This window comes from Lolium rigidum, chromosome 7 (assembly GCF_022539505.1).
Source record: "Lolium rigidum isolate FL_2022 chromosome 7, APGP_CSIRO_Lrig_0.1, whole genome shotgun sequence".
Classification (NCBI taxonomy): Eukaryota; Viridiplantae; Streptophyta; class Magnoliopsida; order Poales; family Poaceae; genus Lolium; species Lolium rigidum.
The window spans coordinates 360128836-360200924 of NC_061514.1; the positions used below are offsets into that span (position 1 = coordinate 360128836).

Here is a 72089-nt window from a genome sequence, read left to right on the forward strand (position 1 = left end):
GGGGGCCGGGGATGTCGTGGGATCGCCGGATGGATTTAGGCCCAAATCCGGACGAAAACGAGAAACCGGGGGCGCGACTGGGCCGAATTACGCCGTCCGGATGGAAAAAACGCTCGCCGGGGGCCTGTTCGGGGGGACGAGTGGAGATGCTCTAATGCCATTTGGTTCCGCCACTGGTGCTGCGGCTGGTGCGAACGCAAATAAGTAGGGTAGACCGAACAGCTCGGCGGCCATGCCATGCAAGTCGGTCGAACCGAACGACCACCCGGCCACCCGGGTCCGGTGTGTACCGTGCGCTAGTACAGACCTACTCGGTTGTACTCCGTACGTGTTACCACAGTGTGGGCAGAGTTGCATTGCTGGCTCTGGTTCCGGCCGTGCAATCTTCTTCTCATGTGCCGTCTCTTCCGTCCACTCCACTCCAACGTTGATGCTTCTTTTCTGAAAAGTCCAGTGCTGATAACTACGATCATGTCCTATGATACAAAAAGGAATGCCTACGCCTCCCTACTTGACAAGACATGCCGTCATGTGGCATGAGTGGCCAGTGCCCAGTGCAGTGTCTAGGCAGCATGTCATCTCCGCTAACTGTCGGATAAACCTCGGCTCGCTAAAACCTAGTTTACTAATGGACAGCATGTTTTAACTTCGTACTCATCCTTGCAACGGGTCACCCTAGCTGGGGATCGTTCGCTGAAAAGCTGCCTAGCGATCACTTTCCGACAGCTCTTTTTGGTTTAATCGTGCGGGAGTTCGCTTACTCTTTCTAGCAAAACAATAATTACTGGATGACCCGTACGTGAGCAAACCTCTTTCTTCTCCTTTCTTTGACTCACGTCCACGTTAAAACTTTCCAAATTTGAAAATTCAAAATGTTTTAACTTTCAAACGACAACTCCAAATTAAGATTCGCTTTCACCAATAAATCCGTCTCGACGAGATCTTCAAAACTAGCACCCATGTTAATATGTTTCGACAAACTTTTTTCGAGCTAAAAGTTATCAATCATTTCTATTTGAATAATCAACCCTCCATACTTGAGTGATCAACGGTGAATACATAAAATTATCGACGCAGTGCAATTTATTGAGGAAAAGTTCGCGTACATGCACAAAAAGACGAATTTGCTTACGTAAGCGGAATCTTTTCTAAATTTGAAAATTCAAAACGTTTTAACTTTCAAACGACAACTCCGAATTAAGATCCGCTTTCACCAATAAATCCGTCTCGACGAGATCTTCAAAACTAGCACCCATGTTGATATGTTTCGAGAAACTTTTTTCCGCTAAAAGTTATCAACCCTCTCTATTCGAATAATCAACCCCTCCGTACTTGAGTGATCAACGGTAAATGTATAAAATTATCAACCTGCTGCAGGGTATTGAGGGAAAGTTCTGCATGCATGCACAAATAGACGAAGCTGCTGATGTCAGCGGAATCTTTTCCAAATTTCAAAATTCAAAACGTTTTAAATTTCAAACGACAACTCCAAATTAAGATCCGCTTTCACCAATAAATCCGTCTCGACGAGATCTTCAAAACTAGCACCCATGTTGATATGTTTCGAGAAACTTTTTTCTGGCCAAAAGTTATCAACCCTCTCTATTTGAATAATCAATCCCTCCGTACTTGAGTGATCAACGGTAAATGTATAAAATTATCAACCTGGTGTAGGCTATTGAGGGAAAGTTCTGCATGCATGCACAAATAAACGAATATGCTGATGTCAGCGGAATCTTTTCCAAATTTGTAAATTCAAAACGTTTTAACTCTCAAATGACAACTCCAAATTAAGATTCGGTTTCACCAATAAATCCGTCTCGACGAGATCTTCAAAACTAGCACCCATGTTGATATGTTTCGAGAAACTTTTTTTTGGGCTAAAATTTATCAACCCTCTCTATATGAATAATCAACCCCTCCGTACTTGAGTGATCAACGGTAAATGTAAAAAATTATCAACCCCAAAGTTAATTTTATTTGAAACAGTTTAGCGATTTTTTTTTTTAGTTTAGAAGCTATCAACCCAGTGTCCTGTTATTTATCAACAGTAAATATAAAATAACTACCAACCCTAAAAATCTAATTTTATTTTGAATATTTTGGCGACTCTTTTTAGTTTACAAGTTATCAACCCGGTGCCCCGTTATTTATCAATGGTAATTATAAATAACTACCAACCCTAAAAAGTATTCCAATTAGAATATTTTAGCGAACATTTTTTTATTTTACAAGCTATCAACCCGGTGCCTCGTTATTTATCAACGATAAATATAAATAAATAATAACCCTAAAAAGTATTTCACTTAAAATATTTTAGCGACTCTCTTTTAGTTTAGAAGCTATCAACCCGGTGACCCGCTATTTATCAATGGTAAATATAAATAAATATCAACCTAAAAATTTAATTTAATTTAAAATATGGAGCGACTCTTTTTTTGTTTACAAGTTATCAACCCGGTGCCCCGTTATTTATCAACGGTAAATATAAATACCTAGCAACCCTAAAAAAGTAATTTTCATTAAAAAAAAAATTCGCAACTTTTGTTAGCTTACAACTTAAAATAGTACTTAATTTGAGTAGCAAGTGGTAGTTCATTTGAGTTGCAAGTGGATCTTCCCACCCGTTATTTTCCCCCTTAAAAACCACTGGCCCGAAAAAGAGAATTGCAAAAGGACCCCATTGAAATATGAATTACCGTACGAAAAAAACCCAAAAGGGAGTTGCAAAAAGAGAAAGGAAATTGCAAAAGGAGAATTGAGAGTCTGCCTCGTGTTGAAGAAATAGAGTGAGATGCTATGTGTATGCATGCAACAACTTACGAAAAAGTGCTGAAAAGTTGGCTCATTAAATGCAAATCCATGAGATGCTCTGTGCATGTGCATGCATGCAGTGTGAACACTCTTGGCTGCATGCAACTTGCAAAGTAGTAATACAAGCTGTTAGTGTGAACACGTGTGAACGCAATTAAAACATTACGTGATACAAAGGGAATTGAGTCGCGCTTTCGCGCGAGCGCTCCGCGCCGACAGAAACTGATCGCTCGAGCGAGCGATTGCCAGGGAGGGGATTCGCCTTGCAACAAAACAAGAACCTAACTTGGTAGGTCGCGTGGAGGCGTGTTCCCTGCAGATCTTCTCGAATCTGTTCGGTTTCGTATTTTTTTGATATGATTTTAGGTGTAAGTTTTGCCGATATATTTTTGTGATCGTTGATTGTTGTTCTTTGTTCTTCTGATGCGCTGTTTTTCTTTTGGTCTTTAGCACGACAAACTTCTGCGTATCTAGTACGATAAGGTCCGATACGATAAGTTTTGCTCAGCTTTGATGATGGGCGGGAGATGATGAGGGCGCGTCTACAGCTCGCGTTAGTGTGTGTAATCGTCAGCAGATAATCTAAAGAAAATTATATTTTTTTATTACTTTTAAAGTTGTTGTAGTAGTGTTGATGATTATTGGTAGATGGCAAAATTTTTGTAAAGAAAAAACTTGGTACAAATTTTTATGTAACTGAAGTTCAATTTTGTATTCTTACTTTACTGCTGGGCTGATCTATGAACACAACAGGTTGAATTCTTACTTTACTGCTGGGCTAATCCACGCGGTTTGAGTCCGCACGGTCATAAGATGGATCTGCCTCCACCAGCGCCCAACGCGAAGTGACCGGCTCGTCTACGGTGATGCATTCTCGGTCTAAATTTGGGCTTCGAATGCGTCGGCACGGACACAACACGGACGTACAACGTCGGTGTTCTTCAAACTCGATCTCGCCTGGCGGTGGGGGCGAGGCCTGAACTGCCTTCTCTTCTGAGAAGGCCTCGGTGGCACACTTTGACTTCACCGCCGGCATTAAGGTCACATGATTGGATACCCCGCGTCGAAAATTGGAGGGCCACCTCTCGGCCGTCCTTTTCAAGCGCAGATCATCAGCAACACTCCTTGCCATCGCCCCATTGCCACCCACCTAGGCTAGCCGGCAACTTCCACAGGGTACCATGGGAAAAAGAGGGTTCCCATGCAAAAAAGTCGAAGAACGACAAGGAGGTCGGGGCCGCCGCAGACTGGACACGGAGGAACCACCAAAGCCGAAGAGGGAGCTTTTCTTCGGTGAGAAAATCCCGAGCGAGGAAATTAGGGATGACACGAACGACAATCTAGGCTACCTCGCCTACATGTCCGAGGTGACCTAGGAGGAGGGAACTCTGGTCGAGCTCCCGGTCCATCCAACGACATGACCAATGAGAAGGCGACGAGCCACTGCGGCCACAACCAAAAGCCTCCTGATCCAGACAAACATTGCAGGCAGTTTTGCAGGAATGGCATTGACAGATCTTTCAAGCCCGTTTGGAAAAGTAGAATCCCCTTGAAAATCAAAATATGGTTGTGGCTCATCTGGCACAATACCATAGCAATAAAAGACAATTTACTGAAAACAAACTGGACAGGGAATCCTACTTGGCATTTTTGCTTTGCCCATGAATCTATTCTACACCTCTTTTTCTCTTGTACTGCAGCAAAATACCTGTGGAGCATGGTGGGGATGGCTGTGGGAGCCCAAAATTGACCTGGGTCCTTTGCACAATACTTTTGGTGGATGCCACAACACTCCACTGTCAGTCGCAATGTTCAAATTGCTGGACTGGCAACAATTTGATGGGCCATTTAGAAAGCGCGTAATAAAGCATGCTTTGAAAAAAAAATTCCTAAAAATCCTGTTGAGCTAATCTATCATAATGTGGTTTTCATGAAATATTGGGCAGGATCTCATGTTCCAGCTAAATCCTCGCAATTGAATCAAGGTGCTGATGCTCTCCTCGAACTTGCTGCTGGAGCTGCTAACTGGAGAATAGAAGCCATTGGTGCAAGCAACGCTCCTCGCCTGATGGATCGACCTGCTGGTTATATGGAGATGAATGGAGAAGACGCTGAGGACGCTGATAATCTTGATGAGAAATTTTTAGCTGATGCCCTGATATAACATCGATCCTTCGTTCTGCGGTTGCCTTCAGATAAAACTTCCGTTTGCTGGAGGCTGCTGTTCGCCTCATCGAGTCCTCTTTTGGTAGATGTTATGAAACTCCTAGTCAGTTTTTTAGCCCATCGAACACTAGCTGGTAGTTATATGCGGTGATCTCCCCCTTTTCTTTTGTGGTGTTTGATGCATGTAGCCCTCCAATGATTGTGGTGCTGTACATAGCTTGGTAGGGAACAACAAAAAAAAAGATCTGATGCTGTTTTTCGTTATCCCTCGATAATGAAAATCAATCCCTGGTGGGTCGCTTGAAAAAAAAAACATTCCAGAAAACAATGTTAAATTGATGTCGGCGGTGCGACCAAACGAATCAAAACGAACAAGATTTTGGTGTCCGTTTTGCATCGTGCGCCGAGTGAGTTTGCGGTTCTTTTTTTTTTTTTTTTGAACAGGCTTTTTTGCGGTTCGCTCGGTTGCTGTACGTCCTAGAGATGCTCTAACTGCGTGCTGCATTTGCAAAATCATGACAGTAGTAACTGTTCACCATTAGGTGAGCCCGGCAGCGGTACATGCTCCGGCGACGGCGAGAGTCCCCATCGCCTGCGCTGCAGTAGGCGCCGAAAGGATCCGCCAGTCCGGGCCGCCCCCCTTGGCAATACTTGAACCGGACGACAAGTTGCTCTGCGCCTGCAGGCCAAAGGCTGAGGCGCGAACAGAAGAAAAAGCACGCCCCGACACGTTAACATGCAGCATGCAGGGAAGGAAGATGCTCTGCTATCCGCGGCTGCCCGACAGGCGATGGATACGGGAGGAAGATCCGGCGGTTCCGTCGAAAAGGGGAACGGAGGATCTGGGCTACGTGCGTTTCGATTGGCTCGATGGGCTGCTTTTCTTCATCCCGTGGCCCGTGCGCGGCAGCTGCAGCCTTTCGCCGGCCGGCCGGCCGGTGCTCCGTTTCGTGCTGCCAGTCGGCCATCATGTTTTTACTGCTTCCCCTGTCGCACGCCGTTTGACCGGACGCTCCTTTTCCTGGCCCAGAGTCTTTGGACATTGACGCTGCTCACTTCCCTCAGTGGCGAGGTCCACTTGTCATCCCCACGTTACGTACTTCTATGGTTTACCAAAAGTTCCTGTTTAAATTATTTTTAAAAATACACCGATTTATTAATAATCATTACTATTGTAATAACAAGCATTACTATTTTAAGTAATACTACTAAAAGTAACTAGATTTTACAAGTAGGTTATTAGACCACCTAGTGATGACTACCCACCTTGGCGGGAGCTGAAGCCTCGTCGTTGTCCTCGCCCCTCACTCACCAAAGTCAGCAGAGCTGCCCCACCCATCCACGAAACCCCTTCGCTCCAATATCGGGAGACACAATAATAGGATTTTCCCTGCCCCCTAATGGGACCGCCGCTGATTTGCCTCGCCTGCTCCAGCTTTAGTGCAATTGAGGCGATGTGGGTTTCGGTCCTTGTCGGCGGGAAGGTTTCGTTTCTTGATGTGCCTTTTCAGTTAGGTTAGAGCATCTCCAGTCGAGTCCCCCAAACGGCGTTTGGGGGACGGCGAACAAGAAATGGAGAAAATCGCGTCCCAGTCGCGTCCCCCAAAGCTAAATAGCGTCATTTTGTGTCCAGCGTCCCCGGTAGAGACTCTATGTATAGAGTCTCTACCGGGGACGCCGGACACAAAATAAGAGTCCATATGCATGCAGCCCCTAGTCCCCACATGCCATTCTCTTTCCCCACACTTTCTCTCACCTACTTTTCCCACATGGGGTGGTCCCTTCTATTAAAATGCATGCATCCGGACGCTGTTTGAGGGACGCGGCTGGAAAGGGTCTCTTTTCTGTACAGATTTTTGATCTCTTTTTGTCCGGCGCGGTCCTAAACGTGCCCCAAATCATTTGTGCCGGACGTTTTTTGAGGGACGCGACTGGAAATGCTCTTAGGGTTTGTGTCCTACTCGGGAGGTGGTGGCGGTGGCTCCCTGGAGATGGAATAAAATCCCCCCGTTTTGTCCCCATCCAGCAGGGCTTCTAGCGTTGTCGGAGGCTATCTCGAGGCGTGTCTTCGATGGATCTCACACATTTGGACGATGTTCTTTCTTATCTACGCTTCTCTTCATTGGCGACGATTTTTTGCTCTTGTGTGTTGGTCGTTTGGTGCCTTAACGCGACGAATTCCCATATGTCTACTACAACAAACTCTACTACGACAAGTTTTGCCCGACTTCAATGAGGGTGAGTGTGGTGGTGGTGGTGGTGGTGGTGGTGGGGGTGGGGGGGGGGCGAGGACGGAGGGTCGCTCAACTGTTTGCAGTCACCGTTAGATGGTCCAGGGACCTATACTGAATTTCTTGTAATAGATCGTCGAAAAAAAAACAGTCAGAGCATCTTGTTGTATGGAATAAATGTCCTTCGTATGAAATTTGGAAACAAATCCAATCCGATTACCGGGGTAAATAATTCCATTACAACAAGATCTTCAACAATTGGATTAAAAAAAAAGACTTCACCAATTATTACAGCACATCTACCATTACTAATTGGACAGGACAAAGAATGAACCCCATTACTCAGTGAAGCATAATCTGTTTTAACACAAGCTTGAACTGTCCTTGCGGCCGTACCTTCAAAAAGATTGAGATTTTGATTCCGTAGGTGAAACTTGAGAGCGGAAGAAGATGGGAAGCTCTCCTTTGCGTGTCGCTTTAAAAGAGGGAACGGAACCGACTCGGCGGTGTGTGCCTGGCTTTATTAACCACACCACTTCTCCCGCCTTAAATGGCCGCCTCCTCCCCTCCGCCGCCGCCGCCGCCGCTGGAGCTCGCCGCAGTCGAGAAGCGGCCCCACCACCCCCTCCTCGCCGCGGCCGCAGCCGCCTCCCTCCTCGCCGTCCTCTACCTCCCGCGGCCCCTCCTGCAGCTGCTCCTCTCCCCGGCGCCCCTCTCCTCCGCCCTCCTCCTCCTCTGCCTGCTCCGCCTCGGCTCCCCGACGCCTGCTGCCACCCCGCCTCCACCGCAGCCGGAGGGAGCCCCGGCGGCCGCGCCTCCTGCGCCGGCCAAGCCCCAGAGCGTGTTCCTGGAGCCCGAGTTCGCGTCGTGGGCGCCCAAAGGCCGCGCCCTGGAGGTGATCCACGAGGAGTTCGAGGCGGAGTGGGGGCCGGAGGAGATGGGCCTGCCCTGGACCTCGGACTCCGACTCCGACAGCCGCAGCGGCAGCGACGACTACGACGACGGCGCCGGCCTCGGGGAGTACGGGATGATCGAGATCGAGCTGGAGGAGGACAACCTCATCGAGATCGACATCTCCAGGTGCCGGTGATGGACTTCCCCGACCAGTAGGGCTTCTTGCTGCTTGCGTTCGTTTTGACAAAACAGAAAAATACTTTGCTGATTCGGCATGTGAATTGGTGTGTGTGCCGTTCTTGATTCTCTCTACTCTGTTTAGCTGGCCCGCATTGCTGCAATGTACATATAGGTTGGTTGTTCTGGCGAGATACGGAGTGAGAAAAAGCATGTTAATTTTGGCTCATCTGAGAGATGATGCCAAGTGTAGTTTCATGATCCTTAGATCAGTTTTTTGTGCGATTACTACTATTAAAAACTTGAAGGAATCGAGTTATGATACTTGCATTGTTGGTCTTTATCTATCAAGCACCATGAACCATTGCCAATGGTGAGATAGATCTCAGTTCCACTGCACACCAGTCCAAGATTGGCACCTTTTCTTTCTCCTGAGAAAATCTGCAATCACGGCACCGCATTGGTCCACTGGGAATTTATATTATTATTATTTTGTTTTTTCTGGCATTTTATATTCAATAAGTGTGCATTGTGCTTGAGTATCATGTTAACTTGCAAATGGTTGCTGTATTGGTCATACTAGCTGTTTTGATCATGAGAGAATTAGCTACGCGACATGTGTGTGTTAAGATCCTGCCGGTGGTTGGTAGTTGGGATCATTTCGTTAATGTTAGTTGGCGAAATTAGGTCGACATCGGAGCACAGGAACAAAACAGTACTACACGAGTTCATACCACTGAATAGTCCTCTCTCAAGTCTCAGGTTCTGAACACCGGCGGAGCTTCGTTAGGGCCAAACTGGGCCATGGCCCGCCCAGATATTTCGTCAAATGTATTCATGTATGTGTATTACTGGCCCAGCCCACGAACTCCTGACCCCCACTCCACCATGACTCTCGATCTCTCCTGAACTCGATGCGCTCATCTCCTCTGAACTATCCTAGATGCGCATGGCCTGGCCGCTCGTCACTAGGTTTAGAAGCGGACAAGCAGCAGCACGATAGGCAGCCGCCGCCCCCAGCAAGGCCCGGAGGGAAGGGGGTCGCCGGATGCACGGGGCACGACCGCACCGGCCGGTAGGGTGGCAGGTCTATCGATCAAGCAAATAGAACTCCTTCTGATCTCTGATTTCCTTTCGCACCTAATTTTCTTTCTTTCCTCGCATTTTAAGCTACTCAGTTCACTCAATTCGTTCTTTACATTTTACAAATTGTAACAGCCAACAAACATCATCCGTGAGAAAGGCCATTCGGAAAAAAGAAAAGAATTGATTTTGTTTTCATAAGATAAAAGGATATGAAATAAGTGAAGTTGAGGAAGGTCGTGCAGCACAACCCTTGCCTCAATTGGAACAACAACAAACCCGTAAAACTAACTAATATCTAGTGAAGTGATATGATTTAAGAAGAAAAAATGTTCGCCTCTTGACTTGGCCCGCCCATCAATTTCTTTGAAGCTCCGCCACTGGTTCTGAACACATTCGATTAATGCTGATAGGCTGTTATGATGTCATTTATAAATATCAAGTCGGTAATACAGTAGAATACAGTAGGCTATGGAGATCCATATGAAAACTACGCTGGAATTAAAACGAATCAAACATGTCTCTTTTGGTTCACCTCGACAGGAAATAGGTAAAACCTTAGTCCAACGGTTCAATGGGTAGTGACCGGCCTATCCTCGCCGACGCATTACCTGATCCAAATTTAGGCCTGAAATATGTCGGCGAGGAGAGCAACCATGCGCGTGCGTGTCCCCCTCCTATACCTACATGGTATAGAAGACATTTACTCTCCCGCAGCCCAAAAGGCGAAATTGCTTGGTGCTAAGCCCTACGGGTGACGGACGTTGTTGCCGCCATAGACGTTGGCCACCTCACCATGGACGTTGACCTTGCAGCCGTGGCTCTGTCTCCTGCCGTCGCAAATAGCATCACCGAGCATGAGCATAAGGCCCGGGTGCCAAATAAAGAGATGTCGGCGTAGAAGAAGGCAGTCTGGACCAAGAAACACACTGACCGATGAGCTATTGTGAGGGCGAGAGAAGCCCACCTTGCTGCCGATGCAACGGCTAGGGCTGTCGCACAAATGGCCATGGAGATCCATGTCAAAGCAAACACTCAACTTGAGCTCTCCGCCTCTGTTTCATACAGTCATCGATGTTGTCCTTATACTGAAGTAGGAGGTGCTCGGAGGCCATGTCCGGGCCTCGTCAATGAGCTGTGTAAGTTCCTAGGCCACATGGTCGTATGTGCAACGACGACCATCGTAATTTTCGATATCTACACCTTGCCCCATCATGCAGGTCGAGCTGGCCGCTCTCCTAGTTCTCGTCGAAGGAGCTCCTGCTCGTTGAGTTTGACCTCAACCGCTCGCTGACGTTCGCTTATTTGGGCCAGAGGGGTAGCAGGAAGGCCTGTCGAAGAACATCATCCTCCAACGCGATTCTTGATCGCACATATCTATCTGTATCATATTTTCCTATTTAACATTAAAACTTGCGATCCTTTTGCACATGGCTTCGACACTATTTGTGTGACCAACTTAGTCCCCCTAAATTGGGCATTTTTTTGCGTATATTCTCGTTTTGTATTGTCTTTTTACCCCATACGTTGGCCTATTTAGGTGAAATATGTGAAAAAGAAACATGCCAGCCAAGACGAACCAAATGCATCGGGCCACATGGCATCCCCAAACGGACATATGTTGTTGGACAGCTATTTTTGTATCCACGATCCGACCCAAACTAATCGAAACAAATATAGAAACTGTATCTAAAATGGATCGGGGATGCGCTTACCGTCCAAATCAGAGGTCGTGACCTAGTAGCTCATGTCGCATGTCCCGACGCGTAGGTTGTCGTATCGCTTCACGCAGAGCACGACCGACAGCAAAAGATGAAGCACGGTCCTTGTCACGCCGCGCAGCACACACACTGCTTCAATTCAGAGACCCTGATTGCGATCCTGGCCAAACTCTGAGCAGATGTCTTGGCACGGCACGTTGCATGTCTCACCAGAATTTGGTGCTGCGCGCGTCCCGTGTCACACACAGATGAAAGCTACTGAAACGACTGATTTCGCCAATTATTCGTACGTGCATTGTGGACCTGGCAATGACGCTTGCAGCGATGGGAACGGAGAAAAGGTAAGACTTGAACATGCCATTCAGCTAGATTGGCCCTGCTAGCTAGGCAGTTAGGTGGTCAGGTCCATGGACCAGTGGCTTTAGCTACAAACGAATCAAGGAGGAGGGACAGAGACTAAGAGCATGTGTCAAGGGCAGCCCGGCCCTAGGCCCGGCCCGAAATTCCTAGGCCTGGGCCGGAAAATGCTGCCCGATGGCCGGGCCAGACCTAGGTAGTCCAAATCAGCAAATTAGGGTGGCGTTCTGGCCCATAGACTGATGACCCAATGGGCTTTTAGGATTTTTAGCCGGCCATGGGCCTAGTTTTTTCTGTATCAAGCTTTTCCTAGCCCGGCCCGGCCCGAAGGACGGCCATGCATAGTCATGGCCTCATGGGCATGTGGTTTCCTAAGAGTCGATATGGTGCGTAATTTGCTGGTGAGATCTGTGTTCGGCAAGAAGCACCAGATGATCATTTGAAAAGAATGAGTGTATGCAACATATTTCTAGAAAATATTAGTGTTTTAATCGGAAGTGCCCCATCTATTAATCCATTGACGTAATTTCACTTTCAGAATTTGAATCCACTCCACTTTCAGAATCTGAATCCACTCCACTTTCAGAACCTGAGTCCACTCCACTTTGATCATTGTTATCCATCCTCCAATAGTGTCGAAACAATTACCAACAACGCAGTTGCAGAAACATAACTTGAGCATGATTGTTCTATCCGTGTGGGAGGTTTGATAACAAGATTGAGTGAGAACATATCGTGTATTCACCCACTAATACTTAACACCATTAAGTTAAAATCATGGTAATACAAATAAAATGGAAAAAGAAAAAACATGAAAATAAATGAGAAAAGACATGAAACAAAAAGAGTACAACAAAAGAAAAACTAAAAAAAAACACACCAAAATAAAATAAAAAACCATACCTGGGCACCTAAGCTAGCGGCACCACCCCGCTAGAAACATTCTTGAATTAAGATGGCCAAATCTAGGTATCGATAGTGCCTAAGCTAATTTGGGCCAGGAAACGGCCAATTGACCAAAGTAGTGTTTGATTTGTCAATTCTTTTTTATCTGTCAAGCTACATATGAGTGTGGATTGAAATTTGACAACACAATCAACACATAAGATAGTGTTGTAGTTTTTTCATACTTCCTTTTTTTAAAAATTTCACTGATCTAATAATAAAAATTACAAATATGTTTTTGAATCACTTAGCGACAACTACAAACACTAGCACGAGTCATGGCACGCCACCGTCCTCTCCCCTCCATCACGTAGTACATCTTGTTGTAGTAGACATATGGAAAGACACCCTGCTAGGTCTTCAAAGGACTAGCGGAGCAAAAACTATCATCAATGATGACAGATGTAGATCGGAAGAGACTAACCTAAAACTACACCAACGAATACAAAAGCTGACCGGGTCTTGCAAGTTCCACTAGGCGCACGACTCCACAATGCCTCCGTCTACGCTAGACGCACCATGAAGCGAGGATAGGGCGGGATAACCTTATTCTAGCTTGAGAATGTAGCCACCGCTCACCATGCAAAAGAAGCACTGGGAAACAACATGAAAAATAACAAAAATCCTCCCGTCAGCGAGGGGCCATGGCCCGTCAGGAGCGTATCATGTGAAAATGCTACAAGTTCCGCAAATCTGAAAATGGCAATATGAGCCATTGGATCATGTATGCCCTAGATTGGCTTCCTCAATCTCACCTCATCTATTTTGCATGAAGCGCCCTCAAAGGCACATCAAAGAGCCATCCCACCCACTCTCTCTCCTAGCATCTCTCTCGTTCTCTCTCACCTTCGATTTCTTCCCACTGCAGAGCTTCCATCGACATGGGCGGGGGCACCATCGGCGCCCCTCCCAACAAACGTCGGCAACCCATCCCACATTAATTCCAGCATCACTACTCACCACGATTCTTGTGGACTGGGAACCCAGATCCATTCAAGAAGGGTTCAGATCTTATCTTCATGCGTTGAGATGTTCCATGGACCTATTCATTCTAACTGTTGATTTCTTCTTTTAAATCCAGTCCGAATTACTCCCTCCGTTCCTAGATAGGGTGTATAGTTTTTGGCACGGAAATTAACAAACGCATATTGAGAGCAAGTTACATGAGTTTTGGGCAAGATTATCTCTAAATTATTGACGTGAGAAAATAGACGAGTTTGCATGATCTAAGAAAATGCAATCAAATCCGTAAAAAAAATGTTCACATGAGAGGTTCAACACACTACACCTTTATTTTGGAGCTTTTCAGCAAAAACTATACACCTTATATCGAGGAACGGAGGGAGTAGTCTTTTATTCCTTGAACCGTTCCAATCTAGTGAATTTTGTCTCGTTCCTTTTTGGATTTTGATTTTTTTAATATAAATGGTGAGTGTTTGTATTAATCACAATGGTCAAGATAAGATCAGCGGAAGGGTGAGTCATGGGTACTTCTTTGTTTGTCCATGAAATGGTTCATGGGACCAATGTAATGTTGAATATGCATGTTTATTCTTGGTTTCACTCAGGAGCTGTCCTCAGATCTGAACAGGTGCATGCTCCGTTCCTCATCTCTGTCATATGTGAAAACCAGAAAGCCTAAAATACATATGCAGCGAAGTTTTCTGGTGATTGTTACAACTCCTATTCAGTCTTCCGGTTTCCATTCATGTTTTTTTTTTTTTGATTTTTTTGTGGTGTAGATCAATAGTATAGATTTGCTCTTGAGATTGTAAGGAATCTGGAAGGGCCAGGGATTGTTATAATAACGCAACGATTACAGGGGTTTTTGCAAAATGTTCTATGAGTAATGCGGTGGGGGGCAGAGACTTTGATCTGGCGTTGGTGCAATATACATCGTACACAAATGAAAATTTGTAGATCTGCTGAACTTGTCTATTTTCACCTGATATGCCCCCGTGGTCCGCCGTCAATGGGGTGGAAACCCTAGGTGGGTATTGCTTTCACCGCCGCCTCCCAATCGCTTGGCCACATGTACCAGTTCACTAGGCATATAGTCTATATATATCTCCACTAATATAAAAAGGGAGAGAGAGGCAGATCCAACCAATCTGAGCCCTACATGCACGAGATCTAACGACCCAAAACTGCCCAATGTTGAGGTGCTCAACGCGTTGAGCGCATCCCCTCCAATCCCACGTCCACAAATAATCAGGTAACGATTGGCTAATTTAAAAACCGCACCATACCCATGAGTCCATGACGACCCTCGCACCATACCCATGAGTCCATGACGACCCTCTCCTTTGGGTCCGCGCCGCTGCCCATCATCCATGCCTCCACTTGGGCCTCCGCACCTTCCGCTCCACGCGCCAGGCGTCTCGCCGTCAGTTGGCCGTTGAGGACGCGGGTGCCCCAGCCGCCGCCGAGGACGCAACTGCCCAGCCGCAGTCGACGAGGAAAGTGCCCCAGCCACCATCGCGTATGCAAGTGCTCAGCGGCCATCGACGAAGCAATTGCCCATAGCCCCAGCCGCCGTTGAGAAAGCAAGTTGCCCAGACGCCGTAGAAGAACCAAGTGCCACAACCGCCAAGGATACCTGCACATGTGGGTACAAATAAATTTAACTTGAATTTACATTAAGCCAATTTCAAGGTTGCTGCATCTATTTACATACTGTCTCCATAATACTAGAACATGAATTTACCAATTGTAAAGAAGTCACCGATTGCTTCAAAATTTGCATGGCACACTTGGACGAAACCCAAAGGATGTATCTTCAGACAAGTTTGCTCATGTTCTCCTGATGTAGTTGGGCAGATCAACCACGACCTGTTGTTGCACATTTAGCATGTTTGTATTAAATCAGCATGTCAGTATCTTATAAATTAGAATCAGCATATCATTGTCTTATTCAGTTTCTACAATCTGCACCTGTAGCTGCTAATCCTAAAGAAATAATTGATTTTCTACTGATGAATGAGATGAGATGCAACCAGATATAATACTGAAGTTATTTTGATCTCCACTAAAAGATTTCCTTTGAATTTTATCTATCCCTGTTCAGTTATTGTAAGATTTTCTTTATGACATGATGAATTGACCTCTTACTGTTTATAGATGTACGATTGCACTGTCCTCGATTCAATAAAAACTTTCAGTTTGTGCAATTGTACTGTCCCACATTCTTTTTATATGTTTATTACTGATTGAATATATTGTTCCCCCATGATTTCACATTGGACCTTTTTAAATCACAGTTCTTGCACATGAAGAAAATACAGCCACGTGCGTCCCCGTCTGCATCAGAGGAGCACTCCCCACTTAAAGATCTAACAAACACGCCTATAGAAAAGAATGCCAGCACCTTGAGTGTACAGTCGGAAAAGAAACTGAGCTGGTATGCCCGATTGTCTGATGAGAAGAAAGCGGAGAAACGGCGTATAGCCCGTCAGCAAAATAAGGAAGCACCTCTGAGGCTCTGATTAGTTTTTAACTCCGAGCATGTATCTCAACATGCTTCGTCGTTACCAACTTACCATTAGTTCAATGTACTCCTGTGAGCACTGTAATCAACACACATAACAATGGTACAATCATGCTATGTTTGTTGATCATCTATTCCTGATTTATGGGTTTATGATTTCCTATTGTGTGCCAGATGGAACTGATATGCCTGTAAGCTCACTGGGGATTGATCATCCACCTGAAGAAATTATTGTGGGCGGAAGAAACGGAGTGGTCAGAGATGGTATGCTAGCATATCCGAAGATAAGAAAGAAGAATACTGCAAGAAACAACGGCTGCCCCGACTCCAGAAGAAATCTGAAGCTCATGTTGTTATGGATATACCCCCAATCCTCTATTGTTCGTGTTTCACCTGGTAAGAATACCTATAGAGTAAACTGATGAATCATCTAATCGGAGGTTTATTTGTACATAGCCTCTTGTGTGCCAGGTGCAACCTATACCCGTGTAATTTCCATGAGTGTTGAACATATATTACAAGGTGGGAATGTGGAACATAAAAAACAGGTGGAGAAGTATGGTATGCCCGACTATCCGAAGATAAGAAAGAAGAATATCTTTCCGGATGAGCCATCTACAAAAGAAAACTTCAACTCTTGCTGTAAATGTTGAAGTACCTCGACCATCCAACACGTAAATTTTTGCTGGTAAAATACCTCAACTTGCTAAATGGATGTACCGCTGGACATATGAAAATTAAATTTTGTTGTATCATACAGAAACCATGTCCTGTCTAGAGTACCATTCATTTCGAATGATCTATTTGTTCAATTATGATTAGCTTATTCAGATATATTTGAGGCTAAAATGGAATATTTAGTGTTGGATTTTCATAAAGCCTTCATATACACAAATGTTACCAGTATCAAATGTGTAAGTAAAATTAGCATGTTTTGCACATAGATAACATACAAGAGGAACAAATAATACATGATGATAGTGCAAATTCATCTATTGGCGAAACAAGCTTGCTCAAAGATAGTAAAACCAGAGTGTAGTAAAATATACACTAATTCAACTGAAGAAATGGATATTACCAGGATGGTACTTTCATACTGAAAAGGATATGAAGAATACATAATTTGTTAACAAAACATACTTGCTCAGACTGTATGTGGAAGGCTTCAAGCCTAGACTTCAAGACCTCAGCCTTTCCTTTGAATTAAGAGGCTTATTCATGCCTTCATCAAGGATCCCGGCAACCAGTCATCAGAAACAAGCTCTCCCTAAATAAATGCAAGACAATGGAATCAACCAAATGAAGTTTATGCTGTTTTTAATTGCTATTTTGCTTTATTCTTGATACACTGCCTTGTTCATAGCTTCTTTAGACTTGATCCCCAGAGGAGTCTTAGCAGCGACAGCAGCCCTAAGCATATCACCAGTGGCTAAATGGCACAAGCAATATTCATCCTTAATAAGGGGAGAATGTGTACCCTTTCCAGAGCTAGGCGGACGAAAGTTTCTCTAACCGGACTTGCAGAATTCATAAAACTTGTATGTCAAATTGCCCAAGCATAGAACAATCTAGAATATAAGAAGTGGCACTTTTTATATACAATTAAAAATGAAGCAGCTAATTAAGCAGTTAATGTATCAACTTTCTTTGCTAACATAAGGGGGTAAGCAATTCATCTTCTGAAAATTTAGGTCTAATATTCCCGGATTCAGCTTCATATTTATCTGAAGGCACATTTGAGCTTGGAGCAGGGCGCCAGCTCATGATAGTAACCCCTGTGGATTCAGCATCATCTCCATCTGAAGGCACATTTGAACATGGAGCATGGCAACGCCTCATAATAGTAACCCCTGTTGACTCAGCGTCATCTACATCTGCAGTTGACTCTTTTTGATTCTTTTTGTTCATCTATGGTCATGCTCTCTTGACTATCAATATCGACAGCACGCAATGAATTGCATAGCTTTAACCACCTTGATGCAATGCCCTGTTGAGAAATTACATAGTTTGGTTGCATAGTAGACTGTAACTGCATAGTAGACTGCAACTGCTGATGCATGGCATTATAACCAGGTTCAGTGCTCCATAAATAGTTCGGATGCATATTAGACTGTAACTGATGATGCATGGCATTAAATCCAGGTTCGTATACATCTCTTTTTTCCACTAGGATCTTCCATGGCATTGAAAAAATCTTGCAAGGACTCATCGGCGGAATACATGGAAAGTACATTTGGATTAGTGTTGTCATAAGGAAGCAATGCTGCATTCTCATATAATCCACTCAGCTGCGGATTCGTGTCATCTGCACAAAATTTAAATTGCCTAACCAGTTTGAATCATCTAGGAAATCACCTTGCAGAGCAAACAAATATAAGAACGCGGACAATAATTATAACATATACAGTAGACACCCAAAAAAAGTATTACCTGCATAACCCAGTTGTTGTCAAACTCAGTAGGCATAATCGCAGTGTCTGAGTCATACTGAACTTTAGATGTTGATGATGAATGCTCTACTGGATCAGCAATTGTTTCGTTCAAGAAATCTTCCACTAGATCACGTTTCAGAGTGCCACAAAAATCAGCTGAAGGTCCTAGAAGGGAAAAATCATTCAAGAGAGCATCTACGTCATGCTCTAACATGGGAGCAGAAAGGGTTGCGAATTCATCAGAACGAACATTTATCTTCTGTCTAAATCAATTAACTGAGTCAAAGATCTTATTCCGCATGTGCTCATTGCTATGTGCAAAAGCACTAACTCCATTCTATCCCATGGATCATGCATCTCAGTAAATACCAAAAGATCATTATATTTACATAATAAGCACAGGGCATATCTTGATTCTTGAATCTTGAGCCTAAGCTGAATCAGATAATCCTCCAATTGCAAGAAAAAAGAACAGAGAAAGAAAGATGTTACCTTCTCTTGAGAGGATGAACCGGCCTGGATGGAGTCCCTGGAGGGCAGGCTAGGGAGGAGGCGTAGAGCAGGGGTTCCGGCCGGAGGTGGTCGTTGGTGGAATGGGTCCTCCTGGTCGTGGGTCACCCGTCGAGCTCGACGATGTGGAGGCGTCGGTCACACGGGAGGCGAGATGGGGGGAGCTGGAGTCGGGTGCCACAGTGAGGAGGGACGGGGTGGGGAGAAGTAGCACGGCGGCGTATGGTCTCCGGTCACGAAGCTGGGGGGCTCCGAACGTCCGGTCGCCGGCACAGGCGGTGGGGCAGATGCAGGGTCAAGGGATGAAGGGAGTGACCGAGTGAGTGTGATTTTTTTTTTTACTTTGATTGGGATTTGCTTCAGTCTGTTCAACGATTGAGGGCATCGTATTTGTATCAGGCCTGTCGGCCTTCGGGTGAGCGTGGGCCGCTCTTCATACAAGCTTCAGAAAAATGATTGCCCTCAATTTGTTTTATGATTTTAAACGTTTTTTTCGAAGAATGATTGTCCTTATTGAATATGTATCAAAGTTTGTGTCATAAAAATCCATAATAATGCAGGTCATCTTGTGGTCCGTGGATGTTAAGCTTCATGCAATATTTCTTGTTCGACACCCCTGAACGTGTATATATATTCATTTTGTATCTTCATACATATTTTAATCGTATTTTTAAAAAAAAACTAACATTGATTACTTCTTTATTAATATAGGTCACTATGACACATTTTAGAAGCAAATTAGTTGTTATCTTAGTAGACTCGAAATTGAATGATCATGCAATATTTCTTGGAGGATATTTTATCCAACACTCCTAAACGTGTATATATTTTCGTTTTGTATCTTCATACATATTTTAATCGTATTTTTTTCAGAACTAACATTGATTACTTCTTTATTAATATAGGTCACTATAACACATTTTTATATGATCACCAATTTATGTGGAGACATGTGGGTGGATCATTTATTACACGCGCTCCTCATATGGGCGGGCATGAACTCATTTAAAGTGGCTCTTTGTAAAAATCTTACTAAAAAGAAATAAAATTTTATTATAAACTATAATACGTGCGTGGCACGTGCACCTTTACTAGTACCTAATAATAAAGGAGCTAAGGTTTCTGCCAAAAAGTTTCGTCAACGCTTTTTTTAGGACTGTTTTGCCCTCCCACCAAATCGCATAATACACACATATGCCATCATACCGGTTAAACGAAATAACAATGCCCACCCTCCTGCAGGCCGGCGCCCAGCCCCGCTCTGCACTGCTCTTCCGCCGGCCGCCGCAGCCTCCTTCAATTTCCGCCCGCCGCGCCTCCTTTCCGCTAGAACCGGAACAAGTCACCTCGCCGGCGGGAGCAGCCCCCGACGCCCCCTGCCCCGTCATCCATCTGACGCTGGATCGGCGCCCCGCCTGCATCTCCCTCCACTATTCCCCATCGGCGAGCTTCCGCGCCCAAGCCCGCTCCAATCTCCTCCACCTCTTCCGATCTATCCACCAGCCGCACGGGTGCCTCCACGAAGGCCCGGGCTTCCCCTCCTACGCACGGGTGAAGATCAGGGGGAGGTCGGCCTGTGCCGCTGACGTTGCAGGGCATGCGGAGAGCGGCCGGTGTGGTACGCCCGTGTGCAGCCCTGATTAAATCTGCCGCTTGGTCGCGGCGCTGGCGTCAGAACAGAGGTGACATCGTGCAGTAATCGCATGACGAGGCGAGGCGTAGGATTGTGTATACAACGGCAGCGGCGAGGATGACCAGAAGACCTACTGCAGCTAGGAGCTGGAAATATAGGCCGGAGATTGGACTGCAGATAAAGTGCTGGGTTTCAGCGAATACAGACATTTGGGAGGAGGCGACTAAACAGTGGCGAGAAGCGGCATCCCAGCGAGAACGCTCTATCAGTAAGGCAGAGCTAGCAGCGACAAGCAGATATAGCATGGACTAGCTCAGTAAAAGAAATTAGACCTGCCTTTTGTTGAATACACTATAGAGGAATCTAAAGCACGAACAAGAACACAGCAATGCCTGATGCGGCCGCCGCAGAGGAAGTGCTCTTGGGCTTTAATTTGGCTATCAAATCTGGGCTTTTAAAATAATAGGTTGGTTTCCGACCAAGAAAAGCGAGGGTGTATTCATATTCTCTGTTCAATAGTCCCACATCGATTCTTTATATCGAGTTCATCCGGTTTATATACGCTCAGAAATTCCAATCATCAGCAAGCAATTACATGAGAGACAAGCGCCAAGATCGTATCTCGATTGCCTGTAGAAGGGGAGAACGAGCAAGAGGAGAATCCAGAGGGATGAGAAGCGGGGCTAGGGGGCGCTTGGCTGGAGTGAGCCGCCGAGGGGGAGAGAGAGCGGCGGTTGCCAGCCATGGCTGGATTAATCGATTTCCGACGGGATTTGACTGAGAGCTGGAGAAAGAACGGGAGACACAGGAAGTCTTTATCCCGTCGAAAATTTCTCATTTTAATCCTTCTTTTTTTCTTCTATTCTAGATTGAGATCTCTTTCTTTTTTGAAAGCATTTTAGTTCTCATATATGTTTCTCACGCCGTTAGTCCCACCCTGCCCACATACAGCAAGCTCCACCGGTTCATATATGTCTCAGGTTGTGTATAGTATCAGCAAGCCAATTAAAAAATCAACGTACCGCTGTTTGGTTTAAAGGAGATATATGGTGTCAGATAATTAAACATGGTGAATGATTGAAAAAATTATGTGATCACACAAGTCTGTATAGACTATCTCTTTCGACAGAGCACGCGAACCTGATTGTGTCATCACGTGTTTGATGTATCAGGTAAAAAAGCAGTTACAACAACTTTTGATATATAAAAGGTGGGATCAAATCTGACCTGAAATCAAATCTGAACCTGAAATTCAGATTACCTAACAATTCGGGTTGATCATGTCAATCCACATTTCGAACACCATATCCATTTTTTCGTTGTTTCCTCTATTCCCATATCTCGAGGAAGGCAAAGGCCTTCAAGCAGTGGAGTGAACTAGAGGTGACGGTGACGATGTTTTCAAAATAGAGAAGTTCCATCGCTTCGTTTTTGCTATCCCGATGCAACGCACAGGCATGTGTTGCGAAAACATTGATTAATTTTGGAAATGTTGACAAATCTTTCTATAAAGTTGATCAAATTATATGAAATTTAACTATGTCAAAACATTATAACCATCCTATTGAGAAGCAGGGAGTACCAACTACTATATGAAAATATTAATAAATCTAAGAAAAAGAATGTACCTAGACGGATACACGAAGCACAACATGATTGGTCAGACAAGCCCCTATACCTAGGGTACACAATAGGAAAGAATCGAAATATGTATTTACATTGAATTGTAAAGACCGATGATACTTTGTAAAGTTAAACTTTCTTTTTGTAAGGACTGGTGACACTGTGTGAATTATAAAGATGGACGACAATGTATAATTGGAAATAATTGGAAAATAGACTGATGACAATATGTAATTGTAAAATGTTTTAGATATATGTTGCTAATGAGTATTTTAATTTTTCTAAATCAGTAAAAAAAATTCTTCCGCAGCAACGCGCGGGCATTGTCCTATTCTTAATAACACCTAGATAGGGTCAATAGAAGATGAGTACTTCACGAGTGGGAGTGCAGGATACTCAAGGCTGAGTAAATTTGTGCAATAATAACTGGAACTATGTTCCCTTGTTTTCCCCTTGTCCACGTCCTTATCACACACAAATGTTTTTTCATTGAAACATAAAAATCTTTTTTAATCTCCATCAAAACGAACCATCGTAAACCAAATAAAGAGAAGGAAACGAAAACCTTCCATTACAGTTCCACCTACTTTGTATTTGGTTCTTCCTCTATCTATAAAAAAGGCGTGCTTTCTCGCGCGTTCCTGAAAAAAAGTATTCACATCGTGTTTGGCAGAGCTGCGGAATGGGAATGGGAGTTTGGAGCGGCGAGTTGTGAAGAGGATTGGCATAGGGAATTTGATAATTAGTCCCAATCCTATGTATGGTGTGTTGGAGGAATTACGAAAGGCAATTTGACAGGAAATTTTTGGATACTGTCGTGATGTCCTCTGTCATCTCCATCCGTAATTTCTTCGGCGCCGCCTTCACTCACGACTTCGTGTCCTTCGCCACCTCCAACAGTCTGCACCACGAACATGTCCTTGCAAAGTCGTCGTGTAACGACAGCTGCAGGTGACATAGTTCTAGCTCCGTCGAGTAATTTTGGATAGGCCTAACTCTCATCAAACTGACTGAACTTACTTCCTGGCCAATGTTTTTTTTTCGTGCCTAGAAGGAACTAGACATTTTTTTGATATAGTAGAAGCGGGACTTGGCGTGACAATTCCGAAATTCGTCCCTGACAGGAATCGAACTCCAGTCGTTGGGGTGCGTCACTGCGACCCCAACCACTAGGCTAAGCCCACGTCGTCCTGGCCAATGCTTTTGGCTGAGATCGAGATACATGCACGAAGCTAGCTCAACTTGATAGACTAACAAACTTTCTGTGGGCATACGACAATGCAACTAGATTGATCTTTGTGGCTAGTTCAATATATACATGCACGCGGCCGCCGGCGTACGCGTCGATGCTCTCTTGTACTGGCCGGAGTTGATAGCCTGGACTTCAACGAGGTGCTCGCACTTGACGAGGTACATTCTTCCTGAACGGCATCTGAGAAGAGCCCGCTGATGGATGCATGACCGGTGAGACAATGACGGATTTTTTCAGTTTCTTTTTTCCTCTTCCAATTCCCTATCCCACGACGAATTACCTGGGTCTCCCCAGACAGGGGCGGAGCTGGAGCTCAAGTCACCCTGATGCACCACTTTAACATGACACAAAACATACAAAAAACAGTCTACTGTATAAAGTGTGTACAATATTTTTAACATATATTACATGACATCATAAACAACAATGTATAAATCTCCACCAAGCTGGCTGAACTAAGACCAAATTATTAGGAAAATATGTCTTCCATTTCCAAATCCTAAAATATACATCATCAAAAATGGTACTACCCCTGTCAATTAAAGAAGGGGATATCTCAACTTTATTTAAATTTGGATATATCTGAAAGATTGCTGCACTAGCTAATTGAACCAAAAGTTCGAACTGACGGAAAGAGACTTGGATGTGTATTTATATTCAACGCTCCTCCTCACATCTAGGCTATTTTATTCCTTAGCGTGGGTTCGATGCAGGCCGTATAATCTTTTTTTTCTTTTGTTTGTAAAACTACGTGAGCAGGGTCTTGAACTTGAGACCTCTTGGCTCTGATACCATGCAAGATTGCTGCACTAGCCAATTGAACCAAAAGTCCGAACTGATGAAAAGAGACTAGATAGTGTATTTATATTCAACAATATCTATATCCATTTAGTATCTAGATATATTCAAATTTATCCAAAATTGGGACCAGATTATAATTCGATGAAAGCCTTGAAATACTCAACCAGATTATAATTTTCTCTTGCCCGAATCATACCGAATCTCATCTATTCAATTGATATCTTTGGGAATATCCTGTTAATTTTTTTAGAATATAAATCATTTGGGAATAAACATGTACATACTATACCTGTGTTTAATTAAGAAAAAAACACGTGAGATGTGAAAATTTTCCCAAGCGAACGAAGTGTATGAATTACATATATGTATGGCCTGCAGAACCCTAGCCACGATTTTCATGAGATGCCATTTGCTAGTAATTTTCTTTAAAAATTTGATTTTTTTTAAAGGAAAAATACCAATGAGAGGAGTCAAAAGTGTAGAACTGAAGTCAACTGTGGATTGATCCATAGAGCAAACGCCCATGCACAAATGAGAGGGCCAAGAGGGTGAGGTATGGAGGCCCTGGCGCTAGGGCCAAGGCGCCTGTGTTAGCACGTCGCCAGAGACGCGGTTTGCATAACCGCCTGATCGGAGGCTCGGAGTAACGCAGCTGCTGCTAGCACCTCACGCGGCTTCAGAAAATCTGGTTCGACCGATTGAGTGCGTGCGGCCGTGCGGCTTCACACCCTGATGCACTACTTGTCTCCAACCCTGATGCACCGGCCAGTTTTAGATAGCAAGTAGCTCTAAGAAAAAAATCTGACCCGTATGCCTGTGCATCAGGATCCATTCATTCAGCTCCGCCCCTGTCCCCAGAGAAGAGATCGGAGGGAGTTTGCAGTCTAAACTCCCAATCCACCTCCCGCCTAAATTCCCATGCCCCCTAATCAAACAGTGGATTTCTAGTCCCACACCCCCTCAACTCCCATTCCCTACGTCCAATTCCCTCCAACCAAACACGCTGTCAGGGATAGAAGAAGATGGTACAGCCTACCCGACCTGCTCGGTTTATCAAGGTAAGGTAAACACGGGCAAGCAACCTAGTAGAACAATGTCTAAGCACCAGGCCGACAACACATGTCAGATATAGAAAATCATCAACGAACGCCAGAGTGAAGACGAGCATGGCAAAGCATTGTTTTCATCGATCTTGAAACCCTCCGATTTGGAAGTGTTAAAATTATTAGCTTCGACCTGGAATAACGGTGCAGCAATTTCAGGGATTAGGGCTTAGGAGGATCGATGGAGAAGGATAGATAGACATCCAAGTCAGCAAGTTTCATTGACATTACGACATAAACGATCGTAATCAAAAGATACTGTATCCTCCATGAAGAATTTATGAAAATATTAGAACTTCTTGAAAATAAGTTTCGTTCAAAAGCAGTTCAAAACCCTACGTGGGATCCTTCGATGCCGTATACTCTACTTGTTACAAGTCGAGCCGATAATCTGGATGCACTACGAATTGGAGGAAGCGACTACTCGAAGGCCCACGAGTTCTCTCTGCGGACCTCCTCCTCCTCCTCCGGGGTGTAGTCGTTGACGATGTTGAAGTGCTTGCGGGTCTCCTCCGTGGTCTTGCCCCTCATCTGGTCCGCCACCGCCTTGCAGGTCAGGTCGAGCAAGCTATTGATGTTAAGGTAGTTGGCGGCCTGCAGGCATTATCGGGATTTCGGTCAGTTTCCAGATCGATCTGAAGACCTAACTAACTAAATCGTTGGATCAAGATGGAAGGGGGACTTACGGTGATGAGGTCGAACAGCGTGTCCTGGTCGACCTGGACGAACGCGTCGTCGAAGCGCTTGAGCGGGTCGTCGGCGTTGGGGATCTGGAAGTCGTCATGGGGCTCGGAGAAGTGCTTGTTGACGTACTCGAGGATGCGGGAGAGGATGCGGCCGGTGACGTTGGGGATCGGGACCTGGCCGTTGGTGGCGCAGTCCTCGTCCAGACAGCCCTTGATCATCCCCGAAGCCTTGCCGATCGCCTCGTCCGCCACCTCGAACTTCTCCCCGTCGGAGCTGACGAGAAGAACCATCTTGATCTCTTGCCTTTTACTAAGGCTGACTCTTTTTCGATCTCGTCGGCTAGGGTTTTACGATCGACTTTTTCTCGTTTGGATGCGATGCTATGAGACGGAGGGGCGGCCGCTATTTATAGGTGCCCAGATAGGGGAGACGACGGAACGAGGGACCTTCTGAAGTCAGAGGCCAAAACCGACTTCAACCAGGACGTTCTGCTAGCTGTTGGGCTTGTTGTTGTTGGACTTGGACTACAACACTAATTTCTAATCAATTGATTATATCTGGATGCAGCAAACGACACAGCAATGCAGAGTCTCGTACGGATTGAAAATTAATCGTACTTGCCTAACTCTGTAGATTCTTGATAATCCAAATCATTGTGTGTAGAAGCACCATCAATAGTATCATAGATTCATAGTTAACGAAACGATTTTTGCAAACTCTTGAATTTGAAGCAGCACGTTGTTTGGGAATTGAGACTTCGGGTGATGAAGCTTGGTGGGTGAGTCCTCACCGGCTTATTAGAGGAGTCAGAGCTCCACCGGCGCGCACCATATAGTCGTCGGCAGGGGCGCCGGCGGCCGTATGGGGGTTGCCGGCAGAGCATTCTCTATTTGGGGATGCTGCTCCCACACCGAGAGCTCCATACGCCAGCCCCGATAGAATTTGATTATTGAAATGACATTTAAAACCAAAATTTATACGAAATTTATATAAAAGTAACTCGAATTTAATCTAAATAAAACTTAAACTCAACCCTAATCTATTGGCCATCGGTTGGGGCGCGCGACGGGCCTGTCTCGTTGTCGTTCTTCGTATTTGCCGCCTGCGTCCGTGCTCGCCTCTCGTCCCTTGCTTCGCGCATCTGGCGGTGGAGCATGGCGGTCGGCGACGTTGTCCCCGCGCTGCCAGCCTTTGCCGAGAAGCCTCGTTCTCGGCGCACCTCGCTTGCTCGCCGGCGAACGCCTCGTAGTGGCGATGAGCTTCTATCGCTCCGCCTCCATGAGGAGGCGTCCTGCCTCCTCCGTGGCCGCTCGCTGGCGCGAGATCTCGAGGGCTTGCTCGAGGTTCGCATCGTTGACGAACTCCCGCTGCTCCTCCTTCAACCTCCGGAAGTGCTACGCGTTCAACGACGCCAGGATCGCCGCCTGCTCCGGGTCGGTGGGGGCCTGCTGCTGCTCGCCCCACTGCGTTGCCGCCTCAGCTTCCGCGTCTGCGACGTAGGCCTCGTGCCACACCGCGAACCATGGGTCCACAGTGTCGTCGGAGCTGTAGTCCGCGTCGGGCTGCGACTCCTGCTCCAACTGCGGTGGTGGTGGAGGCGTCGCAGGCAGCGCGCGGCCATTGAGGCCAAGCATGGAGCACGTCATCTTAAGACGGTGCGACATTTCTGAGGTGGAGAGGAGAGACTGGCGCGGTTGCGGTGGTGGAGATGAGAGGATAGCACCGCGGCGATGGACAGCGTACGTACTAAATAGTGGTGCCAACTACCCGCATTTACGGCGGCGTAGGCGACTGGTCGCCGCGTGGCCAGTCGCTGCCCTCGTCGCCACCTCGGTTTCCGCGCAGGAGACCATTAAATACCGATGATCAACCTTCCCGCGCCGCGGCTGATGCGAACCGTCGCGTCCTCTCGCTGACAAGGCGCCCGCACCCGCGAAAACCGATTCGCGCCCTACGCGAAGGGGCCGGCACGGCGATGCCGTCAATTCTACTGGGCTCGAAAACTAGCCGGTGCCTTTTGGGGCGCACCGGTGCGAGCCCAAAAACCACGCCGGCCCCAAAAACGCTATCGGGTCCGCTATTGGGGCCGCCGGTGGAGATGCTCTCATGTTAAAGCATTGTCCAATCAAAAACTAATGAAGTCCCTCATGAATTAACTAAATAGTGTTTTCCTAATAATTATTTTTATAACTGGGTCGATGAGCTCCTAGCTTTATTTGTAACAAACTTTTAAACAATAGAACTATTGTTGTCAATTCATAAATTCCTTGTTGTTTCCACACAAAAAACCTAAGAGCATCTCCACCGGGGCTCCCAATAGAGCTACCAATAGCTCTATTGGGAGTCTAGTGAGAGAAAGCGTCTGCACCGGCGCTCCCCAAAAATGTCGGCATGTTTTGGAGCCCCATAAAAGTGTCGGCACTCCCGAAAGGATCCCTTCACAAAGGGAGCCGATTGGGAGCGCCGGCGTCCAATTTCTGCTAAAAATTTGCATGTGCCCTACCAATATGTGATACAGCCCACTAAAGATTCTCCTCTCTCCTACTTTTTTGTCCCCACTTGCATGTGCATGCATAGTGCCGATGCCGCTATTGGGTTAATTGGTGGGAAACGCAGCCACCAAATACTAAATGCATGCAGCCGGCGCTCTCCATATCCTGCTGCCGACGTGCATGCCGGCGCTTTTTAGGGAAGACCGTGGAGATGCTCTAAGATGAGACAAAACAAACAATGTTCCTAATTTCTAGTTGATTTCACAATACGATCAAGTGCAAGCACATGGTGCACGAAGCATCATTCACTTGCGGCACGTGGTAGCATTGTTCACGACAAATTCACTGCAATCTATATATCTTATAAAATAAACTTAACACGCAAGCTATCCATATAACATGTTTTTAGCCACGCAATTGTTCATATCATTCGACTAACATTTAGTACTGTCTTGTATGTCTATGGATGCATATTATCCTATCTATCTATTTTTAGAAACATGGTATAGATGCAGACGCTCACAAATAAGAACATATATTCAATGCTATGAACACAAACACACACATCCTACTATATAAGCACCTTCGAGAGACCCAGTCCGAGAGAGTCAGCCATCCAACTTTTTGATGTCATTACTTGTTAGGCATCCTATAGAGAGATCACATCATTCTGCTATGCAATTACACAATTAAATCATGTGCAGCTGGAATACCATAATTAGTTTCACCCAATCACACAAATTTTCTTCCAATTATTTACAGTGATGAAAATCCTTTAACTGCTATTTGAGATAGTGATCTCTTCTGTATGTAACAACTCAAGACATTTTAGAATATTATGCCGCAACGTGTATGAAATCTTCATGCAAGTCATCTAGATCATCTGCTTGTCCGGCCCGTTGATTTCATCGTATCTACATCATCCGATATATTCCTTGAACCTTACCGATATTTAATTGTCAAATACAAAGACATTTCATGCCGACTAAATGTAGCCTCCCAACTGCTATGACCAACTGAATCTTCATATTCCTACAAAAATTTCACGTTTCATGTGTCTTGTATCCTTTCTATTCACACAGTAGAGTTTTAAAGAGATTCCACTCTCCAACGCGAGGGAATTATTCTAGAATCATTAATGTGTTACGTTTAGCATATCCGTGTAACCTGAACAAATGCTCTTACATATCCACCCTTCTTGATTTGGAAGCCTGTAGCCCTCTACGAACTTGTCGCGCATGATGCCCTTGATGTTTACTCGTGCCACATTGCGTCTCCGTACATGTATAACTTGCACTATGCCTCCCAACTCGTGTGCATGTACCGACAACCATAGTGTGGTTCTTTGTACCAAAACGTTCACAAACCATCTCGGGTGATGCTATCATGCTATGCTAAGTTGTGGCCTTGTGGAGGGAGCCGTGATCATACAGGTCTTGCAGTGTTTGTGGGCCAGAACGAATGAATCGCCACAGGGCCCTTCATTCCACACGTTATTGGGCCTTCAGGCCTAGGTAAATGGCCATATTTGCCTGGGTCTGTTCTTTGCTTGTTAAAGAAACAATTCGGGGGAGCCTGTTCTTTCTCTACACTTCAGGAAAAAGAAGCATTGCAGATTCTCAACAAAAAAAAAAGGATTGCCCGCTGAGAACCAGCTGCCGAGGCTTCCGCGACACGATGTCATTTTCAGAACCAGTCCTTGCCAAATTGTGGCAGAATCAAGAGAATTCTTACCGCAGAATCTGTACAAATGTTCTCCGAGAAGATAAAATGCTCGCACTTTTCAAGTTGCCACCGCATCAGCATCCGCTCGAATCTGTATCAGCACTTTTCGTCAGGTTGGTTCCTACCAATTCCCATGGAAGAAGACCACCCCCCTTGTTTGCAAATTCTGGCTTGTCTCACAGACGATGATCCTTCCGGAGGGTCCCCGCATTTTATATTCTTTACCTGTTACTTTTGCGATATGCTTCGTATCTGTAAGCATCGATCTTGTCCATTGCGTTACCTGCTTCTGTAGGTGCGTGTAGAGAAGACAGCATTTGAAGGTTTTTCAATGAGTTTTGTTTTGTCTGACAAAAGATGCTTTGCACCTTGAGCCCCTACTAGCTTCCAGCATTTGTCTGCCCTGCTTTCTTGAGTAGTTGAGTTCCATATAGTACTAAACCAGTCTTTTGTCTGGATTGAGCGAGACCATGTGAAGCGCCTTGATACAACAACTTCATCTTTTCTGCCCTCTCGTGAAGAAAATGTAGCTTATATACCAAATATAGCAAAAAAAAATCACATGCATTATCTCATTTGAAACAGTGAAAGAATCAGCATAAAGAAGGATCTCAATACTCTACTATCCCTGCTTACAGTCTACTGTCCACGCCCACGGTAGCATACGGCATATCTAGCATCAGAAACATCACGATTGACAGTTGACACTGTTCAACACTTCAACTAGACGATGTTGCTTTGTGATTTTTTCTTTTCGTTTCTTTCGAAAAATCTTGATTTTGCTTACTACTTCCTCTGTTTCAAACTATAAGATGATTTTGTAAATCATCTACCAAAACGTCTTTTTGTTTGGAAGGTTGGTGGTACTACAGTTCAAAACTGCAGCCAAAACATTACGAGAAGAAACCGGCATTCACAGTATAAATCCAAGTACCCAACCATAAACCATTGGCTTGAACTGGACCATGGGAACAAGGACAGTTTACGACAACTCAGGGACACATGCATGCATGATGGAGCCATGGTTGGTGGTGGATTGCTTTCAGTTGGTTAAATGAAGCTGCCAACGAACACTCCAATAATGTGTTCTTGCTAAAATCCAGAATCACTGGCCCAACTATTTCCGTCCATTTCCTTCCGTGTTCAAAGCGAAAATGCAACTACTACCACACACAATCTTCTACTTTGGATTATATGCCTTTCGCTCTACTTACTCCTCAAATACTCCATCTACAGCAGATAGCGTTGCCATGCCATTATCCGTCAGGTTTGTCCCTTCTTAATCATGTTCGTTTCAGGATTAGCTGCAGGCATTGCCTCTAGAAAAAAAAAACATTTGTCGCAGTGACATGACAAAAGCATCGAGCCACTCAAACCACCTACGGAAGCAGGCCCTAGGTTTGACAATTACAAGCCAAATTTCCTGTGATGGTCTGGGTCAATGCGTTGCAGCAGGAGATGGCTGCTTTGCAAACTTTGTTGCTCTCAAGAAAGTAGAGCCCTTTCTGTCTATGGAGAAACTTCTTTAAGTACATGCTAATGCTTCCCTATGTTGGAGTATGACTTTGGTAGTAGCTTGTGCTGCCGCTTCTTCCTCCAGGCCATTAATTTACTTTTAGCATCGGTACTTTGTCAAACGCTGCTACTACTACCACTTTCCATGGGATGGGACCAAAAGTCAGGCTGCAAGCGGGACACACTGCGGGGCCCCGCGTTTGCGCCGCATACATCCGCAGTAATTATGCAGTAAGCCGCCTACGAGCCGCGTATGAACCGCGCGTTTTTGCGGCGCCGCGCGCGCCGCGTTTGCCGCGCTGCGCATTGGCCGTTCGCTAGGCTCGCTCGGTAGGCTAGCTAGCTCTGTTCTTAGCTTGATACAAAAACATAGAGTAGCAGATTCATAACGAGTTCTCACAGCGAATGGGATCCAGTGACTACCACGTTAAGTCTTTACACCTCCCATCTCCATATGACACAAAGCTAATAGCTCTAGTGCTTAGCACATCTCCAGCGAGGCGACACATTTCGGACACCAAAACGGACAGAGGGTTTGTGTCGTCGTTGGAACAAGTCGGCGTGGCCAAAGGAGTCGTCGGCCTCCCCTGAGCGAGCGCCAACTTGCGGAGCTAGATTGCGAGCCTGTCCCACATAGCGAGCTCCTTGGCAATGGCCTCCTCCTCGGTATTGTCCGATGGCTGGGTCTCCGGATCCCACGCCAGCACATGCCTGGAGTTGAGGTACCAGCCTCCTCCAGGTAGGTTTGCGTCCGGCCATGGCACCGACCGGTTTTCTTCTGAAAGGGGGCGCGCAAACTTGATGCGTCCGTACCGTTGGAGGGGGTACCAGTAGCATTTTCGGCACACGCGGACCAAACGGTCTTCGCCCCGTTGGAGATGCCCTTAGAAACGTCAGAGAGCATTTGACAGATTCAACAACATTTGATAGATTCAGCAGCATTTCAAATTGAAGATTCAGTAGTACGGACATAAACAAAAAAATGTGACAGATTCAACAGTACAGATTCAGCAGCATTTAAAAGTGACAGATTCATCAGTACAGACTATCTTACTGAAGCAAATTCTGCATCATGCAATTATCCATCGCCAGTGGCTGATAATGTGTAGTAGCTCCCACACTTGTGGCGGGCATAATTTCGCCGACCAGTATAGCAATGTTGGACAGAGGGTTGCAGAGACAAATGGCAATCTTGAATAGAAGGACAGCAGGGCTAGGCTCCGTCACTAGACCAAGCAAAATGTCAAAGGATAATACTGATAGTATGGCATACTTTATGATTTACTTGCCATCCTCCCTGAACAAATGCTCGCCATCCAGCTGTTGTTGTCCCTTCAGGTCGTCGCTGAAGAAGCACATTCAGCCTGAAAGAAAATTCAGGTTAGATAGTTAGTTTCCTTTCTCAAGATACTCTACTGCCTTGCTAGAGTTTCATGTCATTTCAAGATATTGTACTGCTTTGCTAGAGTTTTTCCCATACAACTTTCATTCCCAAACATTTGTTGCATACTCATGAGAGGAAATTATTCAAAAGAACTGTTCTACAAAAACACACTGAAATTTCTTATAGAAAAAATGTGTGAAAAAACCTGCAAGTAGTTTCATCGAACGTAAGTAACAAGAGCCCTAGATTGGAAATGCAAACAAGGAATTTGCTGCTACCAGTTCAAGTAGACCAAGTGTGCATGCTCCATTACACAGTTACATAAATTTTAACACATAAATATTGATGCAAACATTTTTAATGATGATTAAATTTCAGGTAGACCAAGTGTTCAGGGATGGTGGATTTCCACACACTCTAGAGAGGGTTCTTTGAAACAATCTAGGATCCATGAGCACCACATGTTTAAAATCACAGAAAAACAAGTGTACATCCAGTTCCTGGTAGCACATTTAGTTCCTGCTCATCTTTCAGCAACACTACCTAACATTCCAAGTCCGTTTCACAGTGTCATACAAATAATAATTTAACTCTGGATCTCCAAAGTTCGTTTTGTTGACACCTGGGAATTAAAGCATCTGTCACCTAAAATGCCATTATCTAGTAACAGACCTTGTCACACTCTTCAGTTCCATTCCACACGCTCTATTCCAGGCATAACTTAGGCGTGCTTTTATAATGCCATTATCTAGTTTTCGCACTGATATATTTTAGTTACCATTGAGCAATGCCTGTCAAAACTGAGATGAACTACATAAAAAGTCCGCAATTTTTATACGAAATCTCAGCGGCGAATTGAATCCCAACAAGATATAGAAACGGCACAACAGAGCTGATTTTGCTACCTTGATGATGGCGGGGACGAGCGAGCTTCCGTTGGGATTCTTGCGCTGCGGCCGCTTCCCGCGGCCGGCGTCCGTGTGCATGTGGGGATCACCGCCGCCGTGCGTGCGCATCTGTGGTTCGCCGCCGTCGATATCTTGGCCGCCCACCCTCCCCACGCCGTCCGTGCAATGCTGTGGTTCGCCGCCATCGAACCCTAGCTTGCTTGTCGCCGTTGCCGGCCTAGCCTGCGTCTGCTCGTCGCTGGCCATCGTGGCTATTGAATGGAGGCACGGAATCAAGAGAGGAGGCGCGGAATCGAGGGAGGAGGCGCGGAATTGAGGGAGGAGTTAAGAACTGGAAGCGGTGAAGGAGGAGAGGGATAGGGCCCCGGACCCGGAACCGGAGGAGGAAGATCGGCCATGGCGGCTGGTGGCGCTCCCGTGGCGGAGGCGAAGGAGAAGACCCTTATCCTATCGCTAGGGAGAGGTCGTTCCCTAGTCCCTGCGCATGCGGCGCGACGCGGCAACTGCGGGCCGGCCCACAGACGCCGCTTCATTCTCTTGCAGTTTCGTGGAAACTCGCGTGTGTAGCTAAATGGGCCCAAATTTGCGGCGCCGCGGACGGCCCACTCCCGCTTGCAGCGTGAACCAAAAGCTTAGCTGCGCTTTGTGAGCCACCGGCCATTGTGCCTCTCGAAAGAGTAAATTCAGCAATCATGGATCACGTCGATTACTCCCTTTCTTCTTTCGATATGCATCATACTGCATTGATCTTTTTCAGTTTCTTTCGCTCGCAGAAAAGTGTGGGACGAAAGGTTCAGAAAACAGATTTCCGAGCCTGGATCCCCTCGGCGCTTTTCTTTCTCTTGCACCAGGATGCTTTTTGTTGCCTTTTCTCTTATGTTTCATAATAGAAATCGATCTCACTGTGGTGGGTTTAAGAGCATCTCCAGCCGCGTTCCCCAAAGCGTCCTCCAAATGGCGCCAAATCGAGCGTTTGGGGACGTGTTTTATTCGTGTCGTGTTTGGGAACGTCGCTCCCCAGTCACGTCCCCCAAATGCCGTCCACAAATAGAAATTCAAATTGTTTGCATTCAAAACAGATCGTTCCCGCTGAAATCGTCGCGATCAGAGTAGCCACGATCAATGTACTGGGCACGCGATTATATTACAGACCGACGTAAAAATCTGAAGAAGGGGTTGGGTGACGACGATGCCGATGGCGCATCCTGAGTCGATGTAGGCCCGTCGATCACGACGAACTCGTCGTGATCTGCCCGGTGTGCATGCACTGTCGCCGAGGCCGAGGCAAAGGCCGATGTCACTGATGCCGAGGCAGAAGCTGACGCAGGTGTACTAGCAGATGCTAGATGCTGTCTAGACGCGTCTGCTGGTGCCGGCTCTTGATCCAGGGTTGGGGTTGCTGCCGCTGCTGCTGCCTCGGCCGCCGCTATTTTGGCTTCGATGTCGTCGAGGATCTGACCTTGGAAGAAGTTGTGCGCTACCTGCTGATGGCCCACAAGTATAGGGGGTGTATCGTAGTACTTTCGATAAATAAGAGTGTCGAACCCAACGAGGAGCAGAAGGTGTTGACAAGCAGTTTCGATGAAGGATTCACTGTAAATGCTCACAGACAAGTATTCAGGGGGTTTTGATATAGCAGATAAATAAAGTACAAGTAAGTAAAGTGCAAGAGTAATAATTGCAGCGAGTGGCCCAATCCTTTTTAGCACAAAGGACAAGCCGGTTTGTTTACTTATGATGACCAAACGTTCTTGAGGACATACGGGAATTTAGTCTAGTGCTTTCGCTTCATATAGTTGATTAATCTTCATTTTTTGATAAGTGTTGTGTGGGTGAACCTATGCTAATGCACCGCCCTTCCTAGGAGTAATACATACTTGTGATTATACCCCTTGCAAGCATCCGCAAATACAAGAAAGTAATTAAGATAAATCTAACCACGACCTTAAACTCGAGATCCTGCTATCCCTCCTGCATCGATATACCAACGGGGGTTCGAGTTCGTTGTCACTCCGGCAACCCCACAATTAGCAAACGAATACAAGATGTATTCCCCTAGGCCCATAAAGGTGAAGTATCATGTAGTCGACGTTCACATGACACCACTAGAAGAATAACACCACAACTTAAATATCAAACCATTGAATATTACTCAACATAGTTCACTACTAACATTTAGACTTCACCCATGTCCTCAAGAACTAAACGAACTACTCACGAGACATCATATGGAACATGATCAGAGGTGATATGATGATGAATAACAATCTGAACATAAACCTTGGTTCAATGGTTTCACTCAATAGCATCAATAACAAGGAATAATCAATACCGGGAGAGTTTCCCCTATGAAACAATTAAGATTCAACCCTAGATGTTACAGTGGTGATGAGGTGCAGCGGTGGAGATGACGGTGACGGTGGTGGAGATGATGGTGATGATGATCCCAATGAAGTCCAGCTCGATGACGGTGACGATGGCGTCGATTTCCCCCTCCGGGAGGGAATTTCGCCGGCGGATTTCAGCCTGCCGAAGAGCTCTTTTCTCTCTGGTGTTTTCCGCCCCGCAGAGGCGGCTGTGTCTCCTCACGATTATTCCCAGCACCTTAGGTTTTCGGGTAGATGAAGTACGCGAAAGAGAGGCGGCCGAGAGGGGCTGTGGGCCCCCTCCCCATAAGGCGGCGCGGCCAGGGCAGGGCCCGCGCCGGCCTATGGGGGGCCATGGCGGCCCTCCTCGGCCCCTCCTTTTGGCTGGCTCATTCTTCTGGAAAAATAAGATCTTCGGTGTAATTTCCGTCAATTGTTGATCTCAGAAATATTGCATTCTGACGGTGCTTTTTCCAGCAGAATCCTGACTCCGGTGAGTGATTCTCCAATAATCATGAAACATGCAAAATAGGTGAAATAACATAAGTATCATCTCTAAATATGAAATATATCAATGAATAACGATAAATTATGATATAAAATAGTGATGCAAAATGGACGTATCAACTCCCCCAAGCTTAGACTTCGCTTGTCCCCAAGCGAAACTGAACTCAGTAAACAAGACCACATGTTTATGGAGTGAAGAGTCGATAAATAAAATCCGGACAAGAAGCATCATATTGATTCACACAAAACATTCTGGTGAACAACTTCCTCATATAATTCATCTTGAAACAAGTAGAAGGAAATCACAAATAAAGGTGCATAGGAAATCATAATTGGTGATGGCAAACTTCGTTCTTGGTCAAAGAACAGTTAACAGATTGTACTTATCTATCGAGCAACGTTCTTATATTAAAGCTTATATAGCGAAACTTGCATACTCAATCATAATAATCTCCTCATAATCATTGATAACCTTCAAAGCTATATTCATTCGGATAAAACTTGTACTAAACAAGGAAGAGTAAAAGGCATGATTATAGATCACAATATAAATGGTTTGATCACAACAACTCAATTGCTTGCTTAAGATAGAGGGAAATAGGTTTACTGACTCAACATAAAGTAAAAGATGGGCCCTTCGCAGAGGAAGCGAGGGATTAAATCATGTGCTAGAGCTTTTTAAGTTTTGAAATCATATAGAGAGCATAAAAGTAAAGTTTGAGAGGTGTTTGTTGTTGTCAACGAATGGTAGTGGGTACTCTAACCCCCTTGCCAAACAGACTTCCAAAGAGCGGCTCCCATGAAGGACGTTATCTCTACCAGCAAGGTAGATCATCCCTCTTCTATTTTGTTTGCACATGTAATTTAGTTTATTTAAGGATGACACTCCTCCCAACCTTTGCTTTCACAGGCCATGGCTAACCGAATCCTCGGGTGCCTTCCAACATTTCACATACCATGGAGGAGTGTCTATTGCAAAATTAAGTTGCTTATAGATGAATCAGGGCAAAACATGTGAAGAGAATTATTAATGAAAGTTAATTAATTGGGGCTAGGAACCCCGTTGCCAGCTCTTTTTGCAAAATTATAGGATAAGCGGATGTGCCACTAGTCCATTGGTGAAAGTCTGCCTAACAAGATTGAAAGATAAAACACCACATACTTCCTCATGAGCTATAAAACATTGACACAAATAAGGGATGATAACTTTTGAATTGTTTAAAGGTAGCACATGAAGTATTTACTTGGAATGGCAGGGAAATACCACATAGTAGGTAGTTATGGTGGACACTGATGGCATAGGTTTGGGTTAAGGTTCGGATGTACGAGAAGCATTCCCTCTCAGTACAGGTCTTTGGCTAGCAAAGTTGGTTAGCAAGCATAAGAGTTGAGGGAAACAAACAAATATACATGTGATAGAAACAATCATGCATCTTCCTTGTAAGCACAAACAATTTTAACTTTAGAATACTAAGCTAAGAGCTAACAAGAAGGACAGATAATGAAATAACATATCTACATGTACTTCCTTTTTCTACTTAAACTCAAAGTGTTGTTGCTATTGACCAATGCTAAGTTTGCCAAAACCAAATAGATTTACTCAATGCTCCCAAAGTGATACCAATACTAACAACAAGATCAATCATATAATAGAGATTGCATACTAAAATAAGATGTGCAATATGTAAATGATAAAACTTCTCATTAATATTCCATAACGATAACTCACACCAAGGGATACATAGATAACCAAATAAAAGAGAGATACTTCCATACTGCAACCCATCTTATATGATAACTTCCCTACTCATGATATGACACTACTTGATAGTAAAAAGGTAAAAGATAGTGATGATGTGATACCACGGCACCCCCCCAAGCTTGGAACAAACCAAGGGGGTGCCAATACCAATGATGAATTACTCCTTCGGCGGTGATGGTGGGAAAACCCTGATGGGAGTGAGGAACCGCTCTAGCATTCTGCGAAGTCGGCTGTTCTCCTCCTGAAGTATCTCCACTTCCCTTCTCAGAGACGGTATTGATCACAAAATTCATCGGTAACCCGTAAAGCTTCCTCCAAGGCAAGGAAAGAGTTGAGGCTAGGAGCAGGTGGTAAGGGTCCCTGCAAGTTATGAGAAAAAGAATGCCGAGTGTTAACCGATCCCACCAAGATTTGCTTACTCCCAACAGCTTGTCGCTCTCTTTTTGATGGCATCTTCTTCACTTCTTCCTCGGCACTCTCATCCATCTCCTTCCACTCGGGATCTTGAATATATTCTTCCGAAAGCCCCTTCCCCTCGTTGTTGGAGACCATGGTGCTTCTAGATCAAGAACAGATCCTGGCAAAAAACAGCTCGAAACAAAACACGACGAGAAAACGATATACGGACCTCCAGGGGTCCGGGGGATTATATAGCATAAATTTTCACGACGGAAGGAAAGTACCAGGTCGAACAAGAGTTGGAGAGGGACTCCGAGGGGCCGTCCTCATAGGGCGGCGCGGCCAGGCTGGGGCCCGCGCCGGCCTATGGGGGCACGCCCTCGTGCGTCTCCTCCTCTCCGTTTCGATCTCGTAATTTTTCATATTTTCCGAAAATAGCAAAAACATTGTTCGGAAAGTTAAACGCGGACTTTTTATTACCAGAACTGTTACCTATTCAAAGTCGAACTCTGCATAACTGTCAGTTTGACCTTTGATGAAAGCTTCCGGAGTCACCACTCGAATAACATCAACATCTTCATTATAAGAATCTCCAGAAATATAGTGCTTGAGCCTTTGTCCATTCACTACTTGTGTGGCATCACCTTTCAGAGAACCAATCTTAATTGCCCCTGAACGATACACCTCCACAATGACATATGGTCCTTCCCATTTTGAGAGCAATTTCCCTGCAAAAAATCTGAGACGAGACCGATACAATAGGACTTTATCCCCAACATTAAATTCTCTTTTGATAATTCTTCTATCGTGCCATTTCTTAACTTTCTCCTTAAAAAGTTTAGCATTTTCATAAGCTTCACTTCTCCATTCATCTAGAGAACTCAATTGTAGCAATATTTTCTTACCGACAAGTTTAGGATCTTTATTTAGTTCTCTCACAGCCCAATAAGCTTTGTGCTCTAGTTCTAAAGGTAAATGACAAGCTTTTCCATAAACCATTTTATAAGGTGACATACCCATAGGATTTTTATAAGCAGTTCTATAAGCCCATAGTGCTTCCTTCAACTTACTAGCCCAATTTTTTCTAGTTTTATTAACGGTCTTTTCCAAAATAGATTTAATTTCTCTATTTGATAATTCTACTTGCCCACTAGTTTGAGGATGATAAGCGGAAGCAATCCTATGATTAATACCATACTTAGCAAGAGTTTTTCTAAAACCACCATGAATAAAATGAGAACCTCCATCAGTCATGAGATATCTAGGAACTCCAAATCTAGGAAAAATAATATCTAGAAGCATTCTTAAAGAGGTCTCACCATCAGCACTTTTTGTGGGTATGGCTTCCACCCATTTAGTAACATAATCAACATCGACAAGTATATGAGTGTTACCTTCTGAAGAAGGGAAAGGACCCATGAAGTCAAATCCCCAACAATCGAATGGTTCAATAACAAGAGTATAATTCATAGGCATTTCATTGCGTCTAGAGATATTACCAACCCTTTGACATTCATCACAAGATAAAATAAACTTTCTTGCATCTTTAAAGAGAGTTGGCCAATAGAAACCTGATAGTAGAACCTTTTGCGCGGTTCTATCTCCGGCGTGATGTCCTCCATAAACACTACCATGACACTTACTCAATATCTCTTCTTGTTCATATTCGGGAACACATCTTCGCATAATACCATCCACTCCTTCTTTATATAAGTGTGGGTCATCCCAAAAATAATGCCTCAAGTCATAAAAGAATTTCCTCCTTTGCTGAGCTGAAAAGGTTGGAGGCAAGTACTTGGAAACAATAAAGTTAGCACAATCAGCGTACCAAGGACTATCTCGCGAGCTCACCTTTATTACAGCCAATTGTTCATTTGGAAAACTATCATTAACAAGAACATGATCATAAGCAATATTTTCCAATCTAGAAAAATTATCAGCAACAGGATTATCAGCACCTTTCCTATCTATAATATGTAAATCAAATTCTTGCAAAAGAAGCACCCATCTAATAAGCTTGGGTTAGCATCTTTTTTTTCCAAAAGGTACCTAATTGCAGCATGATCAATATGAATTGTAACTTTTGAATCAACAATATAAGATCTAAACTTGTCACAAGCAAAAACTACAGCTAATAACTCTTTTTCAGTTGTACCATAATTTCTTTGAGCAGCATCAAGAGTTTTACTAGCATAATGAATAACATTTAATTTTTCATCTACTCGCTGTCCAAGAACAGCACCTACAGCAAAATCACTAGCATCACACATAATTTCAAAAGGTAAGTTCCAATCAGGAGGTTCAACTAAAGCAGCAGTTGTTCAGGCTTTCTTTAGAGTTTCAAAAGCTTCCTTACAATCATCATCAAAAACAAAAGGTACATCTTTTTGAAGAAGATTAGTAAGAGGCTTTGAAATCTTGGAGAAATCTTTAATAAATCTCCTATAAAACCCAAGCATGACCAAGAACACTACGAATACCTTTAACATCCCTAGGATAGGGCATCTTCTCAATTGCTTCAACTTTAGCTCTATCAACTTCAATACCTCTCTCGAAATTTTATGTCCCAATACAATTCCTTCGTTAACCATAAAGTGGCATTTCTCCCAATTAAGAACAAGGTTAGTTTCTTCACATCTCTGCAAAACTTTATCAAGGTTTCGCAAGCAATTATCAAAAGAATTCCCATAGTGATACGCGTGAAGCACACGTCCGTTGGGAACCCCAAGAGGAAGGTGTGATGCGTACAACAACAAGTTTTCCCTCAGTAAGAAACCAAGGTTTATCGAACCAGTAGGAGTCAAGGATCACGTGAAGGTCGCTGGTGACGGAGTGTAGTGCGGCGCAACACCAGGGATTCCGGCGCCAACGTGGAACCTGCACAACACAATCAAAGTACTTTGCCCCAACGTAACAGGGAGGTTGTCAATCTCACCGGCTTGCTGTAAACAAAGGATTAAATGTATAGTGTGGAAGATGATGTTTGTTTGCGAAGAACAGTGAAGAACAAGTATTGCAGTAGATTGTATTTCAGATGTAAAGAATGGACCGGGGTCCACAGTTCACTAGTGGTGTCTCCCCGATAAGAAATAGCATGTTGGGTGAACAAATTACAGTTGGGCAATTGACAAATAGAGAGGGCATAACAATGCACATACATATCACGATGACTACTATGAGATTTAATCCGGGCATTACGACAAAGTACATAGACCGCTATCCAGCATGCATCTATGCCTAAAAAGTCCACCTTCAGGTTATCGTCCGAACCCCTTCCAGTATTAAGTTGCAAACAACAGACAATTGCATTAAGTATGGTGCGTCATGTAATCAACCCAAATATCCTTAGACAAAGCATTGATGTTTTATCCCTAGTGGCAACAGCACATCCAAAACCTTAGAACTTTATGTCACTGTCCCAGATTCAATGGAGGCATGAACCCACTATCGAGCATAAATACTCCCTCTTGGAGTTACAAGTATCAACTTGGCCAGAGCCTCTACTAGCAACGGAGAGCATACAAGAACATAAACAACACATATATGATAGATTGATAATCAACTTGACATAGTATTCCATATTCATCGGATCCCAACAAGCACAACATGTAGCATTACAAATAGACAATCTTGATCATGATAGGCAGCTCACACGATCTAACATGATAGCACAATTAGGAGAAGACAACCATCTAGCTACTGCTATGGACCCATAGTCCAGGGGTGAACTACTCACACATCAATCCGGAGGCGATCATGGTGATGAAGAGTCCTCCGGGAGATGATTTCCCTCTCCGGCGAGGTGCCGGAGGCGATCTCCTGAATCCCCCGAGATGGGATTGGCGGCGGCGGCGTCTCTGGAAGGTTTTCCGTATCGTGGCTCTCGGTACAGGGGTTTTCGCGACGAAGGCTATAAGTAGGCGGAAGGGCAGCGTCGGTGGAGGCACGAGGGCCCCACACCATAGGGCAGTGCGGGCCCCACCCGAGCCGCGCGGCCCCGTGGTGCTCGGCGCCTCGTCGCCCCACTTCGTAACCCTTTCGGTCTTCCGGAAGCTCCGTGGAAAAATAAGACCCGGGCGTTGATTTCATCCAATTCCGAGAATATTTCCTTTGTAGGATTTCTGAAACAAAAACAGCAGAAAACGAAGAATCGGCTCTGCGGCATCTCGTCAATAGGTTAGTGCCGGAAAATGCATAATAATGACATAAAGTGTGTATAAAACATGTGAGTATCATCATAAAAGTAGCATGGAACATAAGAAATTGTAGATACGTTTGAGACGTATCAAGCATCCCCAAGCTTAGTTCCTACTCGTCCTCGAGTAGGTAAACGATAACAAGGATAATTTCTGAAGTGACATGCTATCATAATCTGTAAAGCATATGAGATGAATGCAGCGATTCGAAGCAATGGTAAAGACAATGAATAAACAACTGAATCATATAGCAAAGACTTTTCATGAATAGTACTTTCGAGACAAGCATCAATAAGACTTGCATAAGAGTTAACTCATAAAGCAATAGATTCTTAGTAGAAAGCTTTGAAGCAACACAAAGGAAGATATAAGTTTCAGCAGTTGCTTTCAACTTCAACATGTTTATCTCATGGATAATTGTCAACACAAAGTAATATAACGAGTGCAATAGGTAAACATGTAAGAATCAATGCACACAGTTCACACAAGTGTTTGCTTCTAAGATAGAAAGAATAGGTAAACTGACTCAACAATAAAGTAAAAGAATGGCCCTTCGCAGAGGGAAGCATGGATTACTATTTTTGTGCTAGAGCTTTTCATTTTGAAAACGTAGAAACAATTTTGTCAACGGTAGTAGTAAATCATATGTGTTATGTATAAGACATCTTATAAGTTGCAAGCCTCATGCATAGATTACCAATAGTGCCCGCACCTTGTCCTAATTAGCTTGGATTTACATGGATTATCATTGCATAACATATGTTTCAACCAAGTGTCACAAAGGGGTACCTCTATGCCGCCTGTACAAAGGTCCAAGGAGATAGATCGCATTTGATTTCTCGTTTTTGATAGATCTCAACTTAGACATCCATACCGGGACAACATAGACAACATGTAATGGACTCCTCTTTAATGCATAAGCATTCAACAACAGATAATATTCTCATAAGAGATTGAGGATTGATGTCCAAAACTGAAACTTCCACCATGATTCATGGCTTTAGTTAGCGGCCCAATGTTCTTCTCTAACAATATGCATACTCAAACCGTTTGATCATGATAAATCACCCTTACTTCAGACAAGACGAACATGCATAGCAACTCACATGATATTCAACAAAGGTGTAATAGTTGGTGGCGTCCCCGAAACATGGTTACCGCTCAACAAGCAACTTATAAGAAATAAGACACATAAGCTACATATTCTTTACCACAATAGTTTTTAAGGCTATTTTCCCATGAGCTATATATTGTAAAGACAGAGAATAGAATTTTAAAGGTAGCACTCAAGTAATTTACTTTGGAATGGCAGAGAAATACCATGTAGTAGGTAGGTATGGTGGACACAAATGGCATAGTTTTTGGCTCAAGGATTTGGATGCACGAGAAGAATTCCCTCTCAGTACAAGGCTTGGGCTAGCAAGGTTGTTTGAAGCAAACTCAAGTATAAACCGGTACAGCAAAACTTACATAAGAACATATTGCAAGCATTATAAGACTCTACACTGTCTTCCTTGTTGTTCAAACACCTCACCAGTAAAATATCTAGACTCTAGAGAGACCAATCATGCAAACCAAATTTTAACAAGCTCTCTCGTAGTTCTTCATTAATAGGTGCAAAGTACATGATGCAAGAGCTTAAACATGATCTATATGAGCACAACAATTGCCAAGTATCAAATTATTCAAGACATTATACCAATTACCACATGAAGCATTTTCTGTTTCCAACCATATAACAATGAGCGAAGCAGTTTCAACCTTCGCCATGAACATTAAAAGTAAAGCTAAGAACACATGTGTTCATATGCAACAGTGGAGCGTGTCTTTCTCCCAAACAAGGAATGCTAGGATCCGATTTTATTCAAACAAAAACAAAAATAAAAGCATACAGACTCTCCAAGTAAAGCACATAAGATGTGATGGAATAAAAATATAGTTTCACTAGAGGTGACCTGATAAGTTGTCGATGAAGAAGGGATGCCTTGGGCATCCCCAAGCTTAGATGCTTGAGTCTTCTTAAAATATGCAGGGATGAACCACGGGGGCATCCCCAAGCTTAGACTTTTCACTCTTCTTCTTGGTCATATTGTATCATCCTCCTCTCTTGACCCTTGAAAACTTCCTCCACACCGAACTCAAAAAAACTCATTAGAGGGTTAGTGCATAATCAAAAATTCACATATTCAGAGGTGACATAATCATTATTAACACTTCTGGACATTGCACAAAGCTACTGAAAGTTAATGGAACAAAGAAATCCATCAAACATAGCAAAACAGGCAATGCGAAATAAAAGGCAGAATCTGTCAAAACAGAACAGTCTGTAAAGACGAATTTTTCTGGGGCACTTAACTTGCTCAGATGAAAATGCTCAAATTGAATGAAAGTTGCGTACATATCTGAGGATCACGCACGTAAATTGGCAGATTTTTCTGGGCTACCTACAGACGGGGCTGCTCAATTTCGTGACAGTAAGAAATCTGTTTCTGCGCAGTAATCCAAATCTAGTATCAACCCTACTATCAAAGAGTTTACTTGGCACAACAATGCAATAAAATAAAGATAAGGAGAGGTTGCTACAGTAGTAACAACTTTCAAGACTCAAATATAAAACAAAGTGCAGAAGTAAAATAATGGGTTGTCTCCCATAAGCGCTTTTCTTTAACGCCTTTCAGCTAGGCGCAGAAAGTGTGAATCAAGTATTATCAAGAGATGAAGTATTAACATTCTTACCAAGGGCTTTGCGCCTACCCTTCTTAATCTTATTATTACTCTTTGGTTTAGGGAATATATGACCGCATCCGGGTGTAGAGGTAAAATTTAGAGTGCCTTCCCCACATCTATGATTGCTCCCACGAGTTTCAGTAGGGATCTTCCAAGTGTGATTTGTCCTGTCCCTACACATTCAACAACGAGATAATCAGTGGATACCGTTCTTCCAAGAAAGGTTGTGAACACACCTTCAGCTATACCCTTAGGAATTATAACAGAGTTATCAGTAAGAGTTATTCCTTCTCCTCCTTCAGTAAGTTCCCAAAGTGTCAAAGATTCATACAATTTTTTAGGCATAAGGCAAAACTCAGACATAATATCGCAACGGGCATGAAAAGTTTCACCACTAATAGCAACTTTAATAGTAGGCACCCACATTGAAGGTTCAAAACTTACTGGAACATAATCATAATATTCGCGAATCTGGTTGTATCCTTTTTTTAAACAAGATATATTTGTCTCGAGGGTGTTTAATCTATTATGAATGCTAGCAAGGGATGAATCAAAATTATTAGCGGAGCTAGATGATGTAACCACTTTTCTTATGGCATTAAAAGCTTGATCCCCATCACAGTGAAGGAAATCTCCTCCTACTACAGCATCTAAGGCATATCTATAGCGAAGAATAAGCCCAAAATAAAAGTTACTAAGAAGCAAACTTAGAGTCATTTTAGGTTCAGTTTTACTATAAGAATCAAAAATTCTAGACCAAGCTTCTTTAAAACTCTCTTCACCACCTTGTTTAAAAGTAAAGATCGATTCCTCAGGTGATAGAGTAACAACTACAACACTAGTCATGATAATAAAATAAAGTAAATGCGAGTAACTAAATTTTTTGTGTTTTTAATATAAGGAATGCAAACAAGACAGTACATAAAGTAAATCTAGTAACTAATTTTTTTTGTATTTTTTATATAGAGAGCAAACAAAGCAGTAAATAAAATAAAGTAAAGCAAGACAAAAACAAAGTAAAGAGATTGGATGTGGGAGACTCCCCTTGCAGCGTGTCTTGATCTCCCCGGCAACGGCGCCAGAAATTTAGCTGTTGACGTGGGAGTTGAAAATCTTTGTGGTGTAAGTTTCCTTCGTTCCCCGGCAACGGCGCCAGAAATTTAGCTTGATACGCGTGAAGCACACGTCCGTTGGGAACCCCAAGAGGAAGGTGTGATGCATACAGCAGCAAGTTTTCCCTCAGTAAGAAACCAAGGTTTATCGAACCAGTAGGAGTCAAGGATCACGTGAAGGTCGTTGGTGACGGAGTGTAGTGCGGAGCAACACCAGGGATTCCGGCGCCAACGTGGAACCTGCACAACACAATCAAAGTACTTTGCCCCAACGTAACAGGGAGGTTGTCAATCTCACCGGCTTGCTGTAAACAAAGGATTAAATGTATAGTGTGGAAGATGATGTTTGTTTGCGAAGAACAGTAAAGAACAAGTATTGCGATAGATTGTATTTCAGATGTAAAGAATGGACCGGGGTCCACAGTTCACTAGTGGTGTCTCTCCGATAAGAAATAGCATGTTGGGTGAACAAATTACAGTTGGGCAATTGACAAATAGAGAGGGCATAACAATGCACATACATATCACGATGACTACTATGAGATTTAATCGGGGCATTACGACAAAGTACATAGACCGCTATCCAAGCATGCATCTATGCCTAAAAAGTCCACCTTCGAGGTTATCGTCCGAACCCCTTCCAGTATTAAGTTGCAAACAACGGACAATTGCATTAAGTATGGTGCGTAATGTAATCAACACAAATATCCTTAGACAAAGCATTGACGTTTTATCCCTAGTGGCAACAAGCACATCCACAACCTTAGAACTTTCTATCACCGTCCCGCATTCAATGGAGGCATGAACCCACTATCGAGCATAAATACTCCCTCTTGGAGTTACAAGTATCAACTTGGCCAGAGCCTCTACTAGCAACGAAGAGCATGCAAGAACATAAACAACACATATATGATAGATTGATAATCAACTTGACATAGTATTCCATATTCATCGGATCCCAACAAACACAACATGTAGCATTACAAATAGACGATCTTGATCATGATAGGCAGCTCACAAGATCTAACATGATAGCACAATTAGGAGAAGACAACCATCTAGCTACTGCTATGGACCCATAGTCCAGGGGTGAACTACTCACACATCAATCCGGAGGCGATCATGGTGATGAAGAGTCCTCCGGGAGATGATTCCCTCTCCGGCAGGGTGCCGGAGGCGATCTCCCGAATCCCCCGAGATGGGATTGGCGGCGGCGGCGTCTCTGGAAGGTTTTCCGTATCGTGGCTCTCGGTACAGGGGTTTTCGCGACGAAGGCTATAAGTAGGCGGAAGGGCAGCGTCGGTGGAGGCACGAGGGCCCCATACCATAGGGCGGCGCGGGCCTCACCCAGGCCGCGCGGCCCTGTGGTGTCGGCGCCTCGTCGCCCCACTTTGTAACCCTTTCGGTCTTCTAGAAGCTCCGTGGAAAAATAAGACCCGGGGCGTTGATTTCGTCCAATTCCGAGAATATTTCCTTTGTAGGATTTCTGAAACCAAAAACAGCAGAAAACAACAACTGGCTCTTCGGCATCTCGTCAATAGGTTAGTGCCGGAAAATGCATAATAATGACATAAAGTGTGTATAAAACATGTGAGTATCATCATAAAAGTAGCATGGAACATAAGAAATTATAGATACGTTTGAGACGTATCACATAGACAGAAAAATCATCCATGAATACCTCTACAATCTTCTCACAAAAGCCATGAAAAATAGCAGACATGCATCTTTGAAAAGTAGCAGGGAGCATTACACAAACCAAAAGGCATACGTCTATAAGCATAAGTTCCATACGGACAAGTGAAAGTGGTTTTCTCTTGATCTTTAGTTTTAACAGCAATTTGTGAAAACCCAGAATAACCATCAAGAAAGCAAAAATGAGTATTTTTAGACAATCTTTCTAACATTTGATCAATAAAAGGTAAAGGGTAATGATCTTTCTTAGTAACTTTATTAACTTTTCGATAATCAATGCACATTCTATACCCTACAACTACTCTTTGAGGGATGAGCTCATCATTATCATTAGGCACAACAGCTTATTCCTCCTTTCTTAGGAACACAATGCACAGGACTAACCCATCTACTATCAGCAATAGGATATATAATACCAGCTTCAAGAAGTTTTAATACCTCATTCCTTACCACATCCTTCATCTTAGGAATTAGACGACGCTGATGTTCAACAACAGGCTTTGCATCATCTTCCATGTTGATGGCATGTTGGCAAATAGAGGGAGAAATCCCCTTCAAATCATCAAGAGTGTAGCCAATAGCTCCTCGGTGTTTCTTCAATATTTCCAATAACCTTTCTTCCTCAAAATCTGAAAGCTTAGAACTAATAATAACAGGATATATTTTCTTATCATCAATATGAGCATACTTAAGATTATCAGGCAATGGTTTTAAATAAAAAACATGATCTTCCTTTGGTGGTGGTGGTGTACCTAGATCTTCAACCGGTAAGTCATGTTTAAGAATAGGTTGACGAAGGAAAATTTCATCAAGCTCATTCCTTTCTTCCCTAAAGACTTCACTCTCACTATCCTTCAAATGTTGCTGCAAAGGATTATTAGGAGCAAGAGCAATAGACGCACATTGTTCAACTCTAAAATCATTATTAGGCAAATCAGCTTTATAAGGAGTTTTGACAAATTTAGAGAAATTAAACTCATAAGATTCACCAGCAAATTTAGTCACAATTTTCTCCTTCTTGCAATCTATAACAGCTCCACAAGTATTTAGAAAATGTCTACCAAAAATAATAGGACAAGACTTACTAGCAGCAGAACCAAGTACCAAAAAGTCAGCAGGATATTTAATCTTACCACATAGAACTTCCACATCTCGAACAATACCAATAGGAGAGATAGTTTCTCTATTAGCTAGCCGAATAACCACATCAATATCTTCAAGTTCACAAGAACCAATTTCATGCATGATTTCCGTGTAAAGCTCATAAGGAATAGCTAATACTTGCACCAATGTCGCATAAACCATAATAACAATGATCACCAATTCTAACAGAGAGCATAGGAACACTGGCTTTTCTAGACTTATTAGGATGCGACACAATATTAGAAGCATCTTCACAGAAAATAATATGACCATCTTCTACATTTTCGAGTCACAAGATCTTTAACTATTGCAATAGCAAGGTTCAACCTTTATTTGTTCTTCAGGTTCTATAGGTTACTTTGCACTTTTATTAACCGCACTAGTTATAACAGAATACTCCTTCATTTTAGCAGGGAAAGGAGTTTTTTCAATATAAGCTTCAGGAAGAATATGATCAACAGTTTCAATTACAACACATTTATTTATAGATGAATCAGTTTTATCTTTGTACGGTTCATGATACTTATTAAAATTCTTCCTAGGCAATTTAAAATGAGAGGCAAAAGCTTTATAAAAATTTGCAACAACTTGAGAGTCAAGACCATAAGTAGCACTCATATTACGAAATTTATCAGTATCCATAAAAATTTCAATGCATTTATAATCATAATTTATACCTGACTCTCTATCTTTGTCGTTCTCCCATCCTTCAGTATTATCCTGAATCCGATCAAGAAGGTCCCTTTTAAACTCTCCTTTGTTGCGTGTAAATGTTCCGAACAAGTAGTATCCAGCAAGGTTTTATCTTGAAAAGAAAGTCTTGCATAGAAATTATCAATGATGATATTACCAGGAAGCTCATGAATGGGGTATTTGAGCATTAAAGACTTCAATCTCCCCATGCTTGGGCAATACTCTCTCCATCATGAGGCCAGAAATTATATATGCGATTTCGGTCTTTGTGAATTTCACTTGGAGGATAGAATTTAGAATAAAATAGAGGCACAATATCCTTCCAATCAAGAGAATCCCCATTCTTCAGCAATTTATACCAATGCGCCGCTTTACCAGACAACGATATAGAGAATAGTTTCTTCCTAACTTCATCCATAGCAATACCTGCACACTTGAATAACCCGCATAATTCATGTAAAAACATTAAATGATCTCCAGGATGGACAGTTCCATCCCCTTCATAGCGGTTATCCACAACACGTTCAATAATTTTCATAGGTATTTTGTATGGAACCTCTTTCTCACCTGGCGCCTCATTCACTACCTTTGCAGTAGTAGTAGATTTCCAAATAGGAATTCAAGAGAAGATCTCTCCATAATGAATTATAGCAGCAGGCAGAAATAAAATCAGCACGTACAGTAAAGGTTTCCCTTACCAATTCCACTTACCAATAGCGCTTCACTCCCCGGCAACGGCGCCATAAAATAGTCTTGATGACCCACAAGTATAGGGGGTGTATCGTAGTACTTTCGATAAATAAGAGTGTCGAACCCAACGAGGAGCAGAAGGTGTTGACAAGCGGTTTCGATGAAGGATTCACCGTAAATGCTCACGTACAAGTATTCAGGGGGTTTTGATATAGCAGATAAATAAAGTACAAGTAAGTAAAGTGCAAGAGTAATAATTGCAGCGAATGGCCCAATCCTTTTTAGCACAAAGGACAAGCCGGTTTGTTTACTTATGATGACCAAACGTTCTTGAGGACACACGGGAATTTAGTCTAGTGCGTTCGCTTCATATAGTTGATTAATCTTCATTGTTTTGATAAGTGTTGTGTGGGTGAACCTATGCTAATGCACCGCCCTTCCTAGGACTAATACATACTTGTGATTATACCCCTTGCAAGCATCCGCAAATACAAGAAAGTAATTCGGATAAATCTAACCACAACCTTAAACTCGAGATCCCGCTATCCCTCCTCGCATCGATATACCAACGGGGGTTCAGGTTGCTGTCACTCCGGCAACCCCACAATTAGCAAAAGAATACAAGATGTATTCCCCTAGTCCCATAAAGGTGAAGTATCATGTAGTCGACGTTCACATGACACCACTAGAAGAATAACACCACAACTTAAATATCAAACCATTGAATATTACTCAACATAGTTCACTACTAACATTTAGACTTCACCCATGTCCTCAAGAACTAAACGAACTACTCACGAGACATCATATGGAACATGATCAGAGGTGATATGATGATGAATAATAATCTGAACATAAACCTTGGTTCAATGGTTTCACTCAATAGCATCAATAACAAGGAATAATCAATACCGGGAGAGTTTCCCCTATGAAACAATCAAGATTCAACCCTAGATGTTACAGCGGTGACGAGGTGCAGCGGTAGAGATGACGGTGACGGTGGTGGAGATGATGGTGATGATGATCCCAATGAAGTCCAGCTCGACGACAGTGACGATGGCGTCGATTTCCCCCTCCGGGAGGGAATTTCCCCGGCGGATCTCAGCCTGCCGGAGAGCTCTTTTCTCTCTGGTGTTTTCCGCCCCGCAGAGGCGGTTGTGTCTCCTCGCGATTATTCCCAGCACCTTAGGTTTTCGGGTAGATGAAGTACGCGAAAGAGATGCGGCCGAGAGGGGCTGTGGGCCCCCTCCCCACAAGGCGACGCGGCCAGGGCAGGGCCCGCGCCGGCCTATGGGGGGCCCATGGCGGCCCTCCTCGGCCCCTCCTTTTGGCTGGCTCATTCTTCTGGAAAAATAAGATCTTCAGTGTAATTTCGTCAATTGTTGATCTTCGAAATATTGTATTCTCGACGGTGCTTTTTCCAAGCAGAATCCTGACTCCGGTGAGCGATTCTCCAATAATCATGAAACATGCAAAATAGGTGAAATAACATAAGTATCATCTCTAAATATGAAATATATCAATGAATAACAGTAAATTATGATATAAAATAGTGATGCAAAATGGACGTATCACCCGCGTCCGGGAAGATATTCCTTGTGTCGACGCTGTCAGCAGGAACATGTCCTCCTTGCATTTCTTGAGCTCCATCTTCTCCTCTTGCCTCTTTAGCAGCGTCGCCCACCTTTCGTCGGTCTTTTTGTCGCGGAAGAACAGGGTCGAGGAGACCTCGGCGAGCCACTACGTGATCGACGCCTGCGTCTTCTCGGTCGACGCAGCGTCGGCTAGGCGGCCTTGGCAGCCTTGTTGCCGATAGGGCACCCTGCCAATGTTGCCAGCGGCGCATCCAGATCAATGGAGTCTTTCCCATTCGACAACGACTAGCGCGTCAACCGCCATTTCTCGTTCATTTTGAGCTTGCTATAGCAATGTATCAGCGCGGAAGACCCGAGTTCTTCCGGTACAACTCCATGGCCTTGTCAAACTAACCAAAAGAAGTGCAATCAGATCGTCGAACAAAAAGTAGGCGCTAAATATTATCTAAGAGAGAGGCGTAACACGCCTCTGACGTCGCTGCCGCTGCCACCTCTGGTCTCGGCCTCGCTATGGTACCCATGGAACGTGTTCACCGACACCTGGATGATGGCCCATCGCGTCGACATTGCCTTTTGGCTCCTCTTCATTGTCACTTTGCGGTAATCTACGTTGATTAGCTTGGGCTCATCGAACTACGCCTTGATCCTCGCCCAATACTTCTCGTACTTTTGGTTGGCGCCGATGATTGAGTCATGGCTCACCATCGACCACGACTTGCAGAGACATTGATCCTCTAGAACCGTCCACTTGGGACCTCGTGTGCCCGAGGCCTTCTTCTTCCTCTTCCTCACGCCGGCCGTTTCAACCTCCACGAGATCATTCACATCCTCCGTGGCACCCGCGTCATCGTCGTCCTCTTCGTCGCCGCCCTCTTCGTCGTCGTCATCCTCTTCTTCCACCCCCTCCTCGCCCTCCTCCCCCTCTCCCTCCTCCTCCTCATCCACATCCTCACCACCGGCGCTAGCGAATTCGAGCGGCCCCCTGCGGCCAGTGAACGGGGCGCCATCCGCACCGGGGCCTCGCTCACGCTGGGGAGCTTGCTCGTACGCCGGGGAGTAGAACACTGTGTTGGGGTTGAAGCCGCCATGCGGCAGCGTATCCTCGTACCGCGGTGACAAGTTTGGCGTCACGCACCCGGGAGTGGCTTAGGGGCCGTCGTTGTAGAACCCGGATGTCAACGGAGACAACACACTGGCGCCGACGTACTCCATGGGCTCGCGTTGCTGTCCACGATACACGCGGCCAGCGCGTGCTGCTGCGCGCGCCGCCTCCGTCTTCTTCTCCTGCTGTGCCGCTCTCTGTCCCCTCCGCTCCGCCGTCGACAGCTTGCGGCGCATGCAGTCTTGTTGCCATTTATCATCGGTCCAACCTTACGGCTTCTTCTTCGGAGCCGGCGCCTTTCGTGGCTTCGCGAAGGGCGCATTCGCCTCTTTCGTGTCATTGCCCGGTGGCTTGGTGGCTGCTTTCTTGGCCTTTTTTGGGGCCTGTCGGCGGCGCCATGGATGGGGAGAGGTAGCGGCGGCAGGAGGGACATAGTATCGATGACGGCGGGACAGAAGGTGAAATGTGTTGCGAGGGCAGAAATGCGCGGCGGGAGAGGCGCGATTTGATGGGAGAGGGGGACGAATTTTTCCTGTGCCGCTGACGTGTCGGTCCCGCCACTCCCTGCCTCGCATTTCGTTGTGTCCGGTGCGCCCGGAGCGTCCCTTGTGTAGCGGGGACATGCTCGAGGCGCCGTATACCGTATTAGGCCACGCCGAACGGAAGGAGGCTTTGGGGCGCGCGGCTGGGAACGATTTTTTATCCGACGCGCCCGAAATCCCTTTGGGGACACTTTGAGAGATGCGGCTGGAGATGCTCTAACTATGTGGAATGCAAAGGGAAGAAGACATACAAATCTTTTATTTTTATCACTGATGTATCTATCCATCTGCAGTTTCACTTGCTCACGGAATCCAACAAGAGCCATGCATGGAATGTAGCAGTCGCAGTGGGTTGAGGTACAAGTCGTAAAACAAAAAATCCCTCCCGCACCGCAAACCCTAACCGCCTTCCGCCGGTAGCGCCGCCGGACAAAGACCGCAGGGCATGGCGGCGGCAGCGGCCTTTCCTCGTGGTGCGCAGCGGACGGTGGCCGAGATCTTCCCTCAATGTTGCGGCGGCCCCCCGACTACCGTGTGGATGGCTGGGTGGCGGCGGTCGGATGTGGATGGCTGGGCGGTGGCCAGACTTGATCTGTATTGCAGCCTTCCCTGCCTCCCATCGGCGGCACGCTGGTAGTGGCTGGTGGTGGGCAGCGGTCTGCGCCATCCTCTTCGCTTCTCGCCGGTGCGTGGTGATGATCTTGGGATTCTCCCGCGGCACGAAGTCGCCCGGGGCAGCAGCCTTGGGTTCGACGGTGGAGGCGGCCCTCTTCTTCGCCGGAGATGGCCGGCCTGCGGATGGTGGTGCTGGGTCTTTCGATCTGTCACTGCGTTCCGGCGGTGAGGTGGAGAGGCATGGAAGCCTGCGACGGCTGATATGGCCGGTGGAGGGCTGGCGTTCAGCTGCGGCGATGCCCAGGGCGTGTGCGGTGTCTCCGGACAACGCGATCTGCGCTTGGTGTTTCCGGCAGCAGTTGTGGCCAGCCTGGGATGGTCGCTGGCATGGGTGCCCAACCTGAATAAAGGCGGCGGTCCTAGGGTCTCTCTTGGGCGAAGATGAAGACTGACCTGAGGTTTGTTGTTCTCGATCTGGCAGGAGAGTTGAGTTCCGGAAGGCGCCACTAGCAAATGTAACAGTGTTTTTTTTTTGCCTGGAGTTTGCTGGATCGGTGGTATTCGATCGTGCGCACCCATGCTTTTATTCCGGCCGATTGGTTCTGGAGGGAGCGGCGCGAAGCTCTGGTCTGTGTTAGCATCAAGTGACATTTTGGTCCAGAATGCAGTCAGATGAACGGAATAACATGAAGGCCGGAGCGGAAGACTAGCTAAGGGAGGTTCAAGTCTTCGCGTTGTTGAGAGACTTGCTTTGGTGTCCAGGGATTTGCAGCAGTGATATGAAAGTGTGGGTGGCAGCACAGGTGAAGTTTAGAGTCCTACCTTTCAGGGTGAAAACCCAAGATCTGGTCTTAACTGGTTGTGTCTGGCAGTGACCTTGTTGGAGGCATTGTTTTGAGAGCGGGGACTATCTTCAGGATCAAAACCTAATATCTTTGGTCGAGCGACGATGGCGCTGGTGCGCCGTTTACTTCTTGGAGACGTCGTTTCTGGAGATGCTGTATTTCAGGTGTTGTCTCGGTGTTGGTTGTATTGATGTTGCTAAGCCTAGGATGCTAGAGAGGGGCTTTTCTTTCTTAGTTTACTTTTTCTTTTTTGGCTGTGTGACTGTCATTAGGGTGTTGCGTTGTTGCAGAGACCAGGTGTAATTGGTATCTTTTGATATTAATATATTTTCTTTATCGAAAAAAGCAGTCAAAGCAGTGCGAAACCACCTCAAGTTGTTACTGTCGTTGACATCATGTACCTTACCAAGAGCTTCGCAGTAACCTGGGGGTACGTTATAGAACCTGAACTGAACCAGCACGCAGTAACTACTTTTTATTTTAAGTAAAGCACGCAGTATCTACGTACTGAACTAGTTGGTTAATTAGCTGCCTCACATGACTAAATATTCCGCAGATCTCCAGAAAGAGCTAAAGCAATCGCCCTTTTCTTCAGACGCGGGCAAGCCTCCCGTGTGCTTTGTTTGCCAATCGCCATGCAAGATCTTTACATTCATCTTTCGCCGTGCTCGCTTTCCCTTTTCTTCCTTCCAGTCCACCCTATCCATGAATGCTACCTAAAGCTACCTTCTCCCGTGAGAGCCACCGCGGCGCCGCCCACCGATCCACGGGGCGGAGAGGAGGTGCGGCCAAGCCGATGGTAGGCTCACATGGGCACCAAAAAGACAAATCTGACGGACTCCGAGGAGATCCATCGGTAGCTCCAGAATCATGCATGGACTATTCTAGTATCTGTATCCACGGAAGGCCTCTGTATCCTCGTGAGTATGTGGCGAGCAGATGCCGATGCAATGCGCCCATGCATCCTTCAGTTTTTGATCGATCCTTGGCATCCAGCGAGCCGTCGAGTGGATGCTTCCCTCGCTGTGTCGAGTGTCGACCCGACCTGGCGCCCAGGCTTTGATCGCTTTTCCGTGATGATTCATTCCATCGCTCGGTCGATAAGGTCTCGAGGGTGACCGGACTAACTTATGTTGCATCACCATCACGTCCGAGCAAGCTGTCGGATCTTTTGACAGCGTGGATCAAAAACTTCTGAGTAGGACGACTTCGTACTTCCATTTTCTTGGAATGAACAATGTTGTACTCTACTCCCTATGTCTCATGAATCTTGATAGAGACTTGAAAAAAAATGGATGTATCTAGATGTGATTTAGTGTTTAGGTACATCTGAATTTAGACAAATCTCACACAACTTTTTTTTGGACGGAGGGAGTACTCACTTTGCGAGAGCTTCAAAACTTCGATGGCCTTGGTATAAATGGACGGAGCCGAAGCATGCATGGGTTGCCATGCAAAACCTTTGTGATAATGTGGATATTGACCTCTTTTACACCTCCATTGATCTCATCATTAGTGATGGGAAGACCGCTAAGTTTTTGCATGCGCCTTGGCTTGAATAAAATAAACGGAAGGTGAAATTTTTGTTTTCTATTCTCTTATTGCAAAATTGGGGTTTTTTCCCCATGAAGTAAGTACAAAGAATATGGTGCAAAGTTTGTACCGCTCAAACTTTTACACAAAGAAGACCAGATCAAGCCCAAATATTATAAATTTTCAAACATTTAAGTTACTTTCGTCCACTTAAATCACTTTATGCCAATTTCTGGAAAGTCATTCAAATTTTAACTACAAGTGCATAGGAGTAGACAAAATAAACTGGATAACAAGGTCTATTTTTCATGAACATTCATGGATTTAAAACCAAATGATCAAGTTCATGGCCATATTTTTTTGACACAATTCATGATAATGTGGTTATAATTGGCATATGGGTTCATCTTGCAATGACTAACTGTATTGTCAAATGAAGTTTCCAAAAATTTTACAAAAAATCATTTATCATTTCTTTAGTGCCAAAAATGAGTTCTTTGTGAAACAAGTTCAAACAAAATAACGCAGAATGGAACCATCCACTCCAATTTTCACACAAAGTAGACACATTTGAGGATAATTCCCAAATATTATAAATTTTCAATATTTCTAGCTAATTTATCCCATTTAAATAACTTTATGTTGATTTCCTGAAAGTAATTCATACTTCCTCTGCAAATGTGTGAGGGTTTGCTCCTAGGAATTTCCAAAATCATTTTAAGATACGCAAGTAGTCCTTACATAGAAGAACTGCTAAGAATTTTGAAAGACTCAACCCTTTGACATGAATAATCATGCCGACCTTTCTGACCCTATTTTGAAAAATAAAAAATAAGGAATAACAAAAATACAATACTTTCGCATTAAGTCTTTTATGTGTACTAATTATCAGAAAAATACTAAACTTTGAACATTAATATTTAAAAAATGTTCTCAAAATAGATTATCGTGTATGAATATTCATGAATTTTAACGAAAATGACGAAGATCGTTATCATATACATGACATAGTTCATGATAAATTTCTCATGTCTAGCGCATATGTGCATCTTTCCATGAAAAAATAGCGCCAAAGGGAGATACCAACTTCTCTGTAAATTAAATCATTTTCCACCAACAAAATATAATAATAAAGGCCCCCTGTCAAAATCTTATTTTTTATCGAAAAGAGGGTGAAATTTTGAGAAAACATAATTTGACAAAATGGAAATGGTATGGTAGTAAATGATGCGTTAAACACATGTTTTCAAATGCAAATTCGCTCGTGTAAACTAGTCAGTTATTCTGGTTGCATCAAACCGCGGTAAATTGCAAACATGTTTGAAACTTGTTACGGGGGTATCCACCATCTTAAAAATATATCCTTCTTGGAGCGATAACATTATGTTGAGCATGATGAAAATATGCCCAAGAGGTAATAATGAAGTTGCAGTATTCAATATTTTTGTTTCATTGTTAAGTTTATGGTTCTTTGCTATAATTATATTAGTTCCGAATATTTATGATTTCGGAGAAAAACACTAATACATGTGTGAAATTATAAACACCATAAAGATATCTCTAATCTCGCCTCTAATAGTAGTTGATATATCACTAGTAGTTTTGGTATCCTAAGTATGGGGCAAATGTGAAGTGTTACTATGTTTCTTGTGATTTAAGAGAACAACATTGTTAACGGAACAATGATCCAGATTATCGGATTGTACTATTTTGAAGTTTTTACCCTAGAGACCTAGGTTATCGAATCCTCAAAGAGAATTCTTTAATTTGGTGTAAGATCACCTGAACAAGATCTTGAGTGGTTATATTTAGTTGTTGCTTTACCAGACCAACAGTTTTATTTGTTCGGTAGTGTATCGATGTTCGGAGATAGGCCATGGCTTAAGGCTTCACCTGTAGTTATGCATTAGTAAATTTCATTCAAAGGTAAAATGAAGTACACATGTGTGAATGTGCGATAATAAAGATGCACCAGTAATATAGGCGATGTGTCCTAATAACACCAGAGGCGGCAAGCAGCAGACCTATGGATCTATTATCCACTACGAGTTCATATGCATTGCAAGGAGTCATAGTACTGAGATACACAAACAATAGCATTAAGATCAATGATGTCATCGTCATTCCCTGAAATGTAATCACACTACCAGCCTATATCCACTCTCACTAAGATACAAACATCAAATCATGCAACTACCCTGCTCTCTCTCGCCTTTAAACCTTTCTCAATCTCCATGGGCTTGGGTACATGTCAGGCATTGAGATTGAGGCAGAAGGACTAAATACAGGAATGGGTCTTGATTAACATACTACAAAATATCATATAGATAAAAGAGATGGACTTGATTCTGTGAGGCTATACGTCAGCCCTCGGCTGGTTTGAGGACTACTCACACAAGACTAGATCAACAATAATAAACATTGTATTCGGAATCTCAAGTAGATGAACAACAAACAGTCTTACAATGTCTCCAATCGCGATGAATTCAATATTACAAAGTAGATGAGAGAGAGGATGTTGATGGCGATGATGAATGATGTGGTGGATTCGATGGCGGTGGAGAAAGGACTTCGATGAGATTGGATCTGAATTTGGCGGCGAATGGTGGTTTTTGTGGTGTTCTCTCTCTTGGATGCCCCAGACGCCTTCACATTTTATACTTGGTTTGATAAGGCGGTGCCACTGACACATGGTATTATCATGTCGTACAGGCGGACATGAACATACTAGTGCTCGCTAACCCTCTTGTTGGATGCCTTCGAGGCCTGGTTGACTTGGTGATATCCCATCTCGTAATTTTTCATTAATTTCCCTTGATTTCTTCCTCAAAGTGTTCATTTTTGCTCAAAACAAAATAACAAAGAGACTTGCACATCTTTGCAATGATGTGATTAGAAGCAGGTATAGAGATATATTTCCATCATACATGGTGAAAGATACCTGGTTTAAATGGAGATTAAGTGAGTCATTTTAGCACTCACTGCCAGCTTTGTTCCGCTCGAAAAACAGAAGGCGCGAAGTGCCAAGCAGTACTAGATCGGTAGTGAGGCCGGTACTACCACTCGTGAGATGGGAACGGTACTACTACCCACACTATCAGACCTAGCTTGTGCATGAACAGTTCCCACCAGTACTACCGCTTGGAATAGCAGTACTGCCGGCCAGGAAGGATTCAAGGCAACAAGTCATAGAAGGGATTCTCTCGAGCAATACATAAGACATCACTGGAGGTATTTTTAGGTTTTTTGCTTGTGAACTTGATTCCTCCACAACTTTCCTTATTGGGTCCCATCTTGATAGTACAGAGCTATCTAAAACAAGGTAAACAAAAAATCGACAACTCCATCTCGTCTTCAATTTTTTTGAGGGGCAACCAACCATCTTGTGCCATCATCTAGATTATCTATTACACTTAGACACATGGTTAGTCCACTAAGAGCAGTGTCATAAATACCAAAACACCTAAGAGGGGAAATGCTCTTTTAAGAAATTGTTTCCAGTGATAAGAATTTTTCACTTATGCAGATCATCTAGCGGTTTACTCATTTGATGTGTTTATGGTCGTCTCTGTAACGTGTTGAGAACCTAAACCTATTTATGAAGGTGCCTACACACTTGGAAGATATAGCGAAAGGTAATTTTATTCCACATGGATAACAACGTGATTTTCTGATTGACCCTCCGACACTACATTCGTTATATGAGATCTACATGAGTCTCGTATTTTACGTATTTGTTTTTAATTTTAACTGAGTTTTTGCGGCTATATGCATCTTATAGATGCAGAAGCCGAATATAAAACTCTTCTAAATTTTATCTATATGATGCTATCCATAAATAATAATAATAAACCATCTTTTATGAAAATGTGGTCACCATTAGACTGAATACATTGGCGGAACATGTGGTGAGGCCATCGCAGACCGCATTCATGTAAGGATGTAATATCCTAGATGGGGTAGTGGTCCTGTAACACCCAACTTTTTCAACCTTGATTAGTTGTCCTTATTTCAAAAATCAGGGGGAACAAAAACTTTTTCTATAGACTAATTAAGGTGAATTTCCTTGGTCTGTTTGCTATGATGAATTGCCTTGATCTGTTGGTAGATGAATTGTCTTGATTTGCTTGTTGAATTTTGTCTTGAGCTACCTCATAGAACGACACCCCTAGTGGTTAAACAAGCAACTCACCAAATAAAACACATGTGTGGCTTAGGAAGAATTGTTTTCCTTCTTACTACATCAAGCCTCTCTCCTGATGACAACATGGGTGTGCCATCTTGATTTTTCTCTTTGTGGTACAAGATAGCTCAATCATCCTTAATTCACAACTTGGTGATCTCAATGCATGGATCTCATCTCGTGCATCTCCCTCTACAATTTCCACATCCTGCATGTCTCATTCTACCCTTGCATCACATATATTCAACTTGATCTTATACCCTATCCAATGATTCAACTCTAGATCACTTCCTTCACTTTTACCTCTTGTTTTTATTAAAGTTTAATCTTCACAAAACCAAGAGTGGGAATGATGGATACATTTTGTAGCCACCATCTACCCTTGAGAACACTCCTCCCTAAATTAGTTTCCCTCCTCAAAAATCCTACAGTTCTCCTTCTCTAGTTTTGATCACAAAACTACTTCTAGTTTTATTAAAACTTTCCAAGATTTCTCTTCAAAGAAAACAAGGAACTAAAATGGGTTTTGTTTTTCATCCCATTTCTACCAAGTACTGATTTCTAGAACATTATTTCTATTTTGCTTTACTTTAACAAAAATCTTGTTTATGGTACCTATACCATTTCTTGTGTTCCTCTTGATTATTTTACATTTGAGAAAACTCTACTTTACTTGAGAAAGTAAGTAGAATATTTTGAACTCCTATGCTCCAACTAGTTTTCTCTCAACATCTTCAAATTTCCATTACACTTGAGTTCATTCCCAATTGTCTCTAGACAATTGAGGTGTGTCCCATACCTTTCAATTAAACTCTTTTTCAAATGGCAACTCTTGCACATCTTATGCACATCTCTGATCCACCACATTGTATCCCCTCCATCCTCCAATTTTTGATCAAATGGATGATCATTTGATACTTTCAAATCACTCCCTAATTGACCTCTTATTTTGATAGCAACTTATATTTCATCATACATACCTCACTCCTCCATTTCTTTCTATCATTACCTTGACCTCATGAATTGGTGATTCATGTCACCATATTCATCCTTGTGAGTATATGAATACTTCACTCACCATCTCTCTTAATCTTGATCTACATGCATGGTGAAAGCTTCCTTTGATGACTCATTTTTGCATGATACAAAAGTGGGCGTCGGCCATGTCCATGCAATATGTGCATGCATGTGTGTCCAACTCCCTTCTCTCTCTACTACACTCCACCTTGGGAAGCCTCTCCTCCTTTGTCCCTTCCCAATGCCACAAATAATTTCAGCATTGAGTCAAATATCTCTTCCCCAAGCTAGCCACCCACCTCCACCAATCAATGAGAGGGCTGCCACCACTCTCTCCCTCTATAAAAACCTTTGGCCGGCCACTTCCTCCTCCTTTGCCTCATTTCTTTTCACTCCCCACTTATTTCTCCACTCCCACACACTCTCCTCCTCCTCTCTCCCACGAGCTGCTGCTCCTCCTTGCTTGCATGGCCGGCCATGGCCATGAAAAACAGCCAAGATGCAGCTCCCCTCCTCCCTCAAGCTTCCCCTCACCATGAGAGACTCCCTCTCCATCTTCTCCCCAACCCTAGATGGATTAATCTCCTCTTCTTCTTCCTCCATTGCTAAGATTGGATCTTGATGCAGGTGCATGTTGGTCCAAGCATGGAGAAGCTTGAGCTATCCTCAGATCTGAAGTTCTTGAGCAAAGTTCGTCCAAATCCCTGCAGTAATTTCTGCTATCTTGCTGTTTCAGATTCTGGTACGATCTTGTAAAATCCGCCAAATCTCGTGTGCAGATCCAAATCGAGTGATTCAAAGTTCCACAGATAGGTATTGAAAAGATCTACAATCTGGCGTTGGTCTCATCCTCAAATTCGTTACGGATTGACCGTGGTAAATAAAGTTCTTTAAACATGCAGATTCACTGTTTGTTAGATTTCTTCCGTTTTACAAAACCTTTTTGAACAAACTCAACTGTAGGTGAAAGCCCTCTTCAGTACCTTCATTTTGGCGGTGGTTTCACTTCGATTGACCTCCTGAAACTGAAATGGTTCACAGATCAAGATCTGGACAGATCTGACTTTGTCGAATTAAACCAGGAGCTTGGGAACGAATTTTTGAATGAAACCAGTTGGGTGAGAACCAGCTTTTCAATGCCTTTCAGATGCAACTAACCTCATATTTTTATGATTGATGTACGATTTGTGGTGAATTAAACTTGTTCTGTATGTCCTGCAGACATGACTGTTAGGTTTTAAATCACCAAAAATCCATTTTTGAACTTAATTGAGTGATTCCAATTCTGTAGGACTATTGAATGTTTTCTTAATCATCTCAAACAAGTTTCAAACCTTTATCTGTTCTGAAACTCCATAGTTAAAGCAAATGGTGAAAACATGCAGTAAACTTGTAAATCCATTTGTGAGAGTTTCATAAATAATTTGAACCCAAATCCAATTGTGTGTGAATCTCTGTTTAAATATCTTTCATATGCCAGTGGCCTCATATTTTTAGGATTTTTCTACGATTTATGGCTTACAGATCTTGTTTTCTGTACAGTCAGATTCAAAGAAATTCCTAAAATTGTAGGTTTAATATTTTTGGGTGATTCCAATTGGGTTAGTCTTTTATTAGTACTGGCTTTATAGGAAAAATATTATTAGTCTCTGTTCATACATATTTGTTACTGTTAGTAATGTTTATGTGTGACATGCATTGTTGAAGCAAAACCTTTCGGTTTATTTAAAACCCTTGACCAACTCTTTTTGGTAGAGATGGACAACCATTGTTTTATGCTTGCAAAGAAAAACCTCTGCAACTTAACATTAGCTCTTTTGTTTAGCTTGAGTTTTCAAATGATGTGGATTATGGTTTGCTTCCTATTTTGGTTGTAGTGTTATGGGAACAAATTATGTTAGGAAAACTGTTTTCTACTTTTCCAAAAATGTTTGAAAATGTATTGTGAATGTTTGTGATGCCAAACTAATGCTCTTGTCCTCTTTATGATGTTATCTACCAGGGGATACTTAGTTGTGCCATGGTGATACCTAGAGAGGCAATTGCTAAGTCGTGGCACTCTCATACCTTCACTAGGTAAATAAATGGGGTTTTCTTTTAGTTGCTTTGTAGTATCTATAAGTCTTTCGTATATTAGCCCTTAGTAAAGTGGTTAGCTTTTGATTGTTGATTGTTGCATACTTGTTATGATTGTTGCAATATGATTGATTGTGTTCCATTTATATTTTCCGGCGATAGATGCGAACAATTCCGGAGAAGAAGAAGAAGTGGAATCGGACGAGGATTTTATTTATGTTGTTGGGATTCTTATATTGATGGAGTTGAAGAAGTCCAGGGACACATAAGCCAAGGCAAGCCATCTCTTGATCTCTGATTGACGTGTCTCATACTGTTGTCACTTTATTATTACTCTTGTCTCTTGATCTTGTGTGTGTTAGTCTCTTTATCTTGTCGATGCATGCTTTGTCTTAAGCATGATGACCCTCTTGGTCATACTTCATGATCATCTTAGTAATTGTTGGTATACTTGTTGATCATGGCTATGCCATCCTACCTTGTTGAGTTACATGCTTACCTTAAGCATGCGACACTTCTTGTCGATTCACTCCTACACCCCTTGTGAGTGTAGTAGTAACAACATCATGATCTTGGTGTACTCTCATTTTGAGATGAGTATGCCTACCTACCTTAGGTATGTCAAATATCGTTGACCACCCTCACTTCTATTAGTGTTGGTTGGTTAACACCATAAATCTGAAAGTATTTTCCCTCTTATGTTCACAACATGCATGCTTACCCTAAGCATGTATGCCCCCTTGACCACCTATATTAGCATCTTCTTAGTGGCATGATGATTAACATCATGACCCTTGTTTAATCATACTACTTATGTTGTCCCTATGCATGCTTATCCTAAGTATGTATGATCCCCTTGACACCTCATTTATCACCTCCTTAGTGGTATGATGGTTGGCATCATGCCACTCGTTGTCTCTTAGTTCTTACATGAAACCATAGGTTGGGAACCCCTTGGAAAAATACCTTGTTGAAAAGAATTTCTGGAAAACCTTGGGTAAGTTGGACTTACCTAAGTGTGTGTTTATGAAAGAAAAGGATCTTGGCAAAGATGGTTGGAAAGAGAATCTTGTTTATGAAAACTTTGGCGCCTAAGTATTCACCCGTGACAATTAACCCGCGCAACCACGGCTACTCCAACGTGGGCACGGAGCTTAGCTTGACGTTTGTTCTTCTTAGCATGAGGCACCGCACAACTATACAAGGGTACGGTTACCCCCGAGTCCGGGTTGTCATGGTTGGGACAATAGTATAACGGGAGGCCTTCGGGGCTGACCCGTCCGGAAGACACTATGGGTCTCCCGGCTTGGCGGTGGAGCCACGCTCAAAGGGAGGTGAGCTGCCACGGTGCCGGGGAGGTACATACTCCATAGGGTAGGACCTCTTGCTAAGTCGAATGGGCGAAAGGCTATGTTCGGGTATCCGTCGTGGCATATGTTGTTATGCGGGGATGATGCCCACACGATAGGTATCCGGATAGAGGTGGGGAAAGTGTGCAAACTCTGCAGAGTAAAATCTATTCGAATAGCCGCGTCCGCGGTCATGGATGGTTGGAATGGCTGTTGCTTAGCCTGATGAGCTTTGTTTTTACAAAATTGTTTGACAAAGGAAAGGAAAGAACTTGTTTGAAGTACCGGAAGGGTACGGGAAAGGATGTGTCGACCATATGGAGATGGTCGGGAAGGATAAATAAAATTGGGTTACCCCATCCTAGTGTTTTATGTTGTGGAACTCTTTTGAAGTATCTTCTTCAACAAAGATATAGAGATGTCATAGAACCCTCTTAGTGTCCCCTTCAACCGTGATGTGGGATGCTATATCCACAAGAGAAACTGATTCTCTTTCACATGCTATGTCCACAAGAGAAACTGACGCTCTTGTGCATGCTATATCCACGAGAGAAACTATGTCTCTTCCACATGCTTTATCCACAAGAGAAACTATTTCTCTTTCTCATGCTATTTCCACAAGAGAAATTAGCTCTTCCCTCTTGTCATCTTAGTTTAGCACTTGTTATCTTGCACTCTTGCAAAGTACCTTTCTTGATGGTTTGCGAGTACAATTCCAAATGTACTCACGGCTTTGTCCCCGGCTATTTACTTGGCCAGACTTGGAGGAACACGATGGATGAAGAAGGAGTTGACGACGTCTATGCGAGCTAGGAACGTCTTCCCAGTCAGTTGCTCGTAGGGTTATGGCAGATGACTTGGGTACTACGCTGCTGAAGTGATGAAGCTACTCTGATGATTAGTTAGGCCCTTCGAGGCTATTATGTAATTATCGGTCATGTGACCATGTTGTAATTTTCTTATTCCGCTTTGTAATGGATGGTGTAATTTGATATTAGTTCGGTTATGTGTTCACGACGCACTGATCATGGGATCGTGAACTATATACATAACAGGGAATTTCGGACAACTAGTCCGGGGTCCCCACAGAGCTGGTATCAGAGCCATCCTGACTGTAGGAGACCTTAGTTAGCATGGACGTTAGTTAGGAAACAAGTACTTGGGAAAAACTATTTACGAAACAAATTCTTCTTTAGTCGGAAGTATAGCTTCTATTCCTCGTTATTTATTCAAAGCTTCTAAATTCTTATCTCTCCGCTTTATAAAAAGGCTTTGAAAATTCTTGCTCTACTGTCTCAACCACTTCAAACCTACATGTTGGACGATGTCCCCAACTCAGACCGGAGACTCGAAGTCGAAGATGGATCAACCTTTTATGAAGTCTCACGTATCTCCAACGACAACTATTGAAGATTGGTTGCCGACATAACCGTATGTCGAGGGATAAAAAGAAAAATTTCTTTGGTTGTCACCAAAGTATGTCGAGGAGCTGACCTTGTTCCTCTATGGACTCGCACTTTTGCAGTCGTCAAGGATCAAGTCCTCAGTTCTTGGCTAGTAATTTTTAGGCCAGCTACAAGAAGTTGTCGACTTCGGGAGCACCTCAACAGCTACCTCTTCGAAGACCTCATGTTCCGGGATGTCGAGACTAGAAGTTCTACACAGTTTTCTCCTCCGCCCCGACATCAACGACTCAACGCCCGGCCCCTTCACCACCAACTGCGACAAGAATCCAAGTTGAAGCTGATGCCGACAATGTGAAGACATCAACATATGTGACCAGCCCCACACTCATAGCAGGATCGACCAATCACTTGATTGAGCTACACCCGCGCATTAGGACTTTTCGGGTACTTAGAGTACCATGTCTGGTTTGATGATTGCTTGTAGTTCCCTAGTGTGCTGCCTTGAGTGTTTGTATCTGTTTGCTGTGTGCATGTATGTCTTGTTATTTCGACGTTCCCGCCCTTTTTAATTGTTTGAAATTTGTGAAACAGAAATTAAAAATGGAAACCTGCCAGTGTACTGTTTTGCTAATAAAAATAGTTTGGTAGCTCCGATTAATGCGATTCCAATTGCACTAGAACCAGTATGAAATTATCTTTCAGATGCCACTGACCTTGTATTTTTAGGATTTTTTGTGCGATTTTTAATAAATAAAACTTGATCACTGTTTCTGGTTAGTATTTTGAGTCCCAAAAATTGAAAAATAAATATTTTTGAATGATTCCAATTGTGTTGATCTTGTTTTGTTTCTGTGCATCTAGGAAAAATACCAGTAGTCTCTGTTAGTGGTATTTTGTCTCTGGTTATGATTGTATGGGTGTCGCATGCAATGACAGGATTAAAGATTGCCTCGCCGAGGTATTGCTAACTGCTAGTTAGTTGGGTAGACTAACGAAAGACTCTAACTCTAAAACCGTTAGCAGTTGTTTTTCAACCGTCAGGGAAACTAACCCAGACCCCTATCTACGCCGACTACTTTCAAGGTCAGCTGGAGCGACTCCACCACGCCAACGAAGCAGAAGCCCCTACCTTCAAGAGTGACTGCACCTCTGCAAGAAGACATGCATACTAACTTTGTCTAACCTTGGAGTATAATCGCGCTAACCTCGAGGATATCTTTTTGAAACCACCCCCTAACACACCGTCTATCTAGATGAGAGAACAATCAGCGTCAAAGACAAGCTACATCACATGGTTCATCTGGTCCTCCTCAAGTGAAGCTCCCGAAGATACTCCAAGACTCAAGACTTTTGGTGTAGTTTACCCGCTCACTTCTTAATGCTCGAAGTCAACACCGACACTCAAGCTGAAGATTGTCTCCGACGACCTTGTTGCTGCTTCATATGGATTCCAACTAGGCATTTCATCGACTTACTAACTCACTGCGCGTCCCCTATGGTTTAACTAACACTGTGAGTGCCTCTTGAAGTGGTGGTCTGCACGTCTCCCCCGAAGATTCTTCAGCTGAACAAGGAAGACCGATGACTTCTTCAGAAGCCCCAGACAGAACCACGAGGCAGAAGCTCCGAGTTTTTCCGAGAACCCGATGAAAAATCTTAAGGGTGGAAGACTTCGTCTTCCACTAAAAGTTGGAGCTAACCCTAACATTTTAAACCTTTCTAACACACCGTTGGAAACGTGGGATGCGCCAACCCCTCTTGAAGCCATGGACTACACAACGCCCTCTGAAGATGTTTTCAACTCAAGACAGGAGAGCAATGACTTCTCCAAGAAGCGCCCGACAAGACCCGTGGCCGAAGCTTACAATTTTTAACGCCCCTCCCCGGTGAACAATTTTAAGGGTGGAAGACTTCGTCTTCCACTAAATTTAAGCTAACTCTAAAAAGTTTTCAACCCTTCTAAGGCACCATTGGGTGCACTAACCCTCCCACAGTCTTGAACCTCCGCCAGGATCGTGAAGAAGCTACAGATCCAACACCCGCATGGAGTAGTCAACCTCTTCATGAAGCTCGCCATCGGCCGAAATCCAACATGTCTCCCAGAAGATGAAGCAAACGACTTTCTCTACAACGGCACGTCTACAGAAGAATGGAGTCCGACTTTGGTTAAACTTTATAACCCCTCTAGTTCTACACTCGGTAATCTCGGGACGAGATTATTTTAAGGGTGGAAGATCTGTAACACCCCAACTTTTTCAACCTTGATTAGTTGTCCTTATTTCAAAAATCAGGGGGAACAAAAACTTTTTCTATAGACTAATTAAGGTGAATTTCCTTGATCTGTTTGCTATGATGAATTGCCTTGATCTGTTGGTAGATGAATTGTCTTGATTTGCTTGTTGAATTTTGTCTTGAGCTACCTCATAGAACGACACCCCTAGTGGTTAAACAAGCAACTCACCAAATAAAACACATGTGTGTCTTAGGAAGAATTGTTTTCCTTCTTACTACATCAAGCCTCTCTCCTGATGACAACATGGGTGTGCCATCTTGATTTTTCTCTTTGTGGTACAAGATAGCTCAATCATCCTTAATTCACAACTTGGTGATCTCAATGCATGGATCTCATCTGTGCATCTCCCTCTACAATTTCCACATCCTGCATGTCTCATTCTACCCTTGCATCACATATATTCAACTTGATCTTATACCCTATCCAATGATTCAACTCTAGATCACTTCCTTCACTTTTACCTCTTGTTTTTATTAAAGTTTAATCTTCACAAAACCAAGAGTGGGAATGATGGATACATTTTGTAGCCACCATCTACCCTTGAGAACACTCCTCCCTAAATTAGTTTCCCTCCTCAAAAATCCTACAGTTCTCCTTCTCTAGTTTTGATCACAAAACTACTTCTAGTTTTATTAAAACTTTCCAAGATTTCTCTTCAAAGAAAACAAGGAACTAAAATGGGTTTTGTTTTTCATCCCATTTCTACCAAGTATTGATTTCTAGAACATTATTTCTATTTTGCTTTACTTTAACAAAAATCTTGTTTATGGTACCTATACCATTTCTTGTGTTCCTCTTGATTATTTTACATTTGAGAAAACTCTACTTTACTTGAGAAAGTAAGTATAATATTTTGAACTCCTATGCTCCAACTAGTTTTCTCTCAACATCTTCAAATTTCCATTACACTTGAGTTCATTCCCAATTGTCTCTAGACAATTGAGGTGTGTCTCATACCTTTCAATTAAACTCTTTTTCAAATGGCAACTCTTGCACATCTTATGCACATCTCTGATCCACCACATTGTATCCCCTCCATCCTCCAATTTTTGATCAAATGGATGATCATTTGATACTTTCAAATCACTCCCTAATTGACCTCTTATTTTGATAGCAACTTATATTTCATCATACATACCTCACTCCTCCATTTCTTTCTATCATTACCTTGACCTCATGAATTGGTGATTCATGTCACCATATTCATCCTTGTGAGTATATGAATACTTCACTCACCATCTCTCTTAATCTTGATCTACATGCATGGTGAAAGCTTCCTTTGATGACTCATTTTTGCATGACACAAAAGTGGGCGTCGGCCATGTCCATGCAATATGTGCATGCATGTGTGTCCAACTCCCTTCTCTCTCTACTACACTCCACCTTGGGAAGCCTCTCCTCCTTTGTCCCTTCCCAATGCCACAAATAATTTCAGCATTGAGTCAAATATCTCTTCCCCAAGCTAGCCACCCACCTCCACCAATCAATGAGAGGGCTGCCACCACTCTCTCCCTCTATAAAAACCTTTGGCCGGCCACTTCCTCCTCCTTTGCCTCATTTCTTTTCACTCCCCACTTATTTCTCCACTCCCACACACTCTCCTCCTCCTCTCTCCCACGAGCTGCTGCTCCTCCTTGCTTGCATGGCCGGCCATGGCCATGAAAAACAGCCAAGATGCAGCTCCCCTCCTCCCTCAAGCTTCCCCTCACCATGAGAGACTCCCTCTCCATCTTCTCCCCAACCCTAGATGGATTAATCTCCTCTTCTTCTTCCTCCATTGCTAAGATTGGATCTTGATGCAGGTGCATGTTGGTCCAAGCATGGAGAAGCTTGAGCTATCCTCAGATCTGAAGTTCTTGAGCAAAGTTCGTCCAAATCCCTGCAGTAATTTCTGCTATCTTGCTGTTTCAGATTCTGGTACGATCTTGTAAAATCCGCCAAATCTCGTGTGCAGATCTAAATCGAGTGATTCAAAGTTCCACAGATAGGTATTGAAAAGATCTACAATCTGGCGTTGGTCTCATCCTCAAATTCGTTACGGATTGACCGTGGTAAATAAAGTTCTTTAAACATGCAGATTCACTGTTTGTTAGATTTCTTCCGTTTTACAAAACCTTTTTGAACAAACTCAACTGTAGGTGAAAGCCCTCTTCAGTACCTTCATTTTGGCGGTGGTTTCACTTCGATTGACCTCCTGAAACTGAAATGGTTCACAGATCAAGATCTGGACAGATCTGACTTTGTCGAATTAAACCAGGAGCTTGGGAACGAATTTTTGAATGAAACCAGTTGGGTGAGAACCA

At 43.8% G+C, this 72089-nt stretch overlaps 3 protein-coding genes across 4 annotated transcripts; 1 reads left to right on the top strand and 2 right to left on the bottom strand.

Moving 5' to 3' along the window:
* Positions 1-7761: 7761 nt before the first annotated feature.
* LOC124673655 (protein YABBY 3-like) lies at positions 7762-8566 on the top strand. Its single transcript, XM_047209692.1, has one exon. The coding sequence runs from the start codon at positions 7762-7764 to the stop codon at positions 8299-8301; it is 540 nt and encodes a 179-aa protein (XP_047065648.1). The 3' UTR covers positions 8302-8566.
* Positions 8567-25649: 17083 nt separating this feature from the next.
* LOC124673656 (SKP1-like protein 4) lies at positions 25650-27580 on the bottom strand. The gene is made up of 3 exons (XM_047209693.1): positions 27315-27580; positions 25916-26237; positions 25650-25823 (listed from the first exon to the last, which is right to left on the bottom strand). The coding sequence occupies exons 1-3, from the start codon at positions 27578-27580 to the stop codon at positions 25650-25652; spliced, it is 762 nt and encodes a 253-aa protein (XP_047065649.1).
* A 4469-nt stretch (positions 27581-32049) lies between these two features.
* LOC124678403 lies at positions 32050-34296 on the bottom strand. Of its 2 annotated transcripts, XM_047214300.1 has the most exons (3): positions 33938-34296; positions 33224-33237; positions 32050-32218 (listed from the first exon to the last, which is right to left on the bottom strand). In XM_047214300.1, exons 1-3 carry the CDS (start codon positions 34184-34186, stop codon positions 32068-32070), a joined length of 414 nt encoding a protein of 137 aa, XP_047070256.1. In that variant the 5' UTR covers positions 34187-34296; the 3' UTR covers positions 32050-32067. The 2 variants fall into 2 exon arrangements, with proteins under 2 accessions (XP_047070256.1, XP_047070257.1); XM_047214301.1 differs by lacking the exon at positions 33224-33237 and having other exon boundaries at positions 32050-33012.
* Positions 34297-72089: the final 37793 nt, after the last annotated feature.

Excerpts from the sequence above, each read along its gene's own strand:
- LOC124673656 (XM_047209693.1), bottom strand. The coding sequence starts at position 27,580 with ATGTCGCACCGTCTTAAGATGACGTGCTCCATGCTTGGCCTCAATGGC. Across the intron at positions 26,238-27,314 it reads ATCCTGGCGTCGTTGAACGC|AGTCAGCCTTAGTAAAAGGC; the intron begins GTAGCACTTCCG and ends AGATCGAAAAAG. Across the intron at positions 25,824-25,915 it reads CGCTGTTCGACCTCATCACC|GCCGCCAACTACCTTAACAT; the intron begins GTAAGTCCCCCT and ends TAATGCCTGCAG.
- LOC124678403 (XM_047214300.1), bottom strand. The coding sequence starts at position 34,186 with ATGGCCAGCGACGAGCAGACGCAGGCTAGGCCGGCAACGGCGACAAGC.
- LOC124673655 (XM_047209692.1), top strand. The coding sequence starts at position 7,762 with ATGGCCGCCTCCTCCCCTCCGCCGCCGCCGCCGCCGCTGGAGCTCGCC.